Source organism: Lepisma saccharinum, chromosome 30 (assembly GCF_977018435.1).
Source record: "Lepisma saccharinum chromosome 30, izLepSacc3.1, whole genome shotgun sequence".
In the NCBI taxonomy this organism is placed as follows: Eukaryota; Metazoa; Arthropoda; class Insecta; order Zygentoma; family Lepismatidae; genus Lepisma; species Lepisma saccharinum.
The window spans coordinates 37,467,298-37,524,447 of NC_139258.1; the positions used below are offsets into that span (position 1 = coordinate 37,467,298).

Genomic DNA, 57,150 nt, shown 5'->3' on the forward strand with positions numbered 1-57,150 from the left:
AATATATCAACATTATGTCCTTTTGATCTTGCAGAAGAAAATAAACAGACGAAGGTGGAACTTTTCTAGCAAGGGTCATTGACATATTCTGCAACACGAGAAAGTTTATCCGTTGCGAGTTCTCTGCAAGCGGGACCCATTCTTTTCAGATTGAATTATAAAGCTCTAGAGATCATGGTATCAAAAGAATAGTCGTTATGCACAATCCAATCGTGCAAGTTGTTACGAAACCCAGAATTGATCTTCTTCCTTGCTTGCAGGTGGAAGGCAGACGCGGAATCCATACGACTGTTGTGTGTCCTTATTACATCAACACTGGAATGTTCGAAGGAGTCAAGTCAAAGTAAGTATTCACTCTTTGTTTTACATTCTAGCATCGGATTTTAACCTCATACAATGAATAATTTACCTTGCCACCTACACCAAGAAATTATGCCACTTTTGTGTGTATTTCAACCTTTTAAGTGGCCTTGGATATTTCACCCCATATCCAGTAGATGTGCGTCTATGTGGAAACACAGTAAAGATAATTGAGTTAACGAGAGTTTCAGGATACGATGTTGAGCAATTCGAGAGAGAATTGATATTATAAAATATATGTTATTTATTTATGTATTTAGATTTTTCTGCTGAAAAACAGCAAGTAAATATGCAACATTCAGGCACAAGATTCAATCACAATTATTGAAATAATCGAAAAAACTCAAATTTGAAAATACACACTAAAATATGTTTCATTCGTTATTTGCATTGTTTAACATCCCTCAAGTAACCATTGTGTTGTGATAGAAGAATAAGAATCTATTGGATTGAATTGGATTGATTTGGTGTTTCAAGTCCACTTTATGCACAGTAAGGCTAATTGGAACTGGACCTACAGTTTAAAGTGGGATCCGAACCACTATGTATCACTATGATACAAGGTGAATAGTAACGTCACTTCAACTTCAATGTGTTAATCGATATTTATCTTCAAATAGGAACCATTCCCCCAAAATGCGCATCGCAGTCCTGAAACTCTTCGCAACCCATTTAACCCCTACGTGTTTTCAGGTGGCGTGCACTTAAGGGGTAAAGGTGAAAAAGGCTCTATCCAACTAAACCGATTGGATCAAAATGATATGGATTTCCTGGGCAAGCTGTGCAAACTGGCATCCATAATTTATTGAACCTGTAGAAAATTGTTATGTAACTAATTTCAAAAGCATGTTATACTTTTACTATTTCAAAAGGAATCACAGGAGCATAACTTTTAGCCCATAGAATGACAAAAGCTCTGTTTGAAACAGTAACCTAACTACGTTTTTGTTGGGGGAGGGGCATACGCGCCGACTTTGGGGGTGAAGCAGTTTCTGCCCCCCCCAAATTCCTCAACACGTACGCGTATATACATTATAAAAAATATTGTTATCAATTTTGTCCCCCCAATATTTATGTGAAGTGGGGAGGAGCCAGACGTGATGCGTCATATACCTTATGATATAATGTTTGAAATATGTTATATACGTTTTACTATTGGATTGGATTGGATTGATTTGGTGTTTTAAGTCCACTTTATGCACAGTAAGGCTAATTGGGACTGGACCTACAGTTTAAAGTGGGATCCGAACCACTATGTACCTCCACCGGGTATCGAACCCGGGACCCCTTGATTACAAGGCAACGACGCTACCACTGCGCCATCGGGAAGGCACGTTTTACTATTGATTAACTTAGATCTGCATTACACGGACCGCGTGTGACTAGGAGGAAACATCGACAAATGCGAAGCATTCGGTATTGCAGACATACAGGCTAATATGGATCACTTAGCAAAGAGTAGTTTTCATAAAAATGTAGAACATGAATGATTCACAACAAAATATTTTTCTAGGACAATTTCTTACTCTTCGAGAAGCGTATATTCCTATACACCCCCATATTTGTTCTACTTGTTTTCGAATGCGTATAAAGGTATTTAAATATGCACGTGTAGTCCATAATCGAAGATACCTCTTTAGAACACACGATAATGTTTCAACTCAAGTTTTGCACCAGTTACTTGCAAAACGGACGTGCCCAAATAGAAGCTACAGAACCATCAGTAAAATTATCATACTGGTTGCATCAATCATCTCAATTGCTGTTATTCATCAGTAAATACTCGTATCATTGATCATCTCAGAATAAGAAAATAAGAATATATATATGAGAGTTGATACAAAGTAAATACTAAGCCATCTGTCTATCTTGCCTACCTTAGTAAAAAACATTATCGTGTGTTCTAAAGAGGTATCTTCGACTATGGACTACGTGCATATTTAAATACTTTTATAAGCATTCGAAAACAAACACAGAAACACGATTTATTTCTCAATAATATGATAAAATTGCTCATGTATTTTAATTTTGAGATATCTTCAAATAAATTACTATCAGTAGTGTAACTGTGATTAAAATCCCCCACCAAATGTTAATAATATTATCGACTATTCTCTTAACGCCTTTCCCTACTCCAATTTTATGCTGTAAGCAAAGATATATGCAGGTTGTAACAACAGACGACAGGCTCCCTCCCTGTGGTCTTCCAAAAATAACATTCCCTAAATAACAACGTGGTTGTGTTGTTTGGGGAGACGTCTTTCCCTCTTCAGCGGCTACAGCTAAGCACTGGCTTCTGGAGGGAAGTATGCAGAAACATCACATCACATCACATCACAACTTTATTCCTCGTATTTGAAAATATGGAAAGTTACAACGTGTTGTGGTATAAATACACTAAAATCAACTGGTGGTTAATTTGTTACAATCAGTTCGTCCCTGATTGAATTTCAATTTTGATATTTATCGCATTGTATTAGTTTCAATATTAAATTTTAACCATAATATCTTCGTTTAAGGGGGAAATAACAAGTATCGTAATAAGAAATTACTGTTCAACCTTTGCTGCAATTTGATAAATCAAAAAGTCCATAACTATACTAATCGATTCTTTTAATAACAATAAGTACTGTCGAAGGCAGCATAGGGTTGGTCTTGTGGAAAACTAAATTAGTAAATTGTTTTTACAACTAATAAAAAGCAGCTTTAGTGAACAACAATAATTGATTTTAGGTTTGAAAGCGTTCCATTGGTTCAGTTGATTGTTTAATAACAAAGTTAACGCATTTTTCAATGCATTTTTTAAATTAATAAAACTAATAATAAAGTGGAAATGTAAGGTAACATTCTGAAGAACAATGTCGCAACTCTTAGGAGAAAATGTTGCTTAACGTTGTTGCGTAACACTGAACTTCCAATAGAAGTTTTGTCAGTATTTACGCTGAGAACATTTTAAAATAGAACAATGTCTGTTTGCTTCATGAATATCTTTCTGTTTCTAGCTTCGAAATCTAAAAAATCTCAAAATATGAACATTTTATAGGCAATGCGGGAGATTAATCCATACTATTAGTCTCAATCACCGCGCGCACTATCGAATTTCTCGCTAATTGTTCAACTTTAATGTACGTACATATTATGTGTATTATTTCTGAGTTGTGGAATTCGATTTAGAAATGGCCTCCCCGATGGCGTAGTGGTAGCGTCGTCGCCTTGTAATCAAGGTGCCCCTCATTTGATATCCGGCGGAGACACATAGTGGTTCGGATCCCACTTAGGTCCAATCCTAATTAGCCTAACTGTGCACAAAGTGGACATAAAACACTAACTTAATCAATCAATCAATCAATCGATTTAGAAATGTTTATTAAAAATTATAGGAATATTTTTCATAGATTTTAATTTTCACCCATGTCTAGTACGGAGCATGTTATTCTTTTGTTTAAAAAAAACAACATGCCATTAGCGAATTGCATTAGTACTCGCAGAACCAGTTTCGACTCAATTTTAAATTTAATTCTTAATTCAGATCTTGTATTTTGTTACAAATATTATCTTTACCAGATGTCCGTTTCACAGGTTCTTTGATATATGGCTGTTGATGTTTAAGTTTATATCTCTTATAATTTGTTTCTCTTGAACATTCAATTATTTTCTCATTGTTATATTTTTCCCCCTCAGATTGTTTCCCATTTTGGAGCCTGAATATGTTGCTGAAAAGATTGTATCGTCTATCCGTGTGAACGACAAGTTGGTCGTCATTCCCAATTACTTCAGAGTGTTTCTTGCCTTGAAATTGTAAGTATACACAGATCCATCGTCATTCATACGGATAAATTATATACAGTTACGTAGAACTGTTAACATCGTTGATAAAGAAGATTATGAACGCTTCCTTTGGGAGTTGCATTGTAGATAATAGCATAGGAAAGTGTTAAGAAATTTGTTTCTTTTAAAAACATTAATTGAAGACTAAAATAAGTGGCCGCGGTGGCTCAGTCGGTAACGCGTCTGACTACCATGCTAAAGGTCCCGGGTTCGATCCCCGGCCGGTTCAAATCCGGGAACTTTTCTAACGGTGGAAGCGGCCCCGGCGTCCACCCAGCGTCGAATAACGTGGGTACCTGGGGGAAACCCTGGGGGGTAAAGGCGGTCAGGGGCATGATGCTGATCACATCACCCCCACTCACGACCGGATCAAGAAAGTGTGGGGCGCTACCCCCACACCCCCTATACGCCTTCATGGCGTGGTGCTAAGCACAGGGGAACACTTTACCTTTTTTTACCTTTACCTAAAATTGGTAAAGTGTAAGTGCCACAATAATTCAAACACCGTTTTCCACGTTAAACTGTGAAATGCGCCATGCTTTATAATGTGGTAAACGTGAAAAGTGGCTGGTAGCCCTCTAAGTAGTTCAAAGGGCGTGTAAAAAGGTCACTAGTGTGAACTTTGTTACATTTGCGGAGCGATGCGATTTCCCAACACTTTCGCTTTTGGCACTTACAACGTTTACCACTTTGTCCTCAATTACCTCATAAATCTTATATTATGATCCAGTCTTGACTGCAACGAAAGAATATTACTTCACTCTTGACTGCAACGTCTTAGCATTTCTCCACTTCGTGCTAAAACATCAAATCTTTGGTGACCCTATTGTCGAGAAAGAGACATAATACAGGTTGGTCCAAAAAGGACTTTGCAACTTTGTAAGTGTATAAAAATTTATTTATTTGGGCAACACACATAACGCCTTGGAGGGAAGTGACTATTTCAGGATCTAGGTGTTCCATTTAGGGGAGAGTGGGGCAAATGAGGCCCATTAAGAAAAGAAAGGTCATAGTGTGCACATTATTTATTTCAGAAGAAACAAACTTTTACCAGGCTACACGTAGAACCTAGTTCAAATATAAAAAGAATTATCGTCTCTGTTAAAAGATTGAAATAAAACAAGTCTGCATGTGGACGCACTTGCCCCACCGGGTACGGCAAATGAGACCAGCCAGATACAAAAATTGAACAATAAAGCCTGGCAAATAAGTTTCACCAGACAAACGTTCTAAATCACTTAAACCATGTGTCCAGATTAATGGAATGTGCTGGAGAGTCCTTCAGACAGCAAAATTAACTGGCAAAAGGAATGAGTGGGCATTCCCCAGAACGAAAAATTTAGCACGCATACTGCTCAATACACATGGGGGTATTGTTGTTAAAATTAAACTATAACTGTAGTAACGCAACAAGAAATAACCTACCAGTGAATCAATCAAACTTCTAACAAGTGCGACTGTCTAAGATTCTACGTGGACGCTATTACCCTACCCCACATGTTTTATTTACTTGACGCCTGTATGAGAATAATGCTACATTCACCGGATGCCAGTATGAGGTTCATAAAGATATATTTATGCAATAAATATATTACAAGTGTTAAAATGTATTGACAAAATGGAATGTAGACTTCTGTATACACCATATTCCTTATAAAGATAACACAGAAAATAAATATATACCTATAAAATCGTCAATTTTCAAGTGAGCGTACAACTTCTTCGCACACAGCCTTTCCAGCTTCCATGACGCCAACTAGCTTCTCGCGGAGTCATTTTCTATCATGGTCTACAATTTAGCTAGGATGGATGCACTTGCCCGACCTGTCTCACTTACCCCACCCTCCCCTATATTGTCCGTGACTGTACATATACGTTTACAGACTCACTTGGCGTAACATTCTATGTCCGAGAGAATGGAGTGGTCGACTAATTCTTATCAAAGTCGCGATTTTGTTAAAAGAGAAGATAAATTACTCTTAATAACAAAATTGGAATAAAATGTTTAGAATTTTAGTAGAATGCAAGATCAGTGCAGTAGTTAAGGTGACACATCAATTTGATTCTCTAGCTACTGGCTAGCTGGTTATTTCAATTAAACATAATATATGAAGTTTGGAAAATAAAATAATATGCTAAACATACGTAATGAGATACAGAGTCGTTACATGATGTAATTGTATAACACAGTCTTCGACCAAAAATTCAGTCATATGCTTTAAACATACGCAAACGTTTATTTATTTCAGTGCCTACCGCCGCCTTTCCCCAAAATTTTGGGGTTCATATGCGTATTTGCATATTTGTGGGATTAGTTTATATTTTACCTTTTGTGCATACAAGTGTATAAATTTGATAATACCTGTCACACAAAATTAAATTAACTCTGCCAAATTTTCTATCATATTTTACTATCCACTTGTAAGTGTGCTAGACCTGAATATAATAATCTTTTTTTGCAACTAGAGCCTAGATTTGAAAATTGGAATATTCTGTTAGGATGCCGCATCCTTTCATTGCCCCCGATTTACAAACAAAATCAAATAGTTTTTTTTTCATATCACCTGACGAATCTTTAACACTAATTAGGTTTGTTTACCTTCCTAAATATCCGAGATATCATAATCAAATACTTAATATGGCAGCTGTAACAAATGTACTAACTTAGATAGCCTATCAGAGTGCCATGCAATATATTTGATTTTATAATATTGAAATCTGTACTATTGTAATTTATTTCTTTTTTTTTTTTTTTAGAATATACATGTTAAAGCATATTTCGAAAATATGCATCAAAACTCAATTCCTACATTTTAAATCCATTTTTCATTTATCACATAAGAACCATCATTGCAGTGATAAGTACTGTACAATTAATTTCGTGGGACTCAAGTCAAACAGCCTCCCTTACATATCTGAGAAGTGTGAAGTTGTATGAGGAATAAACTTTCGTGTCTTACGGCAACAACGAAAGTAGTCCCATAACGTGAATAATTGTTTAGTTGTTAGCGTGTAGTTCGAATCAAAGGTTGATACAGAACAAGAAATCCCCGTAGCACAACATTTGCTTACTTCTGATTAATGCGGTGACAAAAGTGGAGATCCCAATAGTTACCTAACGTCCTTAGGAAATCCCAACGTAAAGTTCGAATGTTCCTATTAGGAGCGTTACATGTGTCATCGTTGATATAATAACACTTTCACCACGAAAAAGCTCGAAGTATTTGCTTAGGTGAAGTAACAGATGCAGTAAGTCTGTAGGAACGTGTATTCCCTGAGCAGGTGCAAGATAAATAATCTTTGTAAGTTAAATATCTGTTCGGTGCAAATTGTACATGACTTTGCTTTCTGTATTCTATGTTTGACATCGACAGTACTGTCAGTAGCTACCAATTGACCCAAAATCAACATAACAACGTTGAAGGTTGCATCTTTGCTGTGAAGTCAGGTGCCTTCCGAATTCGAGTTCTTGTGTTAAAACAGCAACATTGAAGTTCTAAATGCTGCCACAAACGTTACAACTTTGTCAACTTCAACCGTTTTAGCGTCTATTTCCGAGAGTAAACCAGAATGAAAGTGTCAACATTTGCAAACGTTCATAACTCGGACGTATAAGTGATATGGCACACAAACCTTTATGTAGCCCATATACAGGGTAAGTCAAGGAGAATGAAACAACTTTACACAGTTACTATGACGTTACTATTTATGATAGAAAATCAGACAAGGCCTCAACATGAAGAAAAACTCTGGAAGTATTTCTCACATGACTCACATTACAAAGATTCAACATGGGAGCTACGTTTAACGCAGAAAACGTCCAAACGATAATCAAGCACTTGCTATGCACGAGACAGAAAGCCGTTTTGTCCACAGTTTCGAAGGCACTAACATTTCGCAGTTGTAACTTTGACAAATCTTTCGGAAGGGTGAAACATATGCATTACTACCGAAACGCATGCCGAAATGTCTTTGCACCATTGTGATTGAATCAGTTCTTGATAGCTCCAACACACAATGCGCCTTCTACTGGTCATTAGCTATTTTGCGATAATGGCGATTCTGGCGTAGCAGCAGCATTAGCCCACTAAATGGGAATAAAACTTCCAGAGTTTTTCTTTATATTGATGACTTCTTTCATTTTCTGTCACAAATAGTTACGTCATAATAACTGTGTAAAGTTGTTCATTCTTTTTTACTTACCCTATACGTAAATCAGCAATTGAAGGGTGAAGAATCCTTTTATAAATTCCCTAGTTCCTTGCATCAACACAGAGTGTCTTCGAACTTTAAGTGATTGTGTCCATTCACAAAAAAAATTAGTAAAATGAACACCTTCTTTCGTAAGAAAGAGATTAAATAATGACATCTTTCAGCGTTTCCTTTTCCTTGCAAGACGAAAAATATGAACGGCCGAGAAGGTATACTTTATTAACTTACATTTCTAATATCTTTAGCACATTCTTATTTCTTCTATGAGCGATCGGTAACTACCCTATTGATGCATTGCGATGGCCTGCTGATAGACGCACAAATAGGCAAGAAAATAACTCAATTGCAGCGCGATTCAGTAAGTAATATGGCCTCGAAGCTACACACTTCAAAAAGCCTTGATGCAAGGTAGGTTACCCAGCATGCCTGCGCATGCCTTTGGGGACTGGGTCACTCACTGCGAAGTAGGGATGGTATCAACACAGAGTTGTAAAAATGAGTCGAGAACAAGACCAGACCCTCTGAGACTTGTCGAGACCAGACGAACAACGAGATAGACCTCTGTTGAACACAATATCGTCTGAATGGCCACTGCTACTGAAAAAAAGCAAAACAAAGGATAAGAGAGTATGAATTTGTCTCCATGTTGCAAGTGGAATTGGTTTTTTAAGTTGATTATTAAGCTAAATATGATCTGTAACAAATGTGATGAATAATTATTTAGACTCCCATGTATTCCTTATGGACAGACAACTGCAACGTCAAGTTACGACTAATCAAATGGAAGTTTCGACTTTTCCTAACACAAGCAAAATCTTCGACCTGTACTGTTGCCGTTGATGTTTTTATCTACACCATCGGAAGTTTGATATTCCAAAAAGAACAAATAAAATAATACTCCCATAAGCGTAATGCTGTTTTCTCCTCCTACTAGTACGACCATCCAGCGTACAGACATCTTCTTTCCCAGCTCACCGAGGAGAAAGATCGGGTCCTCGCGACTGCCTGGACGTGGAAACTGTTCCTCATGACCTTAAGAGCAGTTGTTTACCTTGATGACCTCTATAAACTATGAAAGTTGTTACGGTGACACGCTGTAAACGCTGATTATATTCCACATTTTGAGACTCGATACGAGACTAAAACTTACCCTCCAGGATTCAGACGGGAACAAGACGAATGTTTATAAATGGAGACTAGACCAAAATTTGACAGGCATTTGCAACTCGAGCTGAAATCAAGACTGCCAAATCTCTTGTCGATGCCATCCCTACTGTGAGCCAAACAAAATGGATTTGCTAGTGGTGTTCCAGTTTGGGACTAACGGGTGGAATACTGAACAATTCTTTGTGGAAAAATGGGGTTTTGAATATTTCGTGCGTGGAAATAAGTGATATCGGTAATAATTTGGTGGTCGGTTGGCTAATGCGGGCCTTACTCAACACTTTTCGAACACGAGATTATGAACCGGTGACGGTTGGTACTGATCATTACTTCAGAATATATGGTTCCAGTCAAGAAGCGATTCAAGTAATGCGATTTTGTTCCTTTCAATCGATAAGAGATTCTGCTTCGTGTTGTACATGGCAATGAACATTTTAATGCCAATAAACGTACGGGATATATTAGAAGTTTTCTCCAAGGATTACACATTGCACAGGGCACGAGCGTATTGTTGCAGCTTGACATAAAAGAAATTTTAAAAAATACTTGAAAAGAATAAAGCACTGCTAGAACTATAATAAGACTGACTTTAGCAGTGACTATAGTTGTTTAACTACTTCCTGCAATAAAGTTACCAAATTTGCCATCGCATTGTATTTTGTTGATAACTATTTCTTTATTGGCCTTTATTTTTCCAATTCTTATTTCCACTTATTGCACATTATCTTACGTTGACCTCTCGAGTTTCTGTGAGCTCACAATTGCTGTCAGTATACAGGCGACCGTGTTTCAATTTTACTTCCTTTAGTATATTTTTTTAATAATCATCACGACCAAATATGGAGAACTCGGCGCTGTCGGTCACCGACACGACAGATAAATTAATTCATATCGTACTTTACTCGTTGAGATATGGCTAAAATTAATTTGAAAATTTTCTGAGAGGAGTGTATTCAAATGGAAGTTTTGACTTTTCCTAACACAAGCACAAGGAAAGTATTCAATGTTCACTTAACGAATACTAAACTGAATTCCAGGACGCCATAACACTCCAAGGGGCAAGGACTGCTTTTTTCATTGGTTGACTTGTGCTCAAAGCATCAAGTCCCATCGCTGCTGTTTTTCTGATTTGCGAGACAGAAGCTGCACTATTTATTTTCAAGTAGCTCCCCTGTTTTCATCTCGGTGCTGCTTCTACACCGGGAATCGAACCTGTGACCTCTCGTACAAAATTCGAGAGCGTTGACCATTGGCTACGCAGGAGCCCTTGAACGAACCTTAAGGCTTAGTCAACTTGAATTTGATATTGTAGACATTCCATTGTTTCATTGTAAGTATATGAACTGGCGACGAGTGAATAAAAGCAATGTGCATAATAGGTTTTTTCAATGACAAATTGATCTCGGGAATTAACAAATATCAAAGTGGAGGAACATACCTGATATCCTCATTACACAACAGATAATATATTAACCAACGTTTTTCATATTTCATTCTTGCCACCATGGTTGAGAAATCACATTTTGCAGCTGGTGATAGTGGTCTGGATTGTGGGTATAATTTTCCTGGATGGTGAAAGTTAAATTGAGGCATTTTGTGGGCGGGAGTTTCCGAAGGATTGTGGCATGCATAATAATTTAACTCTGAATCTATACCTGTGTGGTATACACAATGACAAATCTGACTTGTAATAGTATTCTTATGATAATCAAGTAAATTTTGACATCACATGACAGAAATAGGTTTACTAGTTACCTTATTTGAAATAGGAAGTGTTACATAGGGGAAATAGGCCTAAAATGACATACTTTTTGTAGAACGCCTAAAAATAGGACAAGACTACAGGTTAGAAAGCTGATTTTATTGTAACCCATTTTTACATTCTTTAGCTCCAATATAAAAATAATTAGAATGATATATGCTGAAAGAACAACTAGTAATAATCGTTTGAAGTGCAAGATACAATTTTTCAAGTACTGAAATATTACGCCTAAAATGACATAGTAAGTGATGGTAAAATGACATACTGTGTAATTTTGATTGAATTGTTGTTTTAAGTCCACTTTATGCACAGAAAGGCTAATCGGGACTGGACCTACAGTTTAAAGTGGGATCCGAACCACTATGTACCTCCACCGGGTATCGATTTCAAGGCGACAACGCTAAGTATAAGATAAATGTTTCCTCATTTTCTCTATTAGGGTAAAATAACATACTGTAATTTTAGACTGATCAGTAATGTGTCGTTTTACCCGACAACATGAACAAAACTTATGAAGTGTTTTTCTCAGACGCCAATAGAACATTCCACGCGACAGTACATAATCATTTAAGCCATTGAACAAAATTCCTATATCACTCGCTGTCGGCCCGTGATTTTCGCTTATAAAAACCAAACTATTGGCCATAATGTAATGAAATTTGCTACGGATTTACCTTGATGTATGAGAAGCATGGTGACGTCATTGGAGATGGTGTCACAGTCTCTCTAGTCCATGCGTGGGCATGCGCGTGCGTCTGAGCGATGGGGCCGTTAAATGCCAATCGTATGGACGTGTGCTTTCAGTCTGAGTTCTTAGCCCTGCTGTTGTGACGCACCTGATAGTGGTTCGTATTTGTTCGGGTTTGGTTGAAAGTTCGTGATTACAGTACAGTAACAAACATTGTAGTATAAATCGGTACTCAGTGGAACAACGTGTATTTATGGTTCTCACGTAATGAGAAACGGAGTCCATGAAGGTGTGCCAGCGACAATTTATCGCACAGTTTGGGGTCCGGAAACCACGTGCAAAGTATTCCATTCAATATTTAGTGAAGAAGCTGGAAACAAAGGGAACATTGTTGGGTGTGCTTGCAGGAGGACCCACCGGAATTCTTCCTATGAGTCATGCTGAAAGGAAAGGTCTATCTGAACAAGACACGGACTATCACGAAACTGCAAGACAGCATTCGGCGAAAAATTGACACTGTCACTCCTGATGCGCTGGTGACACTGGGAGATGTGTGTAGGTATGCATTGATGCTAATGACGACACTTCCAACACTCGCTGTGATGCCACCATGCTTCTCATACACCAAGGTATGGCCGTAGCAAATTTCATTACATTATGACCAATAGTTTGATTTTTATAAGCGAAAATCAGAGGCTGAGAGCGAGTGAAACACCCTGTACACTTATTGTAAATCAAGCGGTCTAAGCCGCTGTGCTTTAGACTCCGACTGTGGGACGGCATGGGTTCGAGTCCGCCTGTGTTCAGTCTCTGGGTTCTCGGCCTGTGTATAGGGTTGGTGGCAACCCACCATCGTGAAGAAATTGGGGAGCTACAAGTGAATAGCGTAACCCGGTCATAAACGGCTGGGGGTTCGACGTACTGACCCACGTCACCCCATTACCAGTTGAAGAACTCCACACCTCTAGGTAGGATTGTGGGAGGGAGTCTGACAGTCGGAAGATAGGCCAAAGCCCTTACAGGGCTGACAAGCCATGGATAAAAAATAATAAAATCAATTAAAGATTTTCAGAAAAGATATTTTGAGACTTCACTATATGTTTCTAAGCCAGGGGACTAATGAAGAAAATCAATTGAAAATTTTCATCCACATATGCTATTGACAGTTAAACTAAAAAACTTAAATACGAGGGGAAATTGACAAGAAAACTGAACGCACACTACACGTACCATTCAGGGAAGAAAAACATTTGAGGGACTATTATTATGAACATTACATTTAACCCAAGACGTCATTGCTCAATTAAATAAAAATTACGTAGTAGTTATTTTTGATAAATTGAAATACACCTCTGTAACAATGCTTCTGAAATCGTATTTTTCTATGCGGAGAACTGTTTTGGGACTTTGAAAGAATGTTGAAATAATAATCAAATGATTTTCTGTAAATGTCATAAATGCCTACTCGAAAATACAAAGTTTAAGTTAAATTTGCTTCCAAAAGAAATGAAAGTGATGGATAGAAAATGTAATTATATGCATATACAATAATAATATACAAAAATGATAACAGGAACAATGGGGTTTAGTTTATCTTGAGGGTTGAGTGAAGGACGACCAAGCGAACCAATTCTGAACTTGGCTCCCCCTCCCCCCAATAACTACAATCTATTCAGTACATGACAGTCTATCAAAAATGACCACCTATATAATAAAAATTAATTTTCTTAACAACTGTATTCTCCATTTCAGGTTCTGCAACATGTGCACAGAAGAACAGTTTATTGAAAGATTTAGTTGCTATTTAGTTACTAATTGCCTAATGTGAAGATAAGATATTTTTGATTGAAGATTAACTGTTTTTAAAGTGAAATATCAGTGAAAACAAAACAACATTTTTTATCAAAATGTATCATTATATTTCCATTTCCTCCTCAATTGCTTCACATGCAACTTGAAACTATTGCACTTAACATTGTTTATCCAAGTACAAGTAAATTCTTTATTAAAAACAATCAATTTCCATTTCTCTAACACAGTTTAGCACATTCACCAAACTAAATAGTAACTAAATGGAACTAAACTGATTTTCTTCTGTGTATCTTGATGTTTTGTGCGAGTTTCTGTGCCGTCCCTTGGTGTAAATCAATTTCAAACTTGTTTACTTCACATAATGAGTTTGTCTTACAGTATGTTTCCATTGAAGAGTTTCCGCTTTGCCATGTACAATCTGACAGGTGCAACAATGTCCATGGATGATTTTGTTGGCCGTAAGAAGGTCAACTAGAGAGGTAGGGTGTGGTTCAAATCTGGGAGCAATTTTAAGTTATTATATAAAGTAATGCAATTAATAGAGAAAAAGGAAGCACCTACCACATATAATAAACCAGAAACTAGCACACACATTTTTGACAAAAGAGAAAAATGTCCATCTTCGAAACAGAACTTTGCCTGAGTGGTGTCATACATCATAAAATCTGTGGTACCATAAATAAAATATATTGAAAGGATGATAATTTCAATTAATTAATCATTGTCTTTTAAACGTGCATAAAACTAACTCATAACATGCATAAAACAATTACTCTGTCTGTATTTTTAACATTTAATTGGCTTTAATTACTAATGTAATTCCATTGTAATAGTGCCTTTTCAGTCACATCATCACTGTAGTTTTACAACATATTCAGGATTTTTCAAGTTTGTTTTTATTTTCCCAAGTTCGCCGTGATAATTTAAACTTTGTTTCAATTCAGTCTGTTGAGTTGACCATTAAATTTGTCTATAACTTCAAATTGTTGCAGTCTACTGCTTAACTACCAGTGTAACTAATTTTTGAATAAAAGATATTATTTTTTATGAATCAGATATTGTTTTTATATTTATACATATTCAAAATATATTCATAACTGCACAATATTTAATGGAATAATATTTCCTTTGAATTTAATACAGTTTAATTAATTAGATCTTGTGTATAAAATTGAACCTACTTCCAATTAAAACAATTCAAGTTTCACAAATTAAATATTCAGCTTAAACTTTCAACAGCAAAAAGTTTCAATTTTGAGCAATGTTAATCTTTAAATAACCCAAGCATCAACTTAGATAATGCAACTTTCAAAGTTGATTCAATAATTTCGAACTACTCTTGAAGTTAAAAATTAATAAAACTGTTAACAATCGAACATTAACTTTATTTACACTAATACTTGCTTGCATGATATTACATTATAACCAGAAAGAAATAATGCATATTTCTAAATTTCAATTTCAACTATGGTGGTGGTGGTGTTCTCTCTTATTTTGGATTGGTATTTTAGTATAATAATTTTCAGTATACCGGCTTTCATACTATGATTGTAACTGTAACTGTTCACCACTTGTAGTTTATTATCTGGTTATGGGTACTTATTTATCAGATTGGGTTGGACCAAAAAGGAACTATTTTTATCAATAGTGTAATCTTTAATATAATTGAATAAAAATATTAGATGCTGATTATTAATCATGAAATTAATTGTATGTTAGAATAAGATAATGCTCTTCTGTAGTTTCTAATTCTTTTAAAGGAGGAAATCAAATTTGTAATAACTATTTTGTATATTATTCTACTAACTTTTTTGCATAGCATAAGTTTCAATCTGAGAATGGCAGCCAGAAAAAATATTAATGGGTGCATGTTATGGATCTATTCTATTTGATTAAATTCAGTAGCATACAGGTTTTGCTTCTTAATGCATTCTTGTAATATTTAAACTCTATTTGTACTATATATACTATATTTCCATTAGAACCTTATTTGATATCTTGTTGAAGAGGTGTTGGTATTTAAATTTTTTGAAGGTGGAGGTATTTCATATTTTCTGAATGAGGATGGTTTCACTTATAACACTGCACAAAAGATATAATAACCCAACACTAATTGAAAATATTCAGTGTTTAAAAAACAGTTCCTACTTTTAAAATATTGAAGTACCATATCTCCTTATATTAAACTTTCTGAAAAACTATTCTGTGAATAATTGGTGGGAATTTTATAAAACTACTCAAATAATGACACTATATGAATATGTAAAAATGGCCAACGTGAAGTGTGTATCGGTTCTTATCAGACAGAACATGATTGGATTATATTTGAGCATGTAATATATGCATACAATTCTCCATTAAGGCCTCTACAGTTTAGACGTGCAGTCAAAGTTCAAAAACAAACTTTTCCAAAGCTTTAAGTTATAATTTTAGCCCAAAATAGAAGGCATGAGATTTTTATCCATTCAGCATGTCATGTTTCACCAGTTAATAATATTTACATATAAAAAAATCACTCGGAAAACTACAAACTATTGACAATCTACGCAAAATATTAAATTTTTCATCTTAATATCATCCAAACAACAGTCCAGAGCCATGAATAATCTCCCAAACGTCATTTTATTACTTTCTTTCAGCTATTGATTGTTCTTCATAATGGAAAAAGAAGAAAACTTTCTGCTATTTCTTTATAGTTTATGTTGTTTTTTTCCTCTCCACAGGCTGGTTTCATGGGATACAACCTATGTCTTTTTGAAGAGCGTGATTGCAGACACTATGCTTGAATTTGGATACAAGTCAAATGCCAGAAATAACAATTCTCCAATAACAACTGAAAAGAATGGAGACTGCCAACAGATCTCAAAGATTAGAGAAATGAATATAACTGATACAGTGGGTTACAACAGGATACAAGAGTGTGTTTCTCCTTCTGGTACAGAAAGGAAACCATAAACTGTACACTTTAACAATGGTGCTCAATAAGTTGTGATCCACAATGTTCTTGGAAACATAATTATATGTACTTCATTGGATCTTAATGAACATGAACATTATGTCAAAAGTAGATCAACTGCTTCAACAGATATTGCTGGAGTAGGTGTCATCAGTTAGTGTGAACACTGTTCTGCTATAATACCATATGAGGAAAACTCCTTGTATGCCCAGAAGTAGAATACATTAGAGTGGGATAGCATATCTACATTGCCTTTACATGTGTTAAGTTGTTTTTATGATAAGGGCCATAGAACTCAACAGTGAAGTGTACAAATGCATTGAGTGAAGTCAGTGTCAAGTTTATTGCACGTTGGCATTGTTACAAAAACATTTTTTGAATGAGCTAGTTTTTCTTATTATGTGTTTGGCTTGTATGCATTGAAGAGGAATGTTTATGAAAGGTTATTTTTAAGGGTAAATGCTAGGAAGTAATTGCATGTTCTGAAACCTTAAAGAAGATACTCAAAACAAATTTACATCAAAATCAATGGGAACAAATACTGTGATGAGGTTACTAAATGTTTCAAACAAGTAAATCATATTGTGACATCTGCAATCACTACTAAAAGATTTTAATATTTCAATCATACTTTTGTGAATTGCACACTTGTGTCACTGTCAGTAGCTAATGCTTACTTTGAAAACATTCAGTCACTCATACTTCAATGCAAATAACATATTTACTACTATGTGCACTTTAATTGCTAGAACCTGGACTTGTATGATTTATTTAATACTTCACAGTGTGAAAATAAAAGTTCTAAAACTTTTTTTACAAATGTGTGACATAGATCCTTCAAATATTTTTATATTATCTATTTTATAACTGTATGCAACACATGAGAGACAATGCATTGTAAGTTTTAACTCAGCCTTGAATCACACATAAATATTTAAGCATCACATAATATTGTTCTGGGTATACTTGATATACACAAAACCAAAGTCAAACAACTTGAATAAACTTTTTTGATTTCATACCAACACTACCCTTGTGTATGTGCTTTCGAACTACAGATTGCTGTATAATGTGGTGATCACATTGGAGAGTTTTGCATGAAGAAATGACATGCATAGCAATGGCATTTTAGCCATTCTTGTTAATGACATATTTTAATACTTTTGTACTTTTCTGTGTATGTTGTATAAGGAAGGTGCTGCGTGTTTGAAAGGGCTCAGGAACATATGCAAGTTTAAATAAATAAATTGATATAAATATGTCTTATGAGATAAGTGTCCTAATTTGTACATAACTATTAATTTTGGGTTTAATAAATCAATGTGCAATATAAAATTTATATTTTAGTCCCCTGCAATACAATCCATTCCATCTCTATTATCATGAAATTGTTATTTTCCTGTGTCATTACAAATTATAACAAATAAATTTTAAAGGCCGAGTCTGCTGCCATGCACGTGTCAGAAGCCAGAATAAAAGTCAAGCTTACTCCTGCCATGGAATTCGTCTGCTAACCAACGACAGATGAGTGACTTAAGTTTCACAAATTGACAACCCAAAATGAGTTAACGTGTGTAACAATAATGTATGTACCAGTATTTTTGTTTTATATTAATTGCAGTGTCATTTTGCCCCCAAAAAAATTCACGTTTATGTAACAGCAGAAAAAGAATGTCGCAGCAGACACTACCTTATTTAAAACCGACGGTCACTCACCTGAGTCTAGAAGCAGAAGCAGAACTAATGTATCATCTGGTGCCTCTTCCTCGTAATTTGTTCCTACATTGCCACCTGGCTCACAGAAGAGTTAAATTTAAGATCACCACTGCCACTGGCAGTAACGGCTGTGACTAATAACCAACAACAACACTAATACTAAAGCCCAGGATTTTGTAATTATTTCCGTTTATCCATCATGGCTGAATTTGAAGCAAACTGTATTTAGGGGTAGTAACATTTTTCCGAAGTCATCCTTCTGAGTTTTTAAAAACACTTCCCCCTTCTTTCCTTTTTATAGCCTTTTGGAATCCTGATTAAAATTTACGAAATCTGTCTCGTTCCCAAGATATGTCATTTCCCACATTCGTGATTGTAAACACCCGCACGCACCACTGTCTCAAACAAGAATGACAAGGAACGTAGAGAATGATTTCATTGACTTGAAACCTGTTGGGACTTAGGCATAGTTGTAGAATCTGGCAAAATCTGCAAACGCCCCTTCTCTGGGAGGGTTTGTCAGGAAATAAAAATAAAATATCTCCAGATCTTTATTTTTATTCATCTGGGGGGGAACATGCCGACCCAAGGCTCGTTAACCTGCTCACCGCCTGCCTTGAGAGGTCTGTTTATAAAGCTCTTTTTTTGGAAATGGATAGAAGCTGTATAGTTTGACATCAGAGGGATGAAAGGTCGCTGCAGAAAACATAGAACGTGCCTGCTTAGAAAGTGAAACAGGGCCGTAGTCAGGCAGGGGCCAGGGGAGCTCAGCCCCCTCTGAAATTTGGTAAAACTGCTTTATAAAATTTGTTTGCAATGAAAATGTAGACAGCAGAGATGTATTATTTTGCTCAAGACTTGGTAACGGTTAAATTCACATAATAAAAACAACAAATATCACATTCTTTCGTCTGATTTACGACCTGAAGTCAAAGTAGCAGGAAGTAATTAGAATATTCTCTCTGCTTCAGTTACGAGTGAGAACAAGGGGTGTGTGCAAGATATTGGGGGTGGGTTGGAATGTATTCATTTGAATCATATGTCTACATTCTTTGTGTCCTATTAACTTGATAAACCCCCTCCCACACCACACACACACACACACATATGGTACTGCTAAACGTTTGAAAATGGACTTGCTTTACAAAGCTACCGCTGATAACCCATGACCCCCTCACCTTTACTCCAATCTGGAGATGAATTCTGGCTACGGGCCTGAAGTGGAATATGCTTGTGTATTTTTTTATTACGTATTATATTTTACTTTCTTCTGAAAAATAAATCTGTCAGCAAGTATATGTTGAAACTACTATAGTGGAACCACCAGCAAAAAAACCTGTGCAGACCTGGGCACCGTATTCCCGCGACGAGAAGAGGAGCAGGGTGGAACATGCTACCTTATGGCTCAAGCTGAATGGATCGAGGGGAATGTGTACAAAGGATTTTAGCTGAAGGTTCTTTTGTTTGAGGTCGCTCTAAGGTAAAAAAGGTAAAGTGCTCCCCTGTGCATAGCACTACGCCATGAAGGCGTATAGGGGGTGTGGGGGTAACGCCCCACACTTTCTTGATCCGGTCGTGAGTGGGGGTGATGTGATCAGCATCACTCTATAAAATAAAATTTAGAAAACCTAATATTCATTTTCAATGTTTCCTTCCAACAAGAAGTAGTGAAATCTTATTGAAAAGACAAATTTGAGGTTGGAAAATGTAAAAAAATTTTCACGAGAGTGCTCAAGCACTGTTTAACATCTGAAGTGCTTTGAATACCATCGTAAAAGGGACTAAATAAAGATGAACGCCAATCCTGTGTTGCGAATTGCTCACCTCGAAAAGCCCAAATGAAAACATCATGAAAAAATTCCTGCAAACTGAGCAGTGGCGTACGCAAGGGGGGGGTTTACCGGGTTTAAACCCCCCCTTGAGCTTTTGAAATATTATGGAAAAGGCTGTAGAAAAAATTAAAAATGACTAATTTATTATAGTCAAAGATCTGCGACAGTAATAATATGCGTAATAATAACAATAGTCTGCTACTACTACTAATAATTTGAATCATTATTCCCATGCAGCATGGAGAAGAACATAACATTCCAAACACAATCTAAGCGGCCGTAAAGTTCAATTTTGCAATATTTTTTTTTGCAAAAAGTCGCGCAGCGACTCTCGCGAGAATTGTGAAAATTCCTTGCTTCGTCGCAGTGTGCCGACCTTATTGCAAACGTTCTTCTCGGTACTGATTTCACATCCCCTTGTGAACTCTCAAGTGATGCTGAGTCTACATCCACATCATTAAATAATGTTGAAGAAGTGCTTTGTGAATCACCTAGAAGCAATAAATGTGTTGGAATGTCTATAAACTTACTTTTGAACGAAAACATAGACACAGTAGAATTTAGCAACACGTATTCTCGCGCTTCATCATCATCCTGGGTGAGTTCCATAAATGTAAATTTCCCCGTGCCATTAAGGCACACGTAGTGGTGTGGTGGGCCTCACACATTCTCGATCTCGGCCATTTTGCAGGTGATGTGATCAGCACCATGCTCTGGCAGCCTTTATCCCCCAGGGTTGCTCTCAGGTACCCATTGATATGAGGCTGGGTGCGGAGACAAAGCTGGATAAATTCCAACCAATTCCTGGAATCGAACCCGGATCTCCCACGTGGTTGTCAGACTAGACCACCGCGGCTCCTTGAATGAGTTTCATATTTTGATTATTTCAATAAATTTAATATATTTGCTTGTTTTTATGGATTTTCTTCACACTTGTTTTGTCTCACCTATCATATACAAATAACCGTTGACTAGACAATTAGTTCGTAACAAAGAAACAAAAAAATGTAATTTTGTTATATTGCTTTCATAAATATATTTATGTAAATCTCTACTACTTCATAATAGTAGTGATATAAGTAGTAACAGCAGCTGCATTAGTAGTATTATTAGTAGTAATTAAAACTAATTAATTAATTATAAGTATTATTAATTAATTAATTAATCAAAGTATAATAAAACAATGGTAATGTGAATTTGTAGAAAGTTTTCGAAATAACCCCCCCCCCCTTGATGAAATCCTGCGTACGCTACTGAAACTGAGTGCTGTACAGTCACAAGTAAGAGACAAATGATTGATTGTGCCAGCAATAGGACTGTTCTCAAACGTATGTTTATTCCAGCTTCTCTTATTTTGCATCACTTTTCTGTCTCTCTATGCATATTTTAACGATAAGCACGAATGATTGTTAGATGAAATTAAAGAAGGAACACTCACAGAAACACCCATGCCCACCACTACATGAAATTTATGGATACTCACAATGAAATGAAATTAAACACTGGAGCCCAGGCCTGGATTTGAACCAGCAATTTTCGGTGGGGTTGACCACTCAACCACCTTGACCACTAAGATGGGCTCATGTCTTAAAAGCACAATGACTGATTTTCTTACCAGAGAAATCAATAAGAATGCCCTAGATAAACTTTTCTTGCAAACTTTGTGGGATGGAGAATTTTCATTATAAAAAAAAGAAGGAAACTGAATGATAAGCGCACAAATAAACTTGCACCGTAAACAGGTAGACAAAGTCATGTATGATTTACAACCAATGTATTTACCAATTTATCGTGTAGATGATGGCCTTGTCTCTTCCTCTGCTCGACTATTACAAATTATGACAAGTTGTTAAACTAGATTCCCAAAATTTTGCAGGGAAACACTAATAGATCAAACTTAATTTGCTGTTTGCTTGGATTCTGAAGAATTAATATTATGAAGATGGCAGATTGTTCTAAAGAAAACAAGAGCATTTTTTGAGAACTTGATATTTAATCGTACTGGGATGAAATGATGCAAAAGCACAGAACGTATCCATAATTTCGAAGTTCTTCACATTAATGCTGCTACCAACAACTCCAGCTCTGAGGGCCAGGGCATGCCAACAGATTTTCTTTGAGTGAACCATGGTCTGCGCATCGAGTCCCATCGCTGCTGTTTTCTGCCTTTGTAGCTCGGAGACCACCACATCATCTTTTCAAGCAACTCCTCAATTGTCCTCACGATGCTGTGTCAACCCGAAATTTTGGGGGTTCCGACCAGGATCGCTCGGTCTAAAACTAGAGCGCTAACCACTATGCTATGCTGGAGCTATCTTTACAGTAATAGGTATGTTTAAATTAAATTATTAATTTTTTTTTATCCAAAGTAATTTTTTTCTAATTTCAACTACGATCGTCATCACAATCAGCCCAAAGAACAGAAAAGTGCGTCTTCTTATCATTGTGGTGCCTATTTACCTACTTGTTTTAGGAGTTTTTAGTGCCTACAAATCTGAACCCATACTCAATACTTTCTAAAACAAGAGCGTTACGTGCTTTGCACTACTTGAAGTACCAAACACTCGAAGTCAGTTTCATATTACCGGCAGAGAAACCTTGCTGCGGTTGTAAACACGGTGGCTTGAAAAGAGCCAAAGCGGTCCTTCAGGACTTTGATGCCGCCTCTTCTTTTCATCTTTTCTCAAATTGGCCAGATCGTAAATTTCAAACGCGGTGCAGCACACCCTCAAATGTGTTGTCCCTCTGCTTGAAAAGTAGACAAATAACCATTTTATGGTGCCTGTCCTCTATCGAGCAATAATATATGACAGGAAATCAAGGAAAGTTGGATTCACAAATACATGGCTATTCCATGTCGGTGAATTGTGACTGATGGCTTGACAAGAATGGACACTGTTGTCTGTTACGAGAAATTCAACTTTGTTATGGTGAAATTTTTCGTTTCACAGGATTTATATTTACTTACTCTTTTGTTCCCTCTATTCGAATGTAATCTCGCTTGCACGGACAAGAAATTAATGAATTACTGATTTAGAAGCACGAGGCCCTGTGCGGTGGCATGCGTCGCACACCCCTAACGGCGGCCCTGACTGTAGGAAATTCTTTATCTTCCAAAAGAAAGTTGTTTGAATCATGATGGGGGTAAGACTAAAGGAACCATGTAGGAAGCTGTTCAAGGATCTCAGTGTTCTGCCACTTCCATGCTTGTACATTTTTCACCTACTCTATTATGTAAAAGCAAACTTCTATTATTTGTTTAGGTGCCACCATGACATGCACAATTACAACACGAGAAATAAAACTAACTTGCTAATACCTGTACACAATACCATTTTATATGAAAAAGGACCTTAAGTACACAGCGATTCTCTTGAATAACAACTTTCCAAACCACATAAAAACAATTGAAACCTGCAAAGCTTTTAAGAAAGAACTATACAAATACTTACTGGAACATTGCTTTTACTCAATTGATGAATATCTAAGCATGCAATAATATTTTTTCCTTTTATTACACAACCTTCGCTAACTCAGATGTTATTAAAAATAAAATAGGTATTGCATATCAATGTGTAGGTGTACTACTATGAAAATGGACCACTGCTAAAACAATACATAACATGGGGAACTTAAATACATGCAAACCACACATTAATCAACTTAGTGTATTCACATAAACTACACCTGGGCAGTTTCTCCAAACATGTTGTAGTAAGTGTTATAAGGTGACATTTCCATTGCAGTGTTTCATTACATTATTGTACTCAATAATATTTTATTATATTCCACTGTAACCAATCATTGTATATCATACTATTGTATTGTAATGCTCACGCAGAGGCGAAGATATAGTACAAGCAATGCAAACCCAGCTTGGTTCAGCTCAAATTACATCAGAAGTGTTGACTGCTACCAGTGTAGGAAATGCCAAATTATTTACACAGTAATTCAAGTGAGCTGTTTCACAAATTTTACAACTACATTCAATAAATTGACGGCTTTTGAATAAAATTTGGGGTGAAAATAAAGCTATCTGAAAAAGAACTATCTACTGATATTTGCAGTACAAACACAGCACAGAAGTAAATTGTATACATTGTGCATATTATGAACACAAGAACATGTTCTAAGTTTTATTATTATGACACAAGTGGTGCTCCCAGGATATTTTTTAGTGGTCAGTCCTCATTTTGTCATCTTTTGCTGGCTTTGGCGTTCCATTTCTTAGGAATACTGGGCTTATGGGGGTTATGTCTCCCACCAACCCTCCCCCGGCCCCCAGGCACACCACTGTATGACACTTTATTACTTAAATATTATGTATATACTCTTTCTGCTGTAATGATTCTGATTCCACCTCTTAATTTCTATCTCCAAACTGATATATCTTTCCTTCCTGTGAGGGATAAAATGAAGGAAATAGGTTGGTATCACTTTCTGTTGTTTCGGAGATTTTCAAAGTGATCTTCTGCGGATGCTTTCCAGTTGTGGAAAGAGCGTGGGAGTGTCTTCACGTTATGAGAACCTTGAGGCCCTAAGATTTGTTGAATTGCTCGATAGCGAGAAATTTCGCATGTATGTTGCTACATTTCCAGAAAACTGCCTTTTCATCGCTTATGCAACTCCACAACCAGCATTTGGACAAAACCTTCTTGCACACCGAGCTCAGCATTGCCTATTCTCGGGATTGTTTCCACAATAAGAGTGTAAAGGACATCCTGAAGTACATTGTAAGCAACGAATTACCACAAGTGATGCCCAAACTCCACAAACGGTGTCTACTAGTACTGATTATACCAGTCTCAACAGTATCAGTTGAAAGATTGTTTTCAACACTGAAGCATATCAAGACATTTGCTAAGAACAGCATGGGCCAGGTTGTCAGCACTTGCTCATTTGTCCATTGAGAAAGAACTACTAAAGGAACTCAAAATGGATGAAACTATATTTACGAGTGTGTGCTTAAACATTTTTCTAGAGAAGAAAAGAAGAATGGAGTACGAATATCGTCACTAAGGGTGAGATTCTTCCAATGGAGCATGGAGTTTGGAATTTATTGTGGTGAGTACATCGTGTAAGCATGTGTTTCTTTGGTTTCAAATTAAATGTGTTTAACTTTTTATTTTAATGTTTAACTGGCTCTGAATGCAGTTTTTAGGGTGCCCACAAATCCTACTTACAATCACTCAGCGTAAAATAAACAAATGAGTCCCAATTTTTTTTAACCTACATCAATTTGGTCACCGTTTGCCACCATTAAAAAATAATGAACAAATAAAGGTACTAATAAATAAGTAAGAAATTCCGTACCCCTTTAGTCATATGCGGAAAGTATATATATATATAACCATATAAATAATGTTACCTGGAATTTTGAAAGTAGATGTGATGTTTGCAGATCATATGGTTTATTTTTAGTACCATCATTATATTTTGACAAATACAGCGACCGGGCAAATAAAGCTATAAACCTTTAATCCCCCCCCCCCTCGGCATACCATTGTACTACATGTTTTGTTGTACTGAAACATTGCTTGCCTCCTTCGTAAGACTACGCTTCACTACTGTGCTCACGGCATTGTAAACACAAATTGGTAGCATTGCCATTACAGTACTTCATCACATTATACTCAACTCCACCATATTTTACTATATTTCACCGTACCCATAAATTGTATTTCATTGTATTGTTAGATTGCATTGATTACGATATTGTAAACACAAACTGACATGTCCGATATCACATGTAAATGGAAACAAGTGATTCATGAATGAAATAAATCTTATCTTATGAATGGTGCAGATCATATTTACAAATTGAAACACTCTCTCTCTCTCTCTCTCTCTCTCTCTCTCTCTCTCTCTCTCTCTCTCTCTCTCTCTCTCTCTCTCTCTGTTTATGTTTATGTGTGTGTGTGTATGTGGATGTATATGAGGGGTTCAAAGCATAAGTGATGTAATTTCATCAAGGATCACAATATTAAGACCACCAAAATATTCTAATTTACATTCTCTCTCTCTCTCTCTCTCTCTCTATTGGCCTATTAAAAAGAGCCAGAACAAAATGTTGCCTCCGCAGTTCATTGCTTTTTGGTTTTGTCATGGTGGGAGGAAGGGGGCTGATATCCCAAGCTAATTGGCAGCACATCTTTCTTATTAAAATATCTATAAGAATTGCTTGACTTCCTAAACAAAATATTAGCAAAATATATGTTGGTATTGGCAATGTAATTTTTCTGGTGCTTCTTAGAATATTGTTGCGTCCTTCAAGACTTACTAATAGCATATGTGAAGAAAGTTCTTAAATTGGATAAGAATCTTAATAGACAACAATTAAAATTAACCACTACGTTTCCATATTTCCATGGAAACCATAAACTTTACACATCCAATTTAAGTGCATATGTAGAAAACCATTTTGAGGTAAGTCTCAAAGATTATGGCCATTATATTTCAAACATGATGTTATATTGAATTTTTCATCACTCTCTTTCAAATCAGATTTTTCATCACGAATTAACAACCATGTCTCCTAGAAGTTTTTTTTATCATTTTCTTAAACTCTCAACTGTTCACTTACTTCCTTTAATTTAATGGTGTTCCATCATGTGCCCTTGTTCCTGTGATGTAAAGCAGGAAATCAGGTCTGCATTTTATCTATTTGATTATTGAGAACATAGCCTATATTACACTCATTTCTTTATTAAATTCATTACGTAAGTACAGTACAGTAAACATGGGAGAATAACATCTTGTGTACATTACACAACACTTCGCAATTGCAGAGTAAAAGAATAGATTTATTTCAAAGCAACTCATTTAAAAATAATATGGAACATTGCATTATTACATGTAAATCTAGGTAAAGGTGAAGTTTGAAGTAATATGGTCATATGGTTAGAAATGACATACTGCCATAATCATTGATTCCATGTTGCTAGATTTAAATATTTTTAGCTACATGTGGCACTTGATATGTTTACTAGATGTTGTACACGAAATGTTCCTATTCGTTCACATACATATCACTTATGTTGTAATCATTATGCAACTACCCCTTGTCAGTGTCTGAAGGACCAGAAGCATTCAATTATAATTTGTTCTAAGGGTATAGAGAGAGCCGAATAATCATGTAAGTGACTGCTATTTCTACACAGTTCAGTTCCTCTAGTATATAAGACATCTCTAAGAAGAAAAGAAGAATCAGAATAGATTACATGGAAGCAACATTTTGTTATGCCAGAGACAAATTTCCACATTTAAGTGAAGTCAAATTGTTCTTTGATTTGCATTTGGATTAAGTGCTTATTGGTTCTGAAAAGACAACTTGGGCTGCTTTGAGGAATGCATCAATCAACTGTCATGTAAACCACAAACCTCAGGACTACAAAGCACTAATAGAAAATAATATATCAGAATTATGCAACACATTCTTGATATTGATTTCATTACACTAAAATATCGACTTTTTTTCTTGGACAATTGTTGTTCTTCAGTGACTAGGTAGGGGTATTTCCAGCAATCTAGGAGTGTTTCCATCAAGCTATCACACGTAAGGAGAAATACTACTAAGGCCTCACATTGAGCACACCAATGTGAGCAGATTACCTTTGGAATGTCACCCAAGAAACACCTGAACATTTGTACACATAAAGTGCAAGGAATTGTCATAGACATTAGTGGTGCTTCATTGTGAACATTGTATGTATTTCACCACTTCCTCGTATTATAATTGAAATGACTAGAGGATATACTCACATACAGAGTCTGTGTTCACTGCTTTATAGTTGGTCTCCATGGTGTAGTAGTTAGCACGGCACTCTATAAGCCCAGAGGTCCTGGGCTCAGATCACAGCCTGACATGGGTGTCTTTTTCAATGTCCACTTCATCACTCATCCTCATCATCACAATTACTGTGACAGAAAAGTGCTGATAAATAACACAAATAGAGTGTGCACAATAAAAAGTAGATTTTTCTTGGTTAAGCCTGTTTTTTATTTCCTTTTTAATATCATTTTCATTTGTTAGAATTACTCCTAAGTACTCCTAAGGAGGAAATAAAAAGCAGGCTTTACCAAGAAAAATCTACTTGAATTTGGAAACTGGTTCAAATGAGACGTTATCAATAAATAGATTTTGATTATTACCTAACACTTGGTTTCAGCCTGTAAGCATATGTTTAGTTTTCTCTTTGCTAACTTCCAAACCTATCTCTTTAACTGCTTTGAAAAATATTTTAGCATTATTCTTAATTGTATTTATATCGTCCCCTAATAAGTCTACATCATCTGCATATGCTAACAACTGAGTCACACCGTTTAATTTTAGTCCTTCGTTAGTTTCTTTTACCTTCCTAACAGCATATTCTAAGGCAAAATTAAACAGCAATGGAGATAAAACATCTCCTTGTTTTAACCCATCATGAATTGTAAATTTGTCAGACACATTAATACCCACACGAATTTTACTTTCTGTTTCACTGGTGCAAACTTTTATCATACTAACAAGGTAAAAAGGTAAAGTAAAGGTAAAGTGTTCCCCTGTGCTTAGCACCACACCATGAAAAGCATCTTAGGTATTCCAAACTCGACTAATATATTATATAATTTATCTCTTTTGACCGAATCATATGCTTTTTTGAAATCAATGAATAGCTGATGGACATTTTGATTATATTCCCACTTTTTCTCAAGTGTCTGTCTGATGAGAAAAATTTGATCTGTAGTTGATCTGTTACATTTAAATCCACATTGATTAATCACCTATAATTTCATTAGCATATGGGGTTAGTGTTGTTAAACGAATGTTAGATAATATTTTATATGTTGTTGAGAGTAGCGAAATTCCATGGTAATTATTGCAGTTCATTTTATCACCTTTATCACCTAACACAGGAAAAATTATGGATTCTTTCCACTGTCATAGGCACCAACTCCATGGGGCTTGGGGGGCTCAAGCCCCCCAATGTTAACGATGTGGGGGCAGAGCCTCCAAATAATTTTGCTTAAGAGGATCTAATGTATTATTTTGCTTCTCTTGTAAAGTTTACTCTGAATTGTGCCACATGAACTTAACTTTAAATACACATTTAAAATATTCTAGACCATCAACTTTGGGGGGGGGGGGGGCTATGGCCAAAGGCAGCAAAACACATGACTTATTACTATTAACTAAGCATGTAATTATGAGTATTGTTAAATTTTTTACTAAAAAGAGTTTCAAAAGACGATGTGCATGAACTAGGGTAGTGGATGGGACATTTGGGCTACAAATGGCTCTAACATGACATTCAGAATGAGATCATTGATATATTAGGGAGATCTGTTTTGCACTCTGTGGTAGCAGTTATTATAAGTCTGGAATATTTTGCTATTATGGTTGACGAAACTTGTGACATATCCATCTGTGGACAATTAATATTCTGCATTTGAACTGTGAATAAAAAAATTGATATTTTTTAGGAATTCATGGGCTTTTATGAGATTCCGAACACTGAGGCCAAAACTTAAAAAAGGGAGAGAGTTAGTCATTCATTAATTTGTTTCAGTGACCAGAACCCCCCAATAATTTTGACAAGTCGACTGTTGAGGGATTTCTTCTTTATTCCATATTAAACAAATTAATTTATGAATTTGACATATTAACGAATTTCCACCATATTTAATTAACTCAGCTGGTATTAAATCAATGCCAGGTGCTTTGTTATTCTTTAGCCTTTTAATAGCATCTTTAACTTCAGTCAAGTTAGGTTCTGGAACTAAAGGTTCTGCTGTGTGAACTTCATTTACTTTTGATTTATCTCCTACATGAACATTTAAGAGGTCATTAAAGTAGTTCTTCCATCTATTTAAAATATCGCTTGGATCAGCCAAAAAATCACAGTTTTTATCTTTTATCAAGTTTACTTTAGGTTGCCACCCCTTTTTAAATTAATTTACACCTTTATATAAATCTCCGATTTTTTGTTATTGCTGTTTGTTTCAATTTCGTTAATTTTACTTTTCAAGTAATCTCTTATTTTACATCTAAACGTGCAGTTAACTTCTTGCTTTATTCTATTATAATTGCTTAGATTTGAATCATCAGAGTTATTTAACCACCTAAGTCTAGCCTGACTTCTTATTTCTATTAGATTATGACATTCATTATCAAACCATGGCTTACTTTTTCTTGGTTTGTGGTATCCTATACTTTCTTTAGCTGCTGATTCTATTGCATTGCGTATGTGCTCCCAATTTATATTTATGTCTGTTTCTTTTATATTTCCATCATCATTTAAATCCTGCAAAATATCAAATCTATTTGACAGTTTAATTTGGTAATCTTTCTTAATTCTTTCATCAGCAAATTTTCCTTTATCAAATTTTAGAACTTTTAGATTTTGTTGCTTATGATTTATCACTGAGAGTCTTTCTCTAATTTAGCAATTACTAAATAATGGTCACTGGCACAGTCAGCACCTCTATGTGTACGAACCTCAATTATACTAGTATGCCTTCTCTTATCAATGAGAATATGATCTATCTGATTATGAGTTTTACCATCTGGAGAAGACCAGGTATATTTATGGATATCTTTATGTTTAAAAGTGGTACTTTTCACAATTAAATTCTTTGAGGTTGCAAAAGTAATTAATCTTACACCATTATCATTACTTAATTCATGAAGACTTTCTTTACCAATCGTGGGTTTAAATGTCTATTCTATACCAATCTGTGCATTAGTGTCACCTAACAGAATTTTCATATCATACTGGGAAAATTTATCAAAGACCTGTTCTAACTCTGCATAAAAATCATCTTTATCTTCCGTTGGTGCATCGATGTTTATTAAAATAATTTTACCCCACCTACCCTGTAAAACTGAATATGATATCCTATCATTAATAAATTCTACTGTTTTAAGAGCAGAGATAATTCTATTATTTATGAAGAAGCCTGTTCCAAAATTATGATTTTCATTACCACCATACAAAAAAGTATAATTTTTAGTTTTACAATTCCCTTCTCCTGGCAACGTAGCTTCCTGGACAGCTTCTACATTGTAAATGTACACAAACATTAATCCTTACAATAAGGTTTGGTATGTATGCTGTACCAACAGTTATTTCCACTAAATATGACATATGAATCCATCTTCTAACTAGCAAATAAAAATAATATTTAATGGGCCGAGGACATTTAGGAAAATATTCAAACCTCAGAGCCTCCATACACATCACTAAGGCATCACTTTGTTATATGCAAGGTTATTTTATGTGATTTTTCATGCTACGTTTCATCCTAGTTTCCCAGAACTTTATCAAGGCAAGATATCTACACATACAACACACAACCTTACATTACTAGTCACTCTACACTTCACATGAAAAATAAAATAAATACCACTTAAAATAACCGTATATTATTTTGCAGTTCTAAAAAGTGGTTATGCAAACCTTTAAGAAGAACATAAATTGGTTACATTAAGTGCAATCGTTAAGTGAGCAATGAAGTGCATAATGAAGTTATCCTCCGGATTTTAGTAACCAGTGAATGCAATGCAAAAAGTACATAAAAATTGGTAAGTTCAAGGAAATTACTGTCTAACAACATACCATAAAGTACAGCAAACAAGTTGCAACTACATCTATACGTAACCACATATGCTTCATGGGTTTAGAACCTGAAATGTTGATATTTCATTTGTTATTTTCTCTTGATGAAAGATGACTTTTATATTCATAATATAGTATTTAATTTGACTTTTAGTACTCCAAATTTTATCTTTGTCTCTGAAATAGTTTATAGGTACTTAGTGGTTTGACAATTGGCTCAAGCATCAAGTGGATGAGCATTCAAGAATACATACGTTGCATTGATTGGGCAATCCGTGGGTCATTTTTGTTTATTAAATTATCTATTTGAACCTTTATTTGCTTGGGGATACAATATTTGGAAGATATATCGTTGGCGTTCGATCACAGGTTGAGAACCTTTATGTCGCAAGACAGTCTGTTGCAAATTTGTTGTAAATGCATTTCAAGTTCACTTAGGGCAATCAGGACTGATTTACATTGAAAGTGGGATCCGAACCATTATGCATTATGCCTCCACCAGTACCACTTGATTGCAATGCAACATTTATACCATCTTAAGATACTACATAAATGTTGTAAGTTTCAAATCTTATGTTGCAATTGGTAGCAATCTATGTATAGATTTTTCCAAACACCAAAAGAGACTGACATTCTAATGATATATTCCTTTATTTTAAAACTAAATACATAATTCTAACATGCATGTTGCGTGTCAAGACAATATTTAAAAGTTTACTGAAATTTGTTCATTGCTACACATTATCTTGTATGAATAATTTCCATATAGATATGTTGTCACTAACACTTTTGCTTCTCAATCTGCATGAGTGATAGAGTTTATGACGACCAACTGCTTTATTTGCTTTTTATAATGTATAATTCTGCAATATACCGAATCACTAAAAATAAAAGAAACACTTACAAAGGACGACCCATCGCATCATGTGATCCAGGGCATATTTTTGGTTTATCTGTTCTGTCAAATCCTTCGAATATGTTTTGCAAAGGAAATTGGCTCAGACTGGTATGAATGTTGTTCCTTGGATTGAATACAATCTGGTCCTTGCTTGCTGTTCCTTCCCAGACATGACTGCGGCAGTCTTTCAACATGAAAGAGCCTTGGGGATAGTTGTTATCAAATTTTCCTCTCATGCATGAGCCATCTGGAAATTGGTACAATCCGACCCCATTGTATTCCATATTTTTTACAGCTCCCTTGTACATGGAACCATCAGGATACTTGATGAAGATGCACTGCTTAAAATCGCCTTTATCCCATACACCATGGTACACATGCCCATCAGCTGTTGTGTGTGTTCCTAATCCTGCAACAAATGCAATGACAATAAAGATAAAAAGAACGTATGCTAAAGATTAAAAGATAAATTGATGAAGAACATCCGTCAGCCCTAGGGAAATTTGACAAGAGCATAATATGTTGTTCAGAAGTCCTCATGGCGGTTATCTACTAGCCTATTGTCTTATTTCATTTTCCGTAAAAATTCAAGTGGCACACACTCTAATCTTCAACACTAAGAAACTGTAATAGATCAAATAGTTGATGATAGAAAATCGGTGCAGATTTGTGGTCACAAATCCTAGTCGACAAATTTTGACAGGTGTCATGACACTTAGCCTATTTGCGAAAAAGAGACACAGTTTTTCCTAACAAGAAATTCAAAGGTGTAAGCTACAGATTAAGTGTGGCATATTTGAAATATCTAATTGAACAATATTTTTATTTTACTGTAATATCTTTAAAAAAGGTTATCTTTAGCAAAACTTTCCATTGTATATAAAATTGATTCAATTCCTGACACTAAATGGGTAAATCTTCATGGAAGCTATAAATTCATCATTAGTCAGTTCATTTAAAAAAGCTATAAGCAATTAACTGTGGGTAACATTTCAAATCTGTTGCTTGTACAAAGGAATCTTACTTTCATGAAAATTACTCAAAAATAATTTACGATTGGATTTTTTGAACTATTATTCAATACAAAATTTAAAAGTAAATCATTGTCCAGTTTCCAAACCTTCAGGTTAAATGATTTTATAATGATGTATATTACTTCTTCTTTTTATCTATATTTCCTTGTTTTATTTATACTTATACGCCATGCCATTCAATCTTAAATATACTTGGACTTAGGGGGTTGCAGCCCCAGGCCTCCATGTATCAAATAAAGTATATCCACTCGGAAAAAGTAATTTGAAGAGAGCCACAAATAAATGGAAAAATGAGATATTTGAAACGAGGTATAAATATAACTAACTAACTGACATGAACCAAAAGTTATAACTGAAATTGTATGTAGGTATGGTGTTAGCTCCAGACCTTTGTTAATTAGGAAGGCAGTTGGTTACCAGTGACAGAAATATATTTTCTATTGATCTCTGCAAAATGTCATGAATGAGATAGAAGGCGAAAAAACAAGAAAGTGAACCAAGAAAGTTGTTCGCATTTTCTACTAATGATTCTGGAAACTGCTTTCCAGGCTGACATTTACTAACTGATTTAAAATATAATCGAAAACAATATACACCATCAAGAAGGATGTCAGCTGATGTTTGAGATTCTAACTCACCCTGACGCCATATCTGATTGTCAGACGTGGCACAGAATGATCCATCGTAAACATCCCCATTCGGAAAGCAAAATACATCAGTGCTGATGTGGATGTTGGGGTCATTCGACACTGGGGCCTTCGTGTGCTTGGTGTATATGTCGAGCGTAGTGTCGGTCCCTCGCCTGGCATTTTGCACCTTAACAGAGCTCCCTTGGGTTACCGACAAGTGATGACGATTCTCATTACTCATTCTGCAAAACAAATAAACAATACAATGAATAAAACTGACGATTGTGGCTGTGGTGAAGATGACAATGATGATAAACGATGATGATGAGTAAAATTTATAAGGTAGGTGTTCCCAAGGTGGCCCACTGTGCGATAATCATATTAGTATTTATCACAGCTTACAAATGGCACTACATTAATATACCCAGTCCATTTCAGGTGCACCATGCAGAAAACGAACTGTCTCAGGCTGCCAGCAGCTATTTTATTTAAGTTATTGTGGAACCCCTGGCGTCGTAGGGACTGTGCAGACCAGCCCTCTATGGAGGTCGGCTATTCGTCTTTACTGTATATAATGCACGTCAACAATCAGAATTTGACAGCAACAATTTTCTCTAATAAGGTGTAGAAACGTGAATAAACATATATAAATATGTTTCCTTGGGCACAAGCATAATTTTTTAATCCAACTATAAGCTGTGGACCATCTCTGGGACCCATGGGCCACCTTGGGAACAGATGTAACAGTTTTGTGTGTGTGTGTGTGTGTGTGTGTGTGTATATATATATATATATATATATATATATATATATACATATACATATATATATACATATATATATATATATATATATATATATATATATATATATATATATATATATATATATATATATATATATATATATATATATATACATATTTAAGTAACAGGCAATGTTACAAAATATCCATTCAGTGCACTTTGTAAATTAGTTATAGGAGTTATTTCTTTTAATTTCAGAAATTCATTTTGGCTCCGTGGTCACATCACCCACCCTCGTGCAACAATGTCGATTTCGAGCACATTTCAAATATTTTCGTCCAAAATGAAGTTTCTTCTAAGAAAGGGAGTTTCAAACTAGCACGGAAGGTAATTTTTAGAGTCCTACATGCTACGATACTTACATTTTATAACATTAAAATTCCTAACCTATGTAAAGTTAATACGGGTTTTCAGGGCTTCCATCATGGTCATGTCACAGGCGCATGACCCGCTATTCGTTCAGTGCCTGGCCTTGGGATAAAGAGGTAAGTGACCTTCTGAGGTTTAATTTTTGGTACCTTCCTAATGTTTCAGTGCGGAAAATGTGTTGGGCAGGTGGCTCCGGGCAGTTTCTAACTTGCCTTCCAAAGGGACTCTATAGAGAAAGGCGGGGCCGCGGTAGCGGTAGGGGGTGGTAGGTTAATTACCCCAGGGGCAGAGCCCGGAATCGGTGGGAAATTTTGACAGCAATTTTCACGACATTTGTTGGGGTACAGCCCTGAAAAACCGACTTTCACGTACATCGATCGGTACGGGTGCTACGAAACTAACATGGCCGCAAGTAGAATTCCACCTCGCAACTTCAAACGGCTACATCTCAACTTTAAACGGCTCTACAGTCGTAAATACTTCTTTCCGCGCTCCATCACCTACATTATAAGTACATTATAAGCAACAAGAAGTTTGTTAAATAAATATCCGAGTTTTCTTTGTGACAAAATATGACAGGATTTTAATTTCGACCTTACGTTACTTAATAGAAAACCAATAATGTCTGGTTTACTGCATGTTATGCACTAAATTTGACTGATTTCCTTATTCCGTTTCTTTACAACTTACCTGGAAATAATGTGTATTGAATTTGTGTTCACTTTGTACACATTAGCTGTTACCTTGATTTTTTATGCACCATAAGATGAAAATAATTAATAAACATTCGAAGGCACTTTCAATCCCATTTCGCACTGCATCACCACAACAAAATTCCCAAACAGGCCAAAGTTTAGCAAGTATGGAACACGGAATATTGCAGTCGAAGAAAGCCTTCAAAAATACCACTCTTTGGCAAACAAGCTTCTCTTTCAATTGACCGAAAGCAATTTTAGCCCATTTCACACTGTCTCTCCACAATACATTTCCAAAATAACCCACGTTTTCAGCATATTCTGCAACTAGAAAAATGCTCCCCTTTACTTGAATTATTATACTTTATTTGAATACTTTAAATAACTAACTACTAAATATCGATATGCAAAAGTTTAATATTGTGCCCACAACTACAATGTCCATTACTCCCAACTGGGATACTCTAGACAATTTATAAGAACAAAATATATATAAGAAAAAGCTGGATATTGTCCCCTAAGTATACAATGATCACTCCCCTCCCCATTGGAATCCTCTACAATTTACAACTAAATATCAAGTAATTTTTATGATTTTGTGCAAATATGACAGTCATTTATCAAAATAGTCTTAAGTGGTATTTTTATGGGCTTCAAAACTTTTTAATTCTTCTTCCTCCTAAGTTAAGCTCCAAGTTTGTTTCTGGATACGATAAGCAAAAGCTGGATACTGTCAAACTAACTGCAATGTTCTTCCCCCACCCAATTGGAATACTCTCTACAATTTACGATGTGCGAAAGCTTGATATTGACCTCCTCCCCAATTGGAATAAACTCGACCTTAACCTTATATGGGAAACATCAACTCTGCAATAATGTAGGGTGGTCCAAAAGTCGCAGTACAGCCTATTATTTCAGAAGTTGTAAGGAAAATGAAACATTTGAATACACCAATGTAAATTGGGTACGAGAGCCAACCTTTTAGGGCATAACACAACAACGGCCGCCATTTTGAAATCCGCCATTTTGAATTACCATCCATTTTTTTTAAATGGGAAGGGGGTCGGTCATGTGGGGTATCAAAACACATTAAAATTTTGCCAGGAATTCATTTCTGGAATCAGATTTCACGTAACTGTTACGGTGTAGGTGTTATTGGCATCCAAACGTCTGAAAACCTTATTGTGTTGCAGGTGACATATTTATTTGTCTCTTATTTATTTATGCCGGAGATTAAGGCTCATGCCTTTTCTTACACTCAACCACATACAAAAAGTTCATGATCTAAAGCATATTCATATTGATTCATATATAAACATTGAAAATAACGATCACACATATACACATGTCAAACCAACCGCGTTAATAATATGTAATTCAAAAAAATACATAAAACATATATATACATGTACACACACTTGTACATAGGTTTATATACATAAGAGGCTCCTGCAAATATTTATTAAACATGTATTAATTGCTTGACAAAAACAAAAAATCGAACCGGGAATAAGAGTATAGCTATAGCATCACTCCATAAAACTTTCTCTTAATCTTCTTTGGAAGATACCTATGGAATTTGATTTTCTCATTTCATGTGGAAGTGCATTCCAGTCCCTAACCACTGATACAGTAAAAGAGTTACTAAAAAATTCAGTTTTGTGAGTTTTAATTGTTAGAAGATTAGAACTATGTGATCTTGTGTATAAATCTGGGTTTCCTAACGGAAGCAATCTGTCGGTGAGATACAAAGGACTTCTTGTATAAAGTAACTTATGTAGCAACACTAGTTTTCTGTACCTCCGTCTTTCTTCCATTTTAATCCAGCCTAATTTATTATAATATTCAGTTAAGTGGTCATACTTCTTAAGGTTAAAGAAATATATATATTATGCATGAGTTCTGAATTTTTTGAATTCTCATTGCCAGCATTTCATTACAATCAACATATACACTATCGCAGTAGTCAAGATGTGAGAGGACCAAAGCTTGTACAAGTTGCTCTTTAATAACTGGCGGAAGAATTTCTTCTTTTTTCTATAATAGATGTAAGGAGGCATAGGCTTTCTTACATATATAATTAATGTGTTCACCTTGACGAAGCAAGATCGAATTGAGGTGATCCTGATGTCTGGGGAATGAAGCAGTCGAGTCGTTGCAGCAGATTTCAACAGGCGCCATCCAGAGAGACCACCGATTTCGCATAAGACTGTTGCATGTCTCCTATCCAAATTCAAGGAAACTGGAAATGTGTCTGACAGGCGACGTAGTGGTCGTCCCAAATCTTCCACTGAGAAGAAACCTCGACGATGGTCAACATCAGAACAACCCTACATTCCCACAGAGTATCCTATTCAGTGACGAGGCAATGTTTTATGTCAGTGGCGAATTGAACGGGCAGAATCATCGACATAGGTGTGATGAAAATCCCCACTGGATTGACCCATCCAATGTTGTTGGAGATGTTAAAATCATGGTGTGGTGTGGGATATGGAGCACCCATTGGACCAATCTTCATCGATGAAACCCTTAATTCCGAGCGGTACTTGGACATGCTAAGAGACACTGTCTTTCCTTCCCTTTTAAATGAAGATGGTGCATTCCCTTCGTTTTTCCAACAAGATGGTACTCCGCCACACTATGGGCTAATTGTTCGTCAGTGGCTCGATGTCCAGTTGCCTGGGCAATGGATTGGTCGGTGTGGCCCAGTGGAATGGCCTCCAAGATCACTCGACCTCACAACTATGGACTTTTATTTGTGGGGGCATTTGAAGCAACTAGTTTATGCAGAGAAAATTCGTGATGTTCACCATCTGCAACAAAGAATTACGCTGTACTGCAGTGAAATCGCACCAGAAGTACTTCTGCGAGTGTCTGCTGACCGGATTACGCGACTGGAGTTATGCATTCAACAAGACGGTCGGCATATTGAACACATCATTTAGCCCTCCAGTGTCAAATTTGAATGCGAATAACGCCTACACCGTAACAGTTATGTGAAATCTGATTCCAGAAATGAATTCATGGCTAAATTTTAATGTGGTTTGATATACCACATGACCCCATTCCTATTTCAAAAAAATGGACGGCAATTCAAAATGGCGGATTTCAAAATGGCGGCCATTGTTGTGTTATGCCCCTAAAAGTGGGCCCTCATACCCAATTTACATTGGTGTATTCAAATATTTCATTTTCCTTACAACTTCTGAAATAATAGCTGTACTGCGACTTTTGGACAACCCTGTATTAAAATTTATCAATTGCAGATACAATGGAAGTAGTCTACGCTTTATCATGTTTGGAGCTTAACAATGTTCAAATATTCAACAATGCTCGACAGTAGCTATGGAACAACACTGAATTCACTGCTCACCAAGATAGACAAAGGATAATACGTGAGTTTTCTTTATTGTTCATAAGAATTTAAATTTTTGTGCTTATTATCTGCATGCAAAACCCAGATATTTAACAAATCTAGGATTTCGAAACAAAGAACTAGTGAATTTAATACTGTCTTATAAATACATATCACGATTCGTGATAGAAAATTTTCTGATCATTTCAAACCTATTGAAACTCCACTATAACTAAAAATATAGATATTAGTCTGATTGCATAATTTTTCTAATTATTTATCTCAAAATTCTAATTTGCTACTTGTTGCTTGCTATCAGGTTCTTGCATGCACAGAATTAAGTTTTCTTGTACTAAAAATTGTTTTTACCTGTGTAATAACTTTCAGTGTTCACTAAAGCTAATCTTCCTTTTTTAAAAAATCCTGAAATGTGTCTATTGTTTCTTATCGTGTTCGAACAAGTAAGTTTTGATTCGATGTTTTAAGTCCACTTTATGCACATATAGGCTAATTAGGATGGGACCTACAGTTCAAAGTGAGATTCGAACTAATGTGCAATGTGCCTTCGCCAGGTATCGAACCCGTGACCCTTTGTTTACAAGGTGACGACGATACCACCACGCCATTGGAGAGGACTCGAACAAATGAGGAACAATAACAGACGTTTAATTAAGAGATCAAATTTAATGTGTTATGATTGAATAGCTCTATCTCAACCAGGAAAAGTAGATCTCATATTATTTAGAAGTGATGTGTCCAGGGATTCTATAAATGAGAACCTGACTGTAGAAGGGGGGAGGGTATTATTTGTTTCAGGCAGTCAGTGACGCATCTCACCATTTTCCCATGCAACCGAAATTGAGGACTAAGAGTGGTAAACGTTGTAAGTGTCAAAAGCGAAAATGTTTGGAAATCGCATCGTTCCGCACATCAACCCGTAAGATCGTGCACACTAGTGACCTCTTTACACGCCCTTTGAACTACTTAGAGGGCTACCAGCCACATTTCACGTTTACCACATTATAAAGCGTGGCACATTTCACAGTTTAACATGGAAAACGGTGTTTGAATTATTGTGGCACTTACAGCGTTTACCAATTACTTTAGTACGTAAGGTTATAAGTACATATAAATCACTTCCAGTGGCATATTCTGAAAATTTGACCTTGTTTACTGTAACAATATATACAGTGTGTCCCGAAATAGTGTTTACACTCTTTCAACGTCAATAACAGGAACACTAATAACAACAGGCCTCCCTGATGGTAGCATCGTCACCTTGTAATCAAGGGGTCCCGGGTTCGATACCCGGTGGAGGCATATAGTGGTTCTGATCCCACTTTAAACTGTAGATCCAGTCCCGATTAGCCATACCGTGCATAAGGTGGACTTAAAAAACAAACTCAATCAATGAAAAAAAAAAAAGCTATTAACAACAGCAAGCACCAACTTTTTTAGGTTTCACATACCTTAAAGTTATAGATGTTCAAAATGTTTGCTTGTTTGTTTAGTTGGTGTTTTAAGTCCACTTTATGCACAGTAAGGCTAATCGGGACTGGACAGATAGTTTATAGTGGGATCCGAACCACTATGTGCCTCCACCGGGTGTCGAACATGGGAGATGTTCAAAATAACCACCATTGGCAATAATACATTATGTGCAATCTGAAGAGACAGATAAAGAGCAGATGTGGTTTCTGCGGGATGGGAAGCATAGGTTGTCTCAATTGCATGCCCCACGTCACTCAGTGTCTCTGGCTTTGTGGCGTACACAGCATCCATCTCAGTTCCCCACAGGTTGTAACTTAACGGTGTTAAATCAGGAGATCTGGATGGATATTCGACTCTTCTTACGTTTCTCGAAATAAAAATTTCTCACCTCTGCCATTTTGTGTACACTAATGACTACCGATTGGCAGGCTGTGACGGGACTAAAAACAAAGGAAGATGTTCTCACACATGCTCAACATAGACATTGGAACCTCAAATGCAAAATGTTTAGTCAAGTCATCTTTAATAGTTTCTCTGTTATTAAGGTTCAAAGAGTGTAAATATTTTTGGGACACTCTGTATAATATGTTATAATAGTAATAAAGCACCAATGCAGACATGCAAGTGATACAAAAACAAAAGTTCGACATCTCCAAATCTACTGGCAGTTTTTATATTCTTCATAAATATCCCTTTTTAACCTAAAATTGGACCTGGATTTCCCTTAACCAAGGAAAATTATCCTTCACCTAGCAACACTGCCTCTGCCAAGCACGGCACAGAAATACAAAGAACGAATAATTTTCTTCCGAAATCAGGTCGTCGAGTGGTGCATTATATAACGATCATTGGAGTACGTAAAGCAGTCCTTAAGTTAAATCATTTTACTTAAATTCTGGTTTCAAAACATGCATAATATATAATAAGCAATTTTTCATATATTGAAGCTAAATATATATAAAATACATAAGAAAAGTTGGTTTGTCGGCTGTAATACAGACCTTGGTCGGGCACGATTGTCAGTGTAGTGTGTGAGCTGTTAGAGAGTGGTTATGTTTTCTTGCTGGGCCAAAAATCCTGCCCAAACTGAGCCACTTTTGGGAGGAGTAGGTTGTAAAACTTTTCCAAGTGTTTGTGTTTTCTCGCTTAGCCAAAAATGCTACCAAAACTGAGTTGCTTTTGGGAGGGTTATGCTGTAGCCCTTTATGATGCAAAGTTCAGTGTGTCAATGATCAGGAAGCAGTGTAAGAGCAAGGGCTGTGACGTTAGTTTGATTTTAATCAAGAATGTGATCGGCAAGTATAAGGATTCCACGGCCGTGAGAACACGACCGTGCACACAAGCCACCACCAGTATGCAGGCAAAACTTCGCAGAATGGCCATGCAAGAGAATCGCCCGACCCAAAGACAGATGGCGAATGTGTTTTTGGGAACTGATAACCACACCTTGTGCCAACAACTGAATCTTTAAAAGGTGTTCAAGGCTAGCGGTCATCACCTTACAAATGCCCACTGATGGGAATGCAAGACATCACACACCCTCGCATTCTTCCAGGATATGAAGGGGCTACTGGAATACAGGCCATATCTTTCAACGATATACCTGTGAAGTCTTCAGACGCAAGTCCAATGGACTTTTGTGGATTTGGACTTCTTAAAAAGGGTTTGGGCAAAAGACGTGTCTCAACGGTGAATGGACTCTGGAAAGCTGTGCAAGAGGAATGGAACAAGATCCCCCTCGTAGTTCTCCAACGGAGCCTTCTGCAATGGAAACTACGTTGCCGGGCCATTGTTCGGAACCAGGGGAGACACATCCAGCATTGTCGCACCTGGCACCACAGATCTTCGTAACTATTTGGAAAATACAATTTGGTCACATATACGCTGAACAGCCTCTGTAGCACCAGCATGGAGAGTACTGATCACTAAATATAAATGCATTATCGACATGGACTACGGAAGCGACTTCACCAGCTTTATGTCTGAGGCATAATGGTGGTCAAACTTATGAATTATTAGCCGCGTTTATTTTCTAATTTGAGGTCTACACGTAAACCTGGATATTCACAGACAATTCTTGCCTGAGATGGAGGAATACCCATGGTTCGGATACCAATTAAAACTGTAGGACTGTTTCCGAAAAGCATATGTGCGTAGAAATGGACATATCTGGCCGCATTTTTAGGCCGCGTAGCTTCCACTCCCTGAATCCACGAGCTCTCTAATTCCCAGTCCAAACTGGGAGAGGGAGAAGTGCTGGTCGAGTAACCTACCCTTCTTGTTTACGCGGGGCCTTGGTTGAAGCTCCACCCTCCCCTCCTCCGTTGGGCAAGGGTTTACGTACAAACACATGACTAATCCAATGGGGGTGTGATAGTAGACCAAAGGTTGGGCGCCGGCTGTTCAGAATTAGTGAGCTCTTCAATACTGCCCTTCGCAAAACTTCTACCTTTTCACTGAGTATTGCTCTTATTATGCAGGGAACTACTTCCATTTCCATTGGCAATTTACGTCTGCTTTAAAGTTTCAACTCTCGCTGCGAGGATGCTGCATAATAAGAGTTCTTTTTTTTCTTTCATTACTTGTTCCTCGTCATTGAAATTTCATTTTCTTTCTCGTTTGTTTTTATGCACAAACATACTAATCGGAAACAGACCAACAATTTGAAGTGAGATCCGAAACCATTATGCCTAGAAATAGAACAACGGGACACTTGATTGCAATATTAAATCACTACACCATTTTGGAGAAGAAAATTACATGTGATGCTGATTTGTGGAGATATTGAAGTAACTCAAAAGTCACTGTTTTCGAGTCACCTGAAGAAAATGGAAAGTGGGGAGAGAGCACTTGTGAAACTGAAGCTAGACATTTGGATTTTCAGTCTCTCTTCCAGTGAGATTATGTTTGGTACAAGCAACTCTGTCTCATCTTGTTTTCAGTCATGTAGCAACGGTAAGTATGCACTTTTGTTTGTAGTTTATCATTAATTATGTCGCATTCTGACTTGCAACGGTGTTCAGGATAGTATCAGTATTGCCAGCAGTGTCACTAGTTTGGGGTGTGATGTCGCTATGTTTATCTCCAATGGATTATTTTCGCTTTATAACTGCTTTCTCCAGTTTTTGACACATCATGCTTTTTGCAAATAATTTGTTATTATGTACTTACGAGGGATGCTCCTTATCGATTTACACTTTCAAAATTCCCAATAGCCAAGGCTCGCCATTTGGCTTCTTTTAAAGGTCGCTGATAAGTAGTACATAGGTCTGCCACCAGGTGTCATAACAGGACAAGGGGTGTAATACCTATGAACCACAGCGCATTTCACCAACAGCTGTGAGTACATGCACGGACAGCATGGAGATCGATCAACGGGACAACACTGTACGACGTGCTTTCTGTGGAAGGTGGGTGTAACCACAGCAGAGATTCACAGGCAATAGGTGTGAAGATCATGCACTGTCATGAAAAACTGTGTAGGTGACGAGACTTGGCTCCTTTACCATGAACCGGAGACCAAAGCCCAAACCATGCAATGGAAGCATTAAGGGAGCCTCCACCAAAGAAGTTATGGACAGCACCCTCCACAGGCAAACACATGGCTATGGCGTTTTGAGATTGACTGGCTGGAACCAGGAACCACCGTGAACAGCACAGCATATGTGACCACCCTCAGCACTTGTGTCACTCAATTCAAAGAAAAGAGGCCAGGGTAATGGGCGTAAGATGTGCTTCTGCAGGATGACAATGCACCTCATGTGAGTCTGGAGTTGATCGCTGCTATGGGGTTCCAGGTGTTACCAAACCCACCGCATTCTCCTGACTTGGCCCCTGCTGATTACCACCTGTTCGGTGCTTTGAAGAAACATATGCAAGAACCTAATTTCGCAGATGTCGAGGACCTGTAAGCAGCTGTCTGGAAGTGGGTGCCACTCACTCCAACAAAGTGGTTGCAGGAGGCCTGGAGAAGTTGTCACACTGCTGGAGCAAGTGTATAGAGCTCAAGGGGGACTACATTGAGAAGGTGGACATATCTACCAAGGCGTAACTATTCTGTGTGAGTGCAAAAAAAATAGTGTAAATCAATATGGAACGCCCCTCGTACATATGTGATTTTTAATGTTCCTCTTTGTGATGTCATTGACAAATGTTTTATTGACTTCTCGAAAATGATTCGTCGTTGTGACAAAATATAAACTTACAGGTGATATACGAGCTGATAAACAAGCGAATTGTAAGTAGTAGAAAGTATTTATTTTCTGTTTCAGTGTTTGTAATAGCTATATTTGTTCTGTGCTGTCACCTTCTGCACTGATTGAATAGCCTCACACTGTCTGCCATTGAGAAATGAAGATACGACTGAGCAACAAACCCCAAATGAAAATGGTATGAACACTTAGGTGAACATAAAATTAAATTACATAGAAATTCAAAAATTTATCTTCTGCATTTTCTGTTGTATGGATCATGTTTTGAGAAATTCATATTCTAATATACGATTAGTTCATTGAATTTTGCCATAGTATTTACTTCATGTACATTTAAAATAGCCTACTAATTTGTTGCCAGTGTGAAATGGAAATGCAAAACATTTAATCCAAAATTGTCCTTTCAATCTATTACCTATGGTCCTTTCTCTGTTTAAGGTTCCACAAAGGCTGCCAACATGTCTGATCTAGTTCAGATGTAGTCCTCAATGAAAATTCACGTGGATCAAAAGTTCAACAAATCCATTATGCACAAGTAACTGACATAAAGCCAATCATAAAATGGAGGGGATCCAATCTCCAATCAAACACAAATGAGGAAACAATTGAAAGTGAATAAACGTACTCAGGGAGGATTATGCTATACCTTGGTTAAAGGCCAGCCAGGAAAACATGAAACTTGTTTTCATATTCAGAATTGTGCACAGAAGAAATTTTATGGCTGGAAAAGCATGAATAACCAGATGAAAGTCAACTTGAGAGTGAATCAAGAAATCGATAAACGTAGTTGTGTGTTGATGGACGTGAAAGTTATGAAAGTTGGGAAAGACTCTCCACGATCCATTCTAGAAAACATTCTACTCCTACTCTGAAACAGAGTTCAGTTATGAAGAAAAGAAAGACCACAGAAGCATAGTTGAAGACAGAGAATGATTACAAATATGGAATTCCCAAGAAAAAGAAGGATGATTGGATTTTCCCCATATTATCCCAAAGCTTTGTTTAGGAAAACAAATCTTCACATTTTATTACCGTGTGTTCCTCTTTATCTTATAAAAAAATTAATTCTAGCCCACTTACATTTCTTTTTATAAAATGTACAAATTGTAACCTATCCTAGGCTTAAGGGTATCTTTATAAGAGGTTTTTTTAGTTGCATTGCGTAAGTGGATGCATGTAACAGGTTTTTACAAAAAGTCTCAAAAAGAATGTCAAAACTATGTTTGAACAATTTAACATTAATTAGTTTCTCGAATGTTTATATTCAGCTGCAGGTGAAAATGTTGGAGGAGGCTAGAATTGTAAAAGTGGATTTCACATATCTGATTTCTAGGTAGGCACGGGATAAACTATAAAATATTTTGCAATAACCTTTTTTGAAATTGTTCAGACAAAAATGGTATTCAGAGGTTTGTATTTACCACTTTGTTATCTTTTCCTAGTTCCTTACTACTTTCATTTGAATTTATTTTATTTCCTCAGTAACAACGGCTGCTTTGCATACCTTGCACCTAACACAACAATCTACGTGAAAGTATTTGGGTGTGATAAAGTCTGGTTAGAACAACGCACTCCTTTTTCTTCGTTTGCTTCACACTCTTGTATACAAGCTCTTTAATCTAAGGCTAAACTAGGGGTTAAGTTCCACATACACATGTACTTTTCAGTTTGGAATCTCTTTTTGGCCATTCCGTCCAATCAGGTTTTTTTTGTGGCATGCCACGTTATTGTATGTTTACTAGCTGTATCTCTAAATCCCATGAAGGTTAACCTTGTGTTGTTCTTTAGTTGTGTACAATAATTTATTTTATGTCTGTCGAAGAACTTTCTTGTATGTTAGGTTAGGCAGATCCTTTGTGCATTTGAAAAAGAGAATCTTGTTGTATTCGGATGCTATTGACATTTATATCGAATCTATATATGCAGTCGATATATTAAGTCGATTGCAGTTGGTTCTCCGGCACAAGGCTGTAAGGTACAACGGCCTTGCGTCCCTCTTCCAACTGAAAAAAAGAGGCCCTCACAGATGGTAGAGACTTTGACGCAGTTGTGAGGCTTTAAACTAACATCTACCTGTACCAAGTAACTTTAATATCTGCAGGTGAAGCCCCCTTTTCTGTCTTGAAAGCCTACCTCTATGGAACGTTTGGATTCAAGGACAATCTTATGAAAGGGGATGATCATTCGCAAACTTTTTCTGGTAGCGGCGTCTGGTTGTGTCTCAGAAGAATTTCGTTCGTCATTGTTTACCCTAAGCTTTACATTGGAAAACGTTGGGATGGCTATTCAAACATTATTTTCACCGAAGGTAAGAGTTATTCTTGTAAATGGATAATAACAATGTGTTTAGTAAACCTTTAAAATTATGTACAAGGGGTAGGAACCAGAGAAACTCCCCAAGTTATCCAGAAAAAATGTATTAAGTGGGTACGCATGATATTATTTTACCACTGACATATTTTACAGTCCGATCTAGGCACGGATACTTAAAATTACATTACACACACGACACATTTGGGGATCCACCCCTTGCAGCAAGTGACTATGGGTATCTAACCCATTGGCTGTGTCCAATACGTGGTCAAGTGAGAAGAACTTCTCGACGAGAGGGACGGGACGAGGAACATCATGCAGTTATGGTAGGCTTCATAACGTGAGGCTTGTTCCCCGTTACCTCATCCCACTCTTCCTGCCAAGTGTTAAGAAGCCAAAAATTAAATACAATCTGCAAGTCCCCAGCTGACAGAAGGTGGACGGGAGCGTCGCCATCTGCATGAGCAGACTTAGGAGCAGCATCGACTGCTTCGTTCCCCTGTATGTCCACGTGACTAGGAACCCAACAGAAGCTGACATCAGCCCTGGCAGATAAGGGCACGAGCTGTCGAAGGATGCGCTGCAGTACAGGATGCGGGGAATTCGGCGATTCGAGACTCTGAAGCAGTGCCGGATCTACAAATCTTGCCCCCCCCCAAAAAAAAGCGTGTCCACAATGAGACTCCAACATTTTGAAAGTCTATAACTTTTTCATTTCAGATTGTACAGCTGTGATTCCGGAAGCAGCAGAGGCAGAAACTAAAAAAGTTTATGTGGTAACGTTTTAGTGTGCGCAATAGCCGTAGTGGCGCTGCAGCAATCGATTGTTTGAAAATGGGGATTCCAAACGAGCGTGCACAGGTTGTGTGGTGGTATGCCGAAACAAAATCAGTTATTCAAGTGCAACGAAACTTTCGTCGTGTGTACAATAATGATCCTCCAACATTCAAGGCTATAAAGAAGTGGTGTGATCAGTTTTTGGCGACCGGCAATGTTTTGAAAGGACACGGTGGTGGTAAACCCAGAATCCAGGAACAGGTTGTAGAAAATGTGCGAAGGTCATTCGAAAGGAGTCCACAGAATTTCAGTCAGACAAGCAGCGAGAGAACTTGGTATGAAACGGTCGACAGTTCACACAGTTCTTCACTGCCTGTCTTACTGACTTCTGTGGACTCCTTTCGAATGAAGCTGTGGACGCTCGTTTTCAATCTCCATATTTAAACAATCGATTGTTGCAGCGCCACTACGGCTATTGCGCGCACTAAAACGTTACCACATAAACGTTTTGAGCTTCTGCTTCTGCTTCTTCCGGAATCACAGTTGTACAATCTGAAATGAAAAAGTTATAGACTTTCAAAATGTTGGAGTCTCATTGTGGACACGCTATTACCAAAGGCCCCTTCTACCTACCTTCACACATTATATATATTACACATATATAATATCTGTGTGTGTAATTCTTGATCTCATGTTGACAAACTCACATACGAGGGCCTACAGGGTGATTATAAAGTCCGTTAACGCGCCCTATAAAAAGTAAAGGAGTTAGGCTGGGTACAATCAGTGGCGGCTGCCAACGACATCAAGAAATTGAAAAATTTTCGCTAGCATATGTCATAGAAATCTAATGAAAGAGGTAATTTTAATGGAACTTTCTTGACTAAAATTGCATACAAAAGTTCAGAATTCCTAAGATTGGTTTATTTTACTTAGCATTTGTACTACTTTTGGCTAATCGTGAAGATAAGGATGAGTGAACACTCACAAAGAACACCGATGGCCCAGGCCAAGATTCGAACCCGTGAACCCTGGCGTTCTAGCATGCTGTGCACGGAGGTCGGTCAGAGTTTCTAGGAAATAAATACGACTATTAAAATTTCGACGCCTGTTATCTTTACCACTTTCTTGTTTTAAAAAAAGAAAATAGAATTGATGTTTAAATCTGGCGTGGGACGGCCAAATTGTTTCTTTTAATTTAATATCGTATAGTACCTTGGAAAACTGTGTATGTAATAATGCTCTAATCTGACTCATCTTCACTGACTACCCTTCCTTTCACACACCATCGGACACTTTCACTTTACTAAAAAGAAAAACATTGAACAATTAGAGACACCGAGTCGAACATGGTATTCTCGCCTTTCTTTGTTTATAATTTGCAACCCCAGCACGGCAGAGGGTACATCAACAATCGGTGTTACTAACAACTGAAATATGATTATCTGCTAAATGAACTGTGAATCTACATTTTTTTAAAATTCAATGCAAGAAATTGAATTAGCTATATCTCCAAGTGAAATTCTTATACTGATAGATTTTCCGTGCGATTTTTTACAAATATTAAAGTAAAAATCCCCTGGTGATGCGAATTCCCTTTGATATTTAGACAATTATTTTGTACAGAAAATGTCTTCAATATTGTCAACGTCAGTTGCAACGCGTGTCTGTGTACGTGAGAGCAAGGAATATGTCTTTTCTTAAGGAAGAAATCGATAACAAAAAAATCTGGATGGTTCTTTAGACGCATCTATCTAAATGGTTATATAAATTTGGGGAAGATATTACGTTCGTTCTTGCCAAGTAGGCAGGAAAGTATCTTTCTCGCGAATTACTTCTCCAAGGAGTATTACAAATCGGTCAGGATTAGTCACTTCTCTATGAAGTTTGAAACTACAGGGTGGCTCATAAAGTCACTTAACACCCCCAGTACAAGGCCACTGCAGCGCGCAACATGGAAATGGTGATGAGCAATCGTTATCAGGCCAAGGGGGAACCACATTGACGCCACCCGCATGGTCAGCGGTTATGTTGATGACCGCCATCTTGAATTCAACTTCAGAATTTTAAATGGGAAGGGGGTGATTTGATATATCAAATCAGGCTAGAATTTCACGAGAAATGCAATGGTGAAGGTTTTTTCGACGTATCATTAACAAGTAAAAAGTTATGACTGAATTATTGTACCACTGTGAAGGACTTTTCGTTTAATGGAAGCGTCACACTGTAATTGTTCGAGACAACCATTCATAATGCGCAGCTCTTCATGGATGTATCCGATTAAAATATTGTGGAATGGCATGCGAACTTCTCTCCCTAGACGTCACTTTGATCTCGATACGTTACCGATGCGCTAAACAAATTTTAAGGCAGTGGCCTTGTACCGAGGGTGTTAAGTCACTTTTTGAGCCACCCTGTATATCAACACAATGCAAAAGCTCTCGCGTCGTGCCAGCCGAAAGTGGGCACGGTTGGTTGTCTTATGGCTACCATTTCCTTGCTCGTTCCCGGGGAGACTTTTTCATGACTCCACGCATGCATCTGCGCACAGGCCAGACTATGCTGGCCCAGAGCAAGTGAGAGAACAGCTGGGGATGCGGCGCAGGAATTGAGGCGGCCGTAAGCTCGAACGCTTACGAGATTCGAATCTCCTCGTTCGTAAATGTATTAATTTAACTATATTTTGGCGAAGCATGTGCTTTTTTTTCTGAGGGTAGAGCCATGGCACGGCGGCTCTCCCCTTAGAGCCGCCGCTGGGTACAATTGATAGAAACAGGTTAGGAACACGAAAGGACAAGGACAACCAAATCTGCACTCACTGTGCTTGCGAGGGGCATACCAGAAATAAGTGTCCCAGGATCAAAGAACCAAAGAAGTGAATACCCTGCCTCGGAAGGAAAAAAGAATGTGACGGCAAAGACTGCCCCACATATAACATCCATTTACAAAGACTAATTGAAAGAACCAATTATGGACTATAAGACAAACTCCAAACAGTCACCCAGGGCCAAGAACAGGAAAGCACCCAACCGCGTTCGCCGCGATGCAGCAAGGGCGGCAGCATACAGAGAAAAAATATAAGAGAATGGAAACTAATCTTAGCTACTAAAGAAGAGAAACCGATTGACGATCTAATTAATAAACTGCTAAAATCGACAATACTTAACTCAGAACATTGCAATACTCACTGCAATAACAATCCATTATCAAATTTTTACCTAACCAACAATCAATCCACCCCTCCAGCGAGACTACCTTAACAAATAATTAGTCCAAACATTCCCGGGCTGAGCGTTTTCACCGCCTTTCCCTGCATTTTCCCCACACATAACCCCCATAAGGCTCCCCGAAGTCATTCTACTCGGAAATGCCACACAGTTATTCCCCACTTTCCTCATCCACTACGCCATCACCAGTCCATGAACCTAATACAAACAATCTTTTAATTCTGCCTATGACCCCACCCGATTCCCCACCGGAATCACCCGAGAGACCTCACACTATCTACATTCTCCTAAACTCAAAAGGACTACTACCTCCCCCTCCTAGCCAACAAACATCCTTGTGCAACTGCACCTGGAGCCCATCCCCTCAGAACTTCCGCGAACAAACCTTGTAATTACAACCTCTGCTGCAGAAAAGAACATCAACCCCAACGCTCCTGAGTTCCAACCTTCCAGTAAATACCCTAACTTTTGCAAAGCGACACTCCTAAACCCACCTAAACCGGCATTAACTTTCAATAACACAAACCCAGATACAATATATAAAGATTTCGAAACGTCTTTGCGCCTCAGTCGGCTGGAACAGAACCGCACTGAGACTAATAATCAGATATAAACATAACAACGGCAGAAACATTACTTTTCCATACCCGGAGGCTATAGAGAAAATAACTCTAGCGTCGAATAACATACCAATTACGGAGAACGAACTCTTTGCATTCCTCGAGAAAGTTTTATCACGTAGGGAAGTACCCTTCTATCTGGAAGACATTTATGCTGACTTCGCAAGGGCCTACGGAAGAGTCGCGTTTATTTACCATAAAGAATGGCCACAATGTTACCAGATCGTCACGCATCGTTGAACAGCCAGATAAGAGTCTTACAGACCAACCTCAATGGTGCAAAACTAGCTACGCAGGAAATATTCGAATTCGCAAATATAAATGAAATTGATATACTGTCCATACAAGAACCGTATACTATTAATAGTAAAATACCATACGTACCGTCAGAAATAAAAGTATTACATGACAGCGAGAAACCACAAGCTGCCATAATTTTAATGAACAAGAACATCATTCCAACCAAAATCGCTCAATTTTCGAACTCGCACATTAATTGTGTACAACTCTCCCTAGAGAACTTTACGTTCATCCTTATAAATATTTACTGTCAATTCAGCACTAACCTTGATTTTTTTCTTGACAAGATTGGGGAAGCATGCGATGCCCACAACAACCACAAATTACTGATAACTGCGGATGCGAACTCTTCCTTCCCTTGGTGGCACAGCGACACAACGGATCCTAACGGAGAGTTGATGGAAGATTTCATTGCGAGCCACAACCTCTTTGTCGAAAATGCTCCTGGAAATCCGCCAACGTACAGGGGAAGAGCGGGGGCCTCCAGCAATATAGACATCGCTTTATCAAACAACAAACGCTCAGGAAAAGTGCGAGAGTGGAAGGTCTTCGACATGGAAACCACGAGTGACCATAACATAATCACCTTCCGTTTATTAACTGACATCAACGAACCAACAACCAATGCCGAAAATACGTACGACTGGAGAAAAACTAATCATAGGCTTCTTATGCAAGCAATAAATCTCCCACGACAGGTGGACTTTACAAAGACCGTGCATGAATGGGTAAAATACGTGACAGAAGAACTAAAAAATGCAATAGATCAATCAACCCCGAAAATATCGTCCAGCGGGAGACAATCTGGTAAGCTCTGGCTCAAAAAACTTAAAAACCTAAAACAAGTCATGAAGAAAACGCGTAAGCTGTACCAGAGGACGCGAATACACGCTCTGAGGGTAATAAACTTAGATCTCTACAGGAGGGCCAAGAGCAGATACGAAGCCGAGCTGAAGAACTTTAAAACCAATAGCTAGAAACGCTTCGTCGAATCAAAATTAAAAAATGACAAATGGGGACTCCCCTAGAGGGTTGCCATGGACAAGATAAAGATTGGAACTGGTTTTACAACTCTGCAGAAAGAAGATGGCACATACACCAAGGATCTGCAAGACACAGTGGAATTGCTACTTAACACTCTACTTCCAGATGATAAGGCAAATGAAGATAACGATACCCATAAATACATCAGAAGTAATTATAAAGAAAAAAACAACAACATACCTCTTCTTCCCTTCAGCGTGGAGGAGGTCATAACTGTAATCACGGCCACAAGAATAAAAAAATCGCCGGGTCCAGACAAAATTCCTGCCGAAATCATTAAAATGCCAACCCCGGCAATCGCCCCCTTTCTAACGTCTCTGTACAATCAATGTCTCATTGTTAAGGAATTTCCGAAAATTTGGAAGGAATCTGAACTTATTATTATTATTAAAAAAGACGGGAAAAAGAGGAAACACACCCCAAGTCGTAAAGACCGATCTGTCTTATCAATATATTGGGAAAAATATTCGAAAAATTACTGACTTTTGGAATTCACAGCTCTAACAAACAGCTCAGGCACTCAATTCGGCTTCACGAAAGGCAGATCTACCGAATACGCTATAAACAATCTATTAAACACGATTGGCTTGGTTCATGAGAAATATGCAGTGGCGGTGCTGGCAGATATATCGGGGGCCTTCGACAACCTCTGGTGGCCCCACCTCTTCCAAACTTTGCGGAACTTGGACTGTCCGGGGACACTGTACACTATATTACTTGACTACCTCACCGACAGGAGAGTGTTTTTATCTCTTCCAGAAGGAAAAATCAACAAACTTACATCTAAAGGGTGCCCACAGGGATCGGTCCTCGGTCCACACTTGTGGAATGCTAGTCTCCAACTCATGAAGGGCCTACAGGTAGTACACAAGTGTATTGCGTATGCAGACTTATTGCTGGTGATAACTGGAAATTCCAGACTCACGCACTTCTACTGCTCTTAATAGATTAACGCAATGGTGTAACAAAGCCAAATTGGATCTTTCTGCGAATAAAACCAACTATGTTTTACTAAAAGGAAAATTAAGTTTTAACAGAAACCCTACAATTAAAATAAATAATAATTCCATCAAAAGGGTGGAGGAAGTAAAATATCTCGGAGTCACTCTTTACGAGGGGCTGCTTAAGAGGCACGTCGAAACCATTACCTCTAAAGCAGAACTAAGAATGAACAAGGTGGCTACGATAGCCTCCAACAAATTCCATCTTCCACCCTCAACCTGGAAAACGTACTTGGTCTTCATTTATGACTCGATAGTATCGTATGGTGCATCTGCGTGGCCATCGACATCCCTGGGGAAATCGACATACGTGCATAAACTCAGATCGTCGCAGAGAAAGGTTCTGCTCAGGCTAACCGGGGCGTTCAGAACAACATCTACCGAAGCCTTGCTCACAATAACGGACACCTTGCCGTTGGATTACATTATAAAGCTCCGGCCCCTTAACTACTTTTTCAGGAAGGGCAACGAAAGAATGATAACCGAGATGCTAGGAAACTTCTACGCAACATTCCGTGACATAAAGCAAAGAGTCAGAGAGGATTGGCAGAGGGAATGGAGCTCTTCCGAGAAGGGTAGGAGACTCTACCGGTTCATGCCGAACACGAACGATCCTTTGGTGCATAAAAACAAGGGGTTCTCAAAGGGCTTGATCCATTTTCTCACGGGCCACGGCCCATACGGCACCCATCTTTTAAAAACGGAGAGACGAGACAACGATCTCTGCAGGTCCTGCACGACGGAAATCGACATACCAGAGCACAAGATACAAGGGTTGATCAAATGAAAAGGTACAAAACGACACTGTCGGTGTAAATGAATACTTTATTCAAAGTATCCTCCATAGGCCTGAGCACATTGATCCCATTGATGAACGAGCTGAATGATTCCTTTTTCCCAGAATTCCTTTGGCCGTGACGCGACCCAGTCCTTCACAGCGTCCTTGAATTCATCGTCCGAGGTGAAGCGCTTTCCTTTGAGATGCTTTTTCAGGGGACCAAATACATGGAAGTCACAGGGGGATAAGTCCGGACTGTAGGGCGGATGGTCTAGCTGCTCCCACTTGAACCTGGCCAGTTCCGCGTGTGTGACCCTGGAGACGTGTGGACGTGCGTTATCATGGAGCAGAACCACGCCCTCCGTGAGCAGCCCCGGTCGTTCGTCTTCCCCGTAAATGTTCACCATCCGGCGATGAATATCGGCCGGTTTAACACCTTCCGCTGTCAGAAAACGGGTAACGCCTCGCTGCTCCTCAACAGTCGAATTTGCCAATGTTAACGCCATCCTGTCCGAACACGCACTGCCGCGTCACTTGGACGGCGCTCTGTATCGGAGCCTCTGCTTTCTCCTGCGCATGCGCGTTCCCCTGCATGCTCCGATGCCGCGTGGCGACTCCAATCGCACCCCTACATATCACGCTACGTTCTCCCATCGCGGCATCGGTATTATATAAACGATTCCGTTGTTACGACGTTTCGTACCTTTTCATTTGATCAACCCTTGTATTTTTCTGTATCATCTCAGCGAGGCGGGAACTTCCCCCACATGGACGTCTAAAATCTGCTAAGGAGTCCACATTTTGATAAACTAAATGCTTTGGCAGACACGGTGTCCGATGCGGAGCTGAAGATATTCATGCGAGACAATCGCCGGCGACATTTTGCCCCCCTGCCCGCCCAGCCCCCGCCGAAACACCAAGAAGGAATCCGAGGAGAAGAATCCCTGCACCCCGTCCCGAGCCCCTCCACTAACAGGGGCAACACGAAGAGGAGTCGCCGGAGGGTGCGTCGGGGCGTCGTCGCTGCTGCGTTGTCGCAGCTGGACGAAGGGAGGCGGCCGAGAGAAGAAGAATCCACCCACCCCGCACGCCTGGGGAGCGACACAGGGACTACATGAGACGGACGGGACGGCGTTAGGAGGAACAAGCAGTATTAAGTAAACGATCTCAGCTCGATTCCCGGGGAGGACCAAAAAATGCTAATGAAATAACTTTAAACAAAATTCCCAAAACAAAGAAACTGACATCCCGGGAGCTTCCCTTCTGGAGATTTTAAATTTACTTATGAAAGCTTATTAAATCAAATAAATGAATCACCGCTGGAAGCCAGTGGACTCCCTGGGAATTGGGTTCGGGACTGAGATTAGAATTTAAGATTATAATTTAACAACAACTAACATATTTATCTAATTGTAATTAACTATGTTCATTGCGTTCAATTAACTTACACAAGTACAACCTGTGTTGTACGCTTAGGATGGTTTAACATACTTTCAGTGTTCAATATATGTATCTTGTGTGAGCAAAATTAGTTTTTATTCTTCATGAAATGTTAAAATGCTCATATTTCCTGTACTTACGCATATATTATTGCAATAGGGAAGGTAACGCAGGGAAATGATAATTACATACTTTACTTTCTTCTTTACATTATATAATATAACGTAATTCT

At 37.6% G+C, this 57,150-nt stretch overlaps 2 protein-coding genes across 5 annotated transcripts; one reads left to right on the forward strand and one right to left on the reverse strand.

Moving 5' to 3' along the window:
- Positions 1-260: 260 nt before the first annotated feature.
- On the forward strand, positions 261-18,111 carry LOC145981959 (protein dhs-3-like). 2 transcript variants are annotated; one of them, XM_083115455.1, is made up of 4 exons: positions 261-343; positions 4,042-4,158; positions 14,205-14,305; positions 16,550-18,111. In XM_083115455.1, the coding sequence occupies exons 1-3, from the start codon at positions 321-323 to the stop codon at positions 14,299-14,301; spliced, it is 237 nt and encodes a 78-aa protein (XP_082971581.1). In that variant the 5' UTR covers positions 261-320; the 3' UTR covers positions 14,302-14,305; positions 16,550-18,111. The 2 variants fall into 2 exon arrangements, with proteins under 2 accessions (XP_082971581.1, XP_082971580.1); XM_083115454.1 differs by lacking the exon at positions 14,205-14,305.
- A 14,480-nt stretch (positions 18,112-32,591) lies between these two features.
- LOC145981879 (uncharacterized) lies at positions 32,592-52,524 on the reverse strand. Of its 3 annotated transcripts, none has more exons than XM_083115361.1 (3): positions 52,426-52,524; positions 34,501-34,733; positions 32,592-33,237 (listed from the first exon to the last, which is right to left on the reverse strand). In XM_083115361.1, the coding sequence occupies exons 2-3, from the start codon at positions 34,730-34,732 to the stop codon at positions 32,831-32,833; spliced, it is 639 nt and encodes a 212-aa protein (XP_082971487.1). In that variant the 5' UTR covers position 34,733; positions 52,426-52,524; the 3' UTR covers positions 32,592-32,830. The 3 variants fall into 3 exon arrangements, with proteins under 3 accessions (XP_082971487.1, XP_082971485.1, XP_082971486.1); XM_083115359.1 differs by lacking the exon at positions 52,426-52,524 and adding an exon at positions 36,410-36,574; XM_083115360.1 differs by lacking the exon at positions 52,426-52,524 and adding an exon at positions 36,357-36,574.
- Positions 52,525-57,150: the final 4,626 nt, after the last annotated feature.

Excerpts from the sequence above, each read along its gene's own strand:
- LOC145981959 (XM_083115454.1), top strand. The coding sequence starts at position 321 with ATGTTCGAAGGAGTCAAGTCAAA. Across the intron at positions 344-4,041 it reads TTCGAAGGAGTCAAGTCAAA|ATTGTTTCCCATTTTGGAGC; the intron begins GTAAGTATTCAC and ends TTTCCCCCTCAG. Across the intron at positions 4,159-16,549 it reads GTGTTTCTTGCCTTGAAATT|GCTGGTTTCATGGGATACAA; the intron begins GTAAGTATACAC and ends TCCTCTCCACAG.
- LOC145981879 (XM_083115359.1), bottom strand. The coding sequence starts at position 36,453 with ATGTTTATTAATTATTTTCATCTTATGGTGCATAAAAAATCAAG. Across the intron at positions 34,734-36,409 it reads ATGGTGCATAAAAAATCAAG|AATGAGTAATGAGAATCGTC; the intron begins GTAACAGCTAAT and ends TTTGTTTTGCAG. Across the intron at positions 33,238-34,500 it reads CAATCAGATATGGCGTCAGG|GATTAGGAACACACACAACA; the intron begins GTGAGTTAGAAT and ends CATTTGTTGCAG.